At 43.8% G+C, this 71,896-nt stretch overlaps 3 protein-coding genes across 7 annotated transcripts in view; 2 read left to right on the forward strand and 1 right to left on the reverse strand.

Annotated features, from left to right (window-relative positions):
- Positions 1–243: 243 nt before the first annotated feature.
- Positions 244–25,053, forward strand: ZNF674 (zinc finger protein 674). Its single transcript, NM_001435207.1, is given in 5 exon segments — positions 244–1,901; positions 2,428–2,554; positions 2,828–2,923; positions 22,340–22,483; positions 22,648–25,053. Coding segments are annotated over 5 exon segments (1,701 nt in total). The 5' UTR covers positions 244–1,748; the 3' UTR covers positions 23,829–25,053.
- Positions 25,054–26,285: 1,232 nt separating this feature from the next.
- Positions 26,286–32,610, reverse strand: KRABD4 (KRAB domain containing 4). The gene is made up of 4 exons (XM_085008466.1): positions 32,355–32,610; positions 31,389–31,432; positions 26,867–27,029; positions 26,286–26,593 (listed from the first exon to the last, which is right to left on the reverse strand). Exons 1-4 carry the CDS (start codon positions 32,608–32,610, stop codon positions 26,286–26,288), a joined length of 771 nt encoding a protein of 256 aa, XP_084864592.1.
- A 938-nt stretch (positions 32,611–33,548) lies between these two features.
- CHST7 (carbohydrate sulfotransferase 7) overlaps positions 33,549–71,896 on the forward strand; it is a 109,792-nt gene continuing 71,444 nt past the window's right edge. For 2 of the 5 annotated variants that reach the window (XM_085007828.1, XM_003135049.5), the window contains exon 1: positions 33,549–34,226. The gene's annotated coding sequence lies outside the window, so the exon portion shown is untranslated. Of the gene's footprint in view, positions 34,418–71,896 lie in introns of all 5 variants that reach the window. The other 3 variants (XM_085007829.1, XM_085007830.1, XM_085007831.1) reach the window with 3 other exon arrangements.

Genomic DNA, 71,896 nt, shown 5'->3' on the forward strand with positions numbered 1-71,896 from the left:
TTAAGAAATGAGAACAGGATTTTCACTCTCCCCACCCCCGCCATGGCCACACTCGCGGCACGTGGGACAGGGATTGAACCCGAGCCACAGCTGTGGAGCTGTGGCACTGCCTGATCCTTGAACCCACTGCACAGGGTCGGGCCTCAAACCCATGCCTCCACAGTGCCCCGAGCCGCTGCAGTCAGGGTCGTGACCCACTGTGCCACAGCGGGAACTCCTCCATTGCATTTCCAAAGCCCATGTAGCATTTCCCATGTTATGTGTCTTAGTTTTGGGCCGAGTCCCATTTTGATAGAGGTTTAGTTGCTTCCAAATTGGTGAATAGTTAACAAACCTGTGCCCACTTATGGCTGCTTTTCGATGATAAATTTCCAGGCATAAAATTCTCGAGGGAAAGGAGGCATCAGGTTGTTAACGGCTTCTGATTAGGTGTCTCTAAATACAAGTCACACGTCTGTCCAGCAAGAGAAAATAAATTCATGTGCAAAGCTCCCAGGGGAACAGGCGGCAGCTACCGGGCAGTTTCCAGGTCCTTCTCCCCGGGGCCCGGGTGACTGCGGTTAGGCTAGGGACGTGGCCTCACAGCCGTGTGCACTGATGCCCACCCTCCTGCTTCTTCTGCCTCTGTAGATCGTCATCCTTTGCGTGGGTGGAGCGGGTTGGCCATGTCCCAGGTGAGTTCCTGATGGCCCCTCTACTTCGTTTCCAGTAAATTGGAGTCAGCAATTAGGAGATTATATTGCAAACCTGAAAAATCTGTTAGTCCCCTCGGCTCTGACTGGTCTCTATTCAGTCTATAATCTACCTCAGGTGCTCCAGTCCTTCCCCTCCCCACCGGGGAAAAAAGAAAAAGGAGCTCCCGTCCTGGCTTAGTGGTAACAAACCCAACTACTGTCCATAAGAACGCAGGTTCGATCCCTGGCTCTGCTCAGTGTGTTAAGGATCCGGCATTGCCGTGAGGTCGCAGAAGTGGCTCGGATCTGGCTGGCTGTGGCTGTGGCCGGCAGCTTCAGCTCCAATTCGACCCCTAGCCTGGGAACTTGATATGCTGCTGGTGGAGCCCTAAAAAGACCCAAAAAAAGAAAAGAAAAAGGACACCTTTCAGCTACCTCCCTTTGGGAACTTGGCTTCATCTTTTCCTCTTCTCTGTCTCAGGACGTTACCTTCCTTCTAGTTCACTTTTTTCTTTTTATCACGTAAAATAATGAAAGTGAATCCATGCTTAATGTTCTAATATGCATCTAAACATAGTCACTGAAACACCCCTATTTCCATACACTTGTCCTCAGAGATGCCTGCTGTTAACAGCTTGGCGATAACGTGGTATAGATGCATTTGAGCCAGTTTAACTGCAAGCAGATACGTATGTAACGCTGTGTGTGTTTTTGCACCAACGCCTCGTACTCCCACCCCCATCTGGCTTTTCCCACCCAGTTGTGTTGTGGATGTGATTCCTCAGAGCTGTATGGATTATTCCAGTTCCCATCTCATGATACGGCTGTATCATCACTAGGTCTCTATTCATGAACATTCGGGCTTTTTGTGTTTGCTTTTCCTTTGTAAGGGGTGTCTCCTGAACAGCTTTCTATGTACCTATAAGCTCCGTGGTACAGTAGTGTGGAGGTTTCACCTGGAAATCAGGTGCTCCAATGTTAAATCTGTCCTCCCAAATCCTTCATAATTACTGCTTTCACTAATTTTAAAAGACCAGATAATTTCTGTGATGCAATTTTCCAGGCTTTCGTGAGATGAAAAGGCACCCAATTCATTTTGTGAAGCTCCTTAGCTTTCAATTTGATAAAGATTCCACAAGAAAGGCAACTATAGATCAGCGTTGCTTAAGAATATGGATGCTGGAGTTCCCGTTGTGGCTCAGCCGGTTAAGACCTGACATAGTGTCTGTGAGTACACAGGTTCGATCCCTGGCTTCACTCAATGGGTTAAGGCTCTGGAGTTGCCGCAAGGTGCCACATAGGTCACAGATTGGACTTGAATCTGTTGTTGCTGTGGTGTAGGCCAGCAGCTGCAGCTCTGATTCGACCCCTAGCCCAAGAACTTCCATAGGCTGCACGTGCCTCCCTAAAAGGAGAAAAAGTTTTCCCTCTCGCCTTGTCCCCATGTCTCCTGCATTTTTCATCCGTTCTTCTAGAAACCATGTGTGCATATTTATCTCTCTTGAAATAAGAATCCCCCTTTCCTTCTTCACATATTACAGCACATTCTGGCCCTTTGTACCATCATTCCATTTCACTGTGTATTTGGTCAACCCCTAGTTTTCTCACATCGGAACGCTTGGCCGTTTGGGCCATGTGATGCTGCGTGGTGGAGGGCTGCCATGTGCATTGGAGGCTATTTCGCGACATCGCTGGCCTCTGCCCTCTCAATGCCAGTGCCCTTGTTGGGCTAAAGAGGAATGTGCTGTTGCAGGAAACGTCAGCCTTCAGGGACGTGTTTGTGGACTTCACCTTGGAGGAGTGGCAGCAGCTGGACGCCGCTCAGAAGACCCTCTACAGGGATGTCACGCTGGAGAACTACAGTCACCTGCTCTCCGTGGGTGAGGGACCCGCCACAGGGTGACGGGGCACAGCCCCTCGTGTCTCCCTCTCGGCTGCTCCTTGCTCAGGGCCGTGTGGGCCCCGGATGAGTCGGGCCTCAGGCTCACTGTCAACACTGCCCCCTGCTCGGGATGCTCCGCACGGAGGGCCGGCCTGCTGTGCTCAGGGCCAGCCCCCGAGGCCAGCCCACCTCCGCCCTGCAAGGATGGGTCCCCGGTGCCGGAATGCCTCAGGCGTTAGTAACGAGGTCCTGTGTCCCTTCCCCTCAACAGGATACCTCGTGGCCCAGCCAGAGGGGATCTTCAGCTTGGGACAAGCAGAGGGGGCCGGGAAGGCAGATGGAGAAGCCCCAACGCAGAGCGGACCAGGTGAGCGGGCGCCGGGCCAGTCAGGCCGGGGCAAGGGGACCTGGTGGGCCAGCCAGAGCTTGGCCTCGGGGGCGTGCCCGGGAGCTCTTCTCAGAAAGCCCAGACTTGGGGACAAGACCCGGGTCGGATGGAACGAGCCCTGTAACACCCACATGATGCCTCACCTGCCGCCCCTCTGCAGCCCCTTGTTCTTGGGGTTCAGAGGTGGTCCCTGTAGTTCTTTACATCCCATCTCTACCTTCCAGCATCTGGGCTAGGGAGACGTGCCCTGCCTTTTCTCCTTTCTCTCCTTTCTAGAAGCCGTTAGGACTTCTGCCCTGTCTTGGGCATTCATGTTTTCATCAGAAGAGATGCAGATGGAGGGCTATTTCCTCTGTATTTGGCATCCTCTGGGCCTTTGAAGTTGGAAACACGGAGTCTTTATCCTTAGGACATTATCCTATCTGGTTTATTGGAGTTGGGATGGACAAAAAAGCTTTGCTCGTGACCTTCACCTCTACCAGGCTAGGCACCCACCCCCTCCTCGTCCGCCATCACTTTGTGGCCAAACAATGTCAAGCTCACCCAGGTTTCTGTTTTCTTATTTCTCTTGGGCTCTTCCAGCTCTGATTTGATACCTCCTCTTATCAGTACCTCCCTCCCACTCACCTATTTTGTCTTTTGTATTGTCTCTGTTTATTAAAAAATAAATAGTTCCCTTTGTGGCTCAGCAGTTAATGAACCCGACTACGATCCCTGAGGTTGCGGGTTCCATCCCTGGCCTCGCTCAGTGGGTTAAGGATCCGGCATTGCCGTGAACTGTGGTGTAGGTCACAGACACGGTTTGGATCCCGCATTGCTGTGGCTGTGGCCTAGGCCGGCAGCTGTAGCTTCTATTCGACCCCTAGCCTGGGAACAACTATATGCCACGAGTGTGGCCGTTAAAAGAAAAAAAGAAAAAAATAGCATATTACTCCCAGCGTGGCATGCTTCAATGAGCAGTGTCTCAGTGCTGCTGCTTTCCTTTTCGGTTTGTTTCTGCTCTGGGCCCCTTACGGGGATCCAGAAAGTCTTCCCATGTTAGTCTTCTTCATTTTCTTCTCACTCGCAGTGGCCACTCGGTGGCCCATCCCGCAGAAGTCTGTCTAGAGCCGTGTTCCTCCTCCCTGTGGTCCAAGGACCAGCAGCCTGGCCCCGGCTCAGGGTAGAAATGCAGACCCTTGGGATCCAGCTCTGATTTACTGAATCTGAATCTGCTTTTCCACAGCGACTTGGAGATTAGTTTCATAGCAGCAGCTGTAGTCAGACGCGGACCCAGCTGATCCCGGGTGACTCCCCGGATGGCTTCCCTGGCACCTGCTCCTGCCTGGCAGATGCACCCTCTCACTCACAGCCTCCCTGTATACCTTCTGCCAGGGACGTTTTGGGCTACAGTTCCATCTCTATTGCTCAGTCAGCCCCGTATCTGCTGCCCTGTAGATTCATCAGGGTTTCTGGTCTGCTAATGCCCTGCTTTGTCCTGCTTCCAGTGTTTCCAGACATTGAGTCTCATTCTCCCCCCGCCCCCTTTTTTTTTGGCTGCACCTGCGGAATGTGGAAGTTCCCAGGCCAGGGACTGAACAAGCCCCACAGCAGTGACTGAAGCCGCTGCAGTGACAGAGCCAGGTACTTAACCCGCTGAGCCACACGGGAACTCCCTGAGTCTCATTCTTATTTCCATATAATCCTGGAAGGAGGAAGCACACACTCAAGAGGCACTTGCCACCCTTTGAGCCACATTTCCCTAATATTAAAAATTGTGTTATATTAAAAGTATGAGGTGCACATGTTTAAGGGTGCAAAGCATTACAGGGTCCAGAGTCTTCGCAGTGCATTCCCAGCCACAGCTCCAAGGGTAGACTTTCCATGGCTTCAGTTTTTAATTCCTCTGATAAGCATCTCCGTACGTCTCCATACCTTCACACCAGCATTTCTGGAGCTCTCAGTTCTCTCTCTCCCCCTCCATGAAAAATAAGGATTTCGCTCAATTACACCTTGGCCTTCTGCTCCCCAGCTCTTCAGTGATGTTTGTTAAATTCCTGTTTTTCCTGGTTTCTTTGTTGGCTGCCTTGTCACTTTCAGTAAGGTAACAAGCTTCTGTTTTTGCATTCCATTTGCTAACTTTCTTTAAACCTAGCCAAGTGCCTGTGGCTTATTTCTCTGCCTGGAACACAAACCCCTAGAGGCACGAGCCTGCATCGCAGGCTCATTCATGCAGGTGTGGGGCTTTGGCTGAGCATTGCTTGGATTATCTTGGACCCGGTGGGAGAGAGGAGGTTTGTTATTCTTCCACAACCCAGTGGTGCAGAGCTTGGCCTTTGGAGCTCACAGCCTGGATTCAGAGTCTGTCTTCTTCCCTCACAGGCTTTGCCCACGTGGCTTAGCCTCTCTGCCTGTTTGTAGGATGGGGCCAATGCAAGAACTTACAGGATTGTCAGCATTTAATGAGTCGATGAATGTAAAGCACCAAAAAGGGTGCCCAGAATAAAGGAAGTCTGCAGTATATGCTAATCACTCTCTTTATTGTTGTTATTAGCCATATGGAATTTTCTCTTTTTTTGGCTTTTTAGGGCCACACCCACGGCACATGGAGGTTCCCAGGCTAGGGGTCGAATGGGGGCTGCAGCTGCCAGCCTACACCGTAGCTCACAGCAGCGTCGCCTCTTTAACCCACCGAGCGAGGCCAGGGATCGAACCCGCATCCTCATGGATACGAGTCGGGTTCGATACTGCTGAGCCACGATGGGAACTCCCCCCATTCCTCCATTCTTCATGCTACTTTAAGGACTGTATTCTCTGGCCCCTGGATGAAATTTCTGACAGGTCTCATAAATTCTCTGGTCATTCTGAGATAATAAAAATCTCAAGTTCGCCAGTGTCACAACAGTTTAAGGATACAGCTCTGGTTGCTGTTGTGGCATGGGTTCGATCCCTAGCCCTGGAACTTCCACGTGCCACAGGCGTGGCCAAAAAAAAAAAAAAAAAAAAAAAGCCTGTCAAGATCCAAGTAGCAAGAGTAGCCTCACTGTTTTATTTATTTTTTTATTTATTTATTTTTAATTTTATTTTTTTAAATTCCTCAATGAATTTTTATTACATTTATAGTTGTACAACAATCATCACAACCCAATTATAGGATTTCCATCCCAAACTCCCAGCTTATCCCCCTACCTCCCAACCTGTCTCCTTTGGAAACCATAAGCTTTTCAAAGTCTGCGAGTCAGGATCTGTTCTGCAAAGAAGTTCATTGTGTCCTTTTTTTAGATTCCAAATGTGAGTGATAGCATTTGATGTTGGTGTCTCGCTCTCTGACTGACTTCACTTAGCATGGTCATTTCTAGGTCCATCCATGTTGCTAAAAGTGCTGGTATTTCGTTCTTTTTAATGGCTGAGTAATATTCCATTGTGTATATGTACCACATCTTCTTGATCCACGCCTCTGTCGGTGGACATTGAGGTTGTTTCCATGTCTAGGCTATTGCATATAGTGCTGCAATGAACACTGGAGTACATGCGTCTTTTTGAGTCATGGTTTTCTCTGGGTAGATGCCCAGGAGTGGGATGGCTGGATCAAATGGTAATTCTCTTTTTAGTTTTCTGAGGAATCTCCATACTCTTTTCCACAGTGGTTGCACCAGTTTACATTCCCACCAACAGTGTAATAGGGTTCCCTTTTCTCCACACCCTCTCCAGCATTTATTGTTTGTAGACACTGTTTTATTTATTATTTTAAGTTTGTTGAGCTTTTCACAGAAAGGACTTTTACCTTTGTTAATTTTCTCTGCAGTGTGTTTTCCATTTTGTCAATTTCTCCTTTTATTTACATTTCTGCTGCTTTGGGTTTACTCTGCTGTTCTTTATCGGCTTCTTTTTTCCCCAGCACTTTATTATGAAAATTTTCAGACAAAACAAGCAAAAGAATTATAGTTTGAAAAAAAAGAAATATAGTTTGAACATCCATATAGTACCACCTAGAGCCTACAGTAAATAATTTGCTTTATCACCTATCTATCTATGTACCAATTCCTCTTGTTCTTCCTGAAATCAGTCTCCCTTATGTTTTGTGTGTGATACATTGCACAGTAGGTTGTGAAAATCAGTACACTTTACACCTAAATACTTCCACAGGCATATCATTAACTAGAATTCATTGTTTGTTAGTATTTTTTCTGTCCTTAATGCTTAACAGATATTTTAATAAAAGGAAATGCATAAATATCACAATGTGATAGTGGGTTGTATGTGGTAATATTTTAACCTAACTTTCGTAAGTATTTTTCATGTATTGTCATGATAGATTCTGATATAATTGTGTTCTTTTCCTTAAAATGAGGTTTAGGAGTTCCCGTTGTGGCACACTGGAAACAAATCTGACTAGTATCCATGAGGATGTGGGTTTGATTCCTGGCCTCACTCGGTGGGTTAAGGATCCAGCATTTCCGTGAGCTGTGATGTAGGTTGTAGATGTGGCTTGGATCCCCTGTTGCTGTGGCTGTGGCGTAGGCCAGCAGCTTTGTAGTTCTGATTCAGCCCCTACCCTGGGCTTCGTATGCCATGGGTATGGCCCTAAAAAGACCAAAAAAAAGTGAGGTTTACTAAAGTAAAATTTATATACCATGAAGTTCACCTCTCTTAAGTGTACAGTCCTATATAGTGATAACATATAGTCATTTAAATACCACCACAATCAAGATATTGGACATTTTCATTCCCCTGAAACAATTAAACTTCTCCCCCACTCCCACATCTGATCTTGTTACTTCTAGTTTGTTTTTCTTTCTAGAATGTCATGTAAATGAATCTTATGGTTATGTAGCCTAAGGTATCTTGCTTCTTTCATTTCCCTTAACACTTTTTAGGTTCATCCATGTCGTGACGTGTATCAGCAGTTTGTTCCATTTTGTAGACAAAGGCTATGCCATTTGCTTATCCAGGGACCAGTGTATGCACTTCTGAATTTTTCCCAAGTTTCCATTATGAAAGAAGCTGATATGAACAGTCCCGTTCAGGTCTTTGTATGAACATATGTTTTCATATTTCTTGGGTAAACCTCTCGAGTGGGATTGCTCGGTCATGTGGTAAGTGTATGTTTAACGTCACAAGACACCACCAACTGTTTTCCAGCATAGCCGCTCCATTTGGGTCGCCCACCAGCAGCATATGTGCGTTCCAGGTGCTTGGCTACCTTGCCAGCACTTGGCATTGTTAATATTGTTAGTCTGTCTTTCTGCTAGTGGTGTAAGAGTCTCTCACTCTAGTACTAATTTGCTTTTCTCCAGTAACTAATGTTCAGCATCTTTGCCTGTGTTTATTTGCCATCTGTATATCGTAGGTGAACTGTTTCTTGTAATCTTTTGCCATTTTTGTTATTTTTAAATGGTGAGAGTTCTCTATGTATTCTGGATGCAAGCCCTCTTTCAGCTCTGTGTCTTCCAAGCGTTTACTTGTTTCCAGGCTGTGGCTGGTTTTTATTCTGACAACGTCTTTCAAAAAGAAAAGACAGTTTTAATTTTGATAAAGTCCAGTTTGTCACATTTTTCTTTTTATTTTATTTATTTATTTATTTATTTATTTTGCCACACCCATGGCATGCAGAAGTTCCTGGGCCAGGGATCGAACCCATGCCACAACAGTGACCTGAGCCACTGTAGTGACAATGCCATATCCTTAACCTGCTGAGCCACAACAGAATTCCTATAGTTTTCTTTCCTATAGTCCATGCTTTTCGTGCCCTATATAACAATACTGTAACCTAAGGTAACAACGATTTTCTCATGTTGTATTTCAGAGGATTTATAATGTTAGCTCTTATATTTAGGCCTATGACCAATAATGAGATGAACATTTTTAATGGTATGAAGTAAGGGTCATTGTTTTTCTTCTTTTGGGGGGAGGGCATTTGTATAAATAATTGTTCCAGCAGCATTTTTGAAAAGATTGTCTCTTCGTTGATTTATCTAGGCACCCTTGTCAAAAACAGTTGAACACATCTGTGTTGGTTTACCTGCCAACACCACACTGTCTTTTTTTTTTTTTTCTTTGTCTTTTTAGGGCCGCACCCACGGCATATGGAGGTTCCCAGGCTAGGGGTCGAATGAGAGCTGTAGCTGCCGGCCTACATCACAGCCACAGCAACGCAGGATCCTTAACCCACTGAGTGAGGCCAGGAATCGAACCTGCATCCTCATGGATGCTAGTCAGATTCGTTTCCACCGAGCCACAATAGGAACTCCTTTTTTTTTTTTCTCACACTGTCTTAATTACTGTAACCTGCATTAAGTGTTCACATCAAGTCCTATGACTCTTCCAACTTTGTCCTTTTCATAAGGTTTTGGCTATTCCAGATCCTTGATATTTTCATATAAATTTTAGAATTAGCTTGCCAATTTCTGCACAAAATCCCACCGGGATTTTGTTTGGGATTATACTGACTTGGTGGATCATTGAAATACTAACGCTATTGGAAGGAGTCTTCTGAGTCATATAGTGTATCTTTCAAGTTATTTAGGTCTATAAAAATTTATCTCAGTCATATTTGGTACTTTGGAAGGCATGGGGAATGCAACTGCACTTAAATATTTCATTTTAAATACATCTATTTGCTTTTGGTCAACATCTCCTGTGTTTATTTTTCTTTAATGTGGTGGTTACTCTAGGGATTAAGATACACATACTTAACCTTTCACTTCTATAGTTACATTTGAAGACTTTAAGTCATAGGTAGAAGTTTTATAGCAATGTAGTTCCCCTCCCTTCCCTCCTCCATGTTGTAGTTTTCTTCTTCTTTTTTTTTTTTTTTTTTTTTTTTTGTCTCTTCTAGGGCCGAACCCTCAGCATATGGAGATTCCCAGGCTAGGGGTCTAATCGGAGCTGCAGCTGCCAGCCTACACCACAGCCACAGCAACACGGGATCCAAGCCGCATCTGCGACCTACACCACAGCTCCCGGCAACGCCAGATCCTCAACCCACTGAGCAAGGCCAGGGATCGAACCCGCAACCTCATGATTCCTAGTCAGATTCATTAACCACTGAGCCACGACGGGAACTCCTGATGTTGTAGTTTTCAAATGTATTATATCTACACACATTTTAAACCCCTCAGATAATGTTAAAATTTTTGCTTTCAGCTGTCATACATATCTTAAAGAATTCAAAAGGGGAAAAACAGTCTATGTATTTACCCAGATATTGCACCATTTCTGTTGCTCTTTATTTAATCCTAAAATTCCGTATTTCTCTCTGATATGATTTCCTTCCACTCTGAACGGCGAACTCCCTAAAGAAAACATCTTGAATGCAGTCAGGAAAGAGGGGGAAAAAAGCACACTGCCTATGAGGAAACAATGACTGTGATGTTCTCATCAGAAATAATGGAGGCCCGAAGATAATGGAACATCTTACAAATACTGAAGGAAAAGAAACGGCAACCCAGAATTCTCAGCTGAAGCAAAAATATTCAAGAATGAAGATGAAGTTAAAAGATTCTCTAAGAGAGATGATATAGGATCTTCTTCAGGGTGAAGGGAAATCATATCAAAGAGAAATATGGGGAGTTCCCGTCGTGGCGCAGTGGTTAACGAATCCGACTAGGAACCATGAGGTTGCGGGTTCGATCCCTGGCCTTGCTCAGTGGGTTAACGATCCGGCATTGCCATGAGCTGTGGTGTAGGTTGTAGACACGGCTCGGATCCCGCGTGGCTGTGGCTCTGGCGTAGGCCGGCGGTTGCAGGTGATTCGACCCCTAGCCTGGGAACCTCCATACGCTGAGGGAGCGGCCCTAGAAAAGGCAAAAAGACAAAAAAAAAAGAGGAATATGGAATTTTAGGATTAAAAAGAGCAGCAGAATTGATAAAATATCTGGGTAAATATATAGACTATTTTCCCCCTTTTGAATTCTTTAAGATATGTATGATAGCTGAAAGCAAAAAATTTAACATTGTCCGAGGGGTTTAAAATGTATGTAGATATAATACAGTTGAAAACTATATTGAGTATTTTTGCTTCAGTTGGGAATTCTGGGTTGCCATTTCTTTTCCTTAAGTATTTGTAAGATGTTCCATTATCTTCGGGCCTCTATTATTTCTGATGAGAACATTTGAATCATTGTTTCCTCATAGGCAGTGTGCTTTTTTTCCTTTTTACTCGCTGCATTCCAGATGTTTTCTTTAGGGAATTCTCTTGGGGCACAGTGGGTTAAGAATCTGGCATTGTCACTGCAGCAGCTTGGGTCGCTGCTGGGGCACAGGTTCGATCCCTGCCCTGGGAACTTCCATATGCCATGAGCATGGCCCAAAGGAAAAGAAAAAAAAAGGTGTTTTTCTTTAACTTAGATTTCCAGATATTTGGTTGTAATATTTCTGGGTGTTTCTTTGAGCTTATATTGTTTCTGCTGTGCTAAGCTTCTTGAATCTGTAAATTAATGTCTTTTTTGGAGAAGCTTTCTGGCTATTATTTCTTCAGACCCTTTTTGCCCCCATAAAATTATGGTATTAATTTTTTTTAATGTAGAACATACAATATAATACCTGGCACAGAGGAGATGTTCAATAAATGCCTATTCCCTTCTTTCATCCCCAACCCTTTCTTAGCTAACAGCCAAAAGGTGAGGGTTGTTGTAGGAATACTAGGTAAAAATGTATATTGGTAATCCCTAAACTAAGACTAGAGACTACAGAGAACTATAACTTTCAGTTTGCCCTAGATGTGTTCTAGTCTAATTTCTCATGCTAATAAATATATCCAGATTCTTCGTTTTAACCATATGTATGTAATGTTGATATTCTTTCTTCTTTAAGCTCTTATATTGAATAGTGACCTTTTTAACATAATTTTATTCATTTATTTTTGTTGAAATATGGTTGATTTACAATGTTGTGTTAATTTCAGGTGTTCAGCACAGTGATTCAGATATATATATAGATAGATAGATAGATAGATAGGTTCTTTTTTAGATTCTTTTCTATTATAGGTTATTACAAGATATATTACAAGATAACGAGTGTTGTTCCCTGTGCTATACTGTAAGTCCTTCTTGTTTATCTGTCTTACATGCACTAGTGCGTAGCTTCAGACCCTTTTTTCTGCATGAGTCTCTTTTCTTCAGACCTTTTTTTCTGCACTAGTCTCAGAAAGACGTCATATAATTTTCTTCTAAAAACTTCAAATTTTGCTTTTTAGTTTCTTAAAATCTGCCTGGAATTTATTTTTTATTTGGTTTTTTTTTGTTGTTGTTGTTGTTGTTGTTGTTTTTTAGGGCCGCACCTGCAGCATATGGAGATTCCCAGGCTAGGGGTCTAATCGGAGCAGTTGCCACCGGCTTACACCACAGCCACAGCAACGCAGGATCCAAGCTGCGTCTGCGACCTACACCACAGCTCACGGCAAGATCCTTAACCCACTGAGCGAGGCCAGGGATCGAACCCGCAACCTCTTGGTTCCTAGTGGGATTCGTTTCCGTTGCGCCACGATGGGAACTCCTATTTGATTTTATTTTTGCTTTTTAGGGCCCCACCCTTGGCATATGGAAGTTCCCAGTCTAGGCGTTGAATCAGAGCTGCAGCTGCCAGCCTATACCACAGCCACAGCAACTCAGGATCCGAGCCACGTCTGCGATCTACACCACAGCTGACGGCAATGCTGGATCCTTAATCCACTAAGCGAGGCCAGGAATGGAACCCGCAACCTCATGGCTCTTAGTCAGATTTGTTTCTGCTGCGCCACAGTGGGAACTGTGGGATTGACATCTTTATTGAATTCTACCGTCAGTGAACTTAGTCAGCTTGTCTTTTCTGCCATTTAATAGTGTTTTAAGCTTGTCTTTAGGAAGTGCTTGCACATCTTTTGTTAAATTTATTCCTAAATACCTCTTAGCTATTATTGCAATTGGGATTGGAATCTTTTTTTCCTATTAGGTTTCCAAATTGGTTATAGTAATATATGATAATGCAGTGGTATTTACATATTCAACTTGTGTACAGAAACCTTTTTGAATTCCTTTATTAATACTAATAGTCTTGAAGAATTCCCTTGTGGCACAGTGGGTTAAGGATCCAGCTGCTGGCACCGCAGCAGCTCAAGTCACTGCTATGGTGTGAGTTTGATCCTTGGCCTTGCTCTCAGTGGGTCGCAGGTGTGGCCAAAAAAAAAAAAATCACTAAGTTTTTAGATTCTCTTGGGTCTTCTATGTGAATAGTTATCTTCATAAAAACAATTTTGTCTTTTCCTTTCCAATTGCATTTTATGTCCTTTTCTCCTCCCATTGTTAGTCAGGGCTTGTAGTACGGTGTTTAATAGTTGCACTGATAGTGAATTCCTCATTTCTTTCTGATTTTTTTTTTTTTTTGTCTTTTGTCTTTTGTTGTTGTTGTTGTTGTTGCTATTTCTTGGGCCGCTCCCACGGCATATGGAGGTTCCCAGGCTAGGGGTTGAATCGGAGCTGTAGCCACCGGCCTATGCCAGAGCCACAGCAACGCGGGATCCGAGCCGTGTCTACAACCTACACCACAGCTCACGGCAACGCCGGATCGTTAACCCACTGAGCAAGGGCAGGGATCGAACCCGCAACCTCATGGTTCCTAGTCGGATTCGTTAACCACTGCGCCACGACGGGAACTCCTTGTTTCTGATTTTAATGGAAATGATGATGAGGACAGTGATAGGCAATGTGTGAGTACTTGCTGGGTGCTACAAATGCAGTATTCTGTGTGCAGTGTACCCATTACAGAGTTTAATCCTCTGAATGGCCCTGTGAAGCAGACTGGTTGTTAACCATTTTATAGATGAGAAACTGAGGCACAGAAGAGGGAATGTAACTTCTAAAACTTTCACCACTAAGTATATTTGCTGTGGTTTTTTGAAAGATACCTTTCATCAAAAGTTCCTTTTATATCCCTAGTTTACTAGGACTTTTTTTTAAAAAATCCTGAATGTTTGTCATATTTTCTCTAATGCTTATTTTCTGTATCTGTTCTCCTTTAATCTATCAAATGTGGTGGATTATATTAATCGATTTTTTTTTGGGGGGGGCCATGTCCGTGGCATGCAAAAATTCCTAGCCCAGGGATTTTTTTTTTGTCTTTTTAGGGCTGCACCTGCAGCATATGTAGGTTCCCAGGCTAGGAGTCAAATTAGAGCTGTAGCCACTGGCCTGTACCACAGCCACAGCAATGCCAGTTCCGAGCCGTGTCTGTGACCTACACCACAGCTCATGGCAATGCCAGGTCCTTAACCCACTGAGCAAGACCAGGGATCAAACTTGTATCCTCATGGATACTACTCAGATTTGTTTCCTGAGCCGCGACAGGAACTCCTAGCCCAGGGATTGAACCTGAGCCATAGCGGTGACAATGCCAAGTCTTTAACCACTAGGCTACTATTAACAGATTTTCTGATGTTGATCTGTTCTTGCATTCCTACACTGAACTTTACTTAGTTGTAAAGCATTTTTTTTTAATTTAATTCAGGGGAGTTCCCTTTATGGCTCAGCAGTTAATGAACCCAACTAGGGTCCATGAGGATGCTGGTTTGATCCCTGGCTTCGCTCAGTGAGTTAAGGATCCGGCGTTGCTGTGAGCTGTGGTGTAGGTTGCAGATGCGACTCGGATCCCACGTTGCTGTGGCTGTGGCATAGGCTGGCAGCTGAAGCTCCAATTTGACCCCTAGCCTGGGAACCTCCATATGTGTGTGTGGCCCTAAAAAAAATAAAATAAAATTTAATTCAGTTTACTCATTTTTTTTTTTTCTTTTTTGGTTGCCCTGCAGTATATGGAGTTCCTGGGCCAGGGATCAGATCCTAGCCACAGTTCTGATGCCACAGCTGCAGCAACACCAGATCCCCAACCCACTGTGCCAGGCCAGGGATCGAACCTATGTCCCAGGGCTCCAGAGATGACCCCGACCCCATTATGCCACAGTGGGAACTCGTCATATTTAACTTAGGAGTTTTCCATTAATGTTCTGAAATGAGACAGAGCCTAGATTTTCCTTTCTTGTGCTGTCCTCTTATTCTGGTATCCATGGTTATACTAGCTGCATAAAAGAAACTGGATACTTTCCTTTTTTTTGTTTTGTTTTGTTTCTAAAGCTGTATTGACCAAAGTGTAGCTATTCCTTGAGAGTTTAATAAGCAAATTATCTACAGCAACATCTGGATAGGAGGCCCTTTTTTTAGGGCAAGACTTTTGCTTGCAGAGTGAATTTTATCATTTTTTAAAAAAAGGTTATTGATTTATTCATGTTTTCCATGTCTTCTGTCAATTCTGGTCTTTTTATAGACAATTATGTTTTATCTGAGATTTCACATTTACTGGCCCAAGGCAGTATTCTCTTTTGATTAAAGAATGTTTTATTTATTTATTTATTTATTTTGTTGTTGTTGTTGTTGTTGTTGTTGTTGTTGCTGCTATTTCTTGGGCCGCTCCCGCGGCATATGGAGGTTCCCAGGCTAGGGGTTGAATCGGAGCTGTAGCCACCGGCCTACGCCAGAGCCACAGCAACGCGGGATCCGAGCCGTGTCTGCAACCTACACCACAGCTCACGGCAACGCCGGATCGTTAACCCACTGAGCAAGGGCAGGGATCGAACCCGCAACCTCATGGTTCCTAGTCGGATTCGTTAACCACTGCGCCACGACGGGAACTCCAGAATGTTTTATTTTTATCACATTAAATCACGCCTGAGGTTTAAAGAATAAAATAAATATGGTAAAACTATAGCAAATGTCAAGGGCATGATACTTGGTTTTAGCCGAAAGTCTGAGAAGCATTCAAGGCATGACAGATAGAAAATTCAGGATAGTGATCATCTGAGAAGAAAGAGAATGAAATGGGCACATGAAGAACTTCAAAAGGAAAAAAAATATGTGTTTTTTAATAAGTGGCGAATACACAAAAATTTTTTAGTATCTCTATTCTTTATAATTTACATACAGCTTAGAAAAATTAAATTCTCTGCTGTGAAAGATAAAGATTTAGCTCACTTCATTGTTTCTGCCACTCACTCATACACATACCCCCCCACACACAAAGACTTCTTTTTTGCATATCAGTTTTTTTTTTTATTGAAGTACAGTTGATTTACAGTGTTGTATTAGTTTCTGGTGTACAACACAGTGATTTGATTTGCTATTTTTATAGATTACACTCTATTTAAAGTTATTATCATTTTTGACTATATTCCCTGTGTATATATTACATCATTGTGTCTTATTTACATCTTATTTATACCTAGTAGTTTTTAATCTCTTACTCTCCTTCTCCTATCTTGCCCCCCCTTCCCTCTCCCAATTGGTAGCCATTAAATTGTTCTCAGTATCTGTGAATCTGTTTCTGTTTTGTTATATTCATTTGTCTTATTTTTTAGATTCTACATATAAGTGGAAACATACAGGAGTTCCCTGGTGGCCTAACAGTTAAGGATTTGGCATTGTCACTGCTGTAGCTCAGGTTCAATCCCTGGCCCAGGAATTTCTGCATGCCCTGGGCATAGCCCTCCCAAAAAATGCAGTATTTGTCTTTCTCTGTCTGACTTAATTTCACTAAGCATAATATCTTCCAGGTCCCTCTGTATTCTTACGGATGGCAAATTGTCATTCTTTTTTATGGTTGAGTAATATTCCATTGCATGTATATATGTATGTGTATTTACATATTATATACACATATGTATATAGACATCTCACATCTTTGTCCATTCATCTTTTGACAGACATGTAGATTACTTCCATATCTTGGATATTGTAAATAATGCTGCTACGAGCACTGGGGTGCATATTGGGAACATTGGTGTTTTCATTTCTTCAGCATGGAATTACTGGATCATATGGTAGTTTCTACTTTCAGTTTTTTGAAGGAGCCTCCATACTGTTTTCCACAGTGGCTGCACCAATTTATATTCCTACCAACAGTGTGCAAAGATCCCCTTTTCTCCACATCCATGCCAACACTTGTTTGTATTCTTTTCGATGGTAGCCATTCTGACAGGTGTGAGGTGCTGTCTTATTGGGGTTTTGATGTGCATTCCCCCATGGTTAGTGATGTTGCGCATCTCTTCGTGTGCCTGTTGGCCATCTGTGTATCTTCTTTGGAATACAAAGACTTCTTGTTCTCCCATGTTCCCAGGGTGATTATACCATACATTTGGTTTCCATCAGTAGTATTGTTTACAGCGTAATGACTGCATAAATACTACAGATAGCTTAGCTATGTAGTGATATATGATTAATTTACATTTTCTGCGTAACTTTTAGGATTATCTTGTTTCAGTTTGCTTCTTTCTCTATGTCCTTATCACCAGCTCACCTTGAACACCCTGACCAGGGGTCTGGAGTGACTCTGAATGCTTCCAGATCTATCAAGTGTTTTATCAGTGTCATAGCCCTGAGTTTGTCGGGAGCCCTCCAACCACTCCCTTCTGGCTGGATTATCCTCATTCCTGTTTGCCCAGCCACCATCCTGACACCTCTCTTCACCATCCTGCTGGGGAGTCCTTCGACTTTCTGCATTGTTGGATTCCCCGCTGGCTCTCTGCCATGTCTTCTTCCCCATTTCACCGGAACACATTCTTCCAGTACTTTCCTAAGAAAGAACGCAGGTCCACAGGAAGTAAATTTTTTGAGATTTTTGAATATCTGAAAGCATTTGTTATATCCTCATCCTAGATGGAGATTTGAGCATAGGGTAGAGTTCTTGGATGGATATTCTTTCCCTTAGACTTTTGAAAGCATTGCCCCATTGTCTTCTGATTTTAATTTTCCTTTAGAGCACTCTGAAGCTCTTCTGATTATTGATACTTGGTATCATTTTTTTTTCTATCTGTAAACTTACAATATTTTTCCCTTTATTTCATGCTTTCTGACATTTCTCTCATGCCTTAATAGAGGGTTCATGTTCACCAATATTGCTGGGCACTTGCTAGAAGACAAATCCCTGCAGGGGTAGTTGCCCCTTTCTCACGCAAAGCCGGATGCTGCAGGGCTAGACAGCTGCAGGTAAGTGGCAAGCAAAGCTTTTAGAGAGCCCTTTGCACTTTGTCTGTGGGAGATTCCATATTGACACACTAACCCACTAAAAACAGGCACATCAGGGAATTAAATCCCTTGAGGCACGGCAGGTTAAGCATCCAGCATTGTCACTGCAGTGTCTCAAGTTGCAGGTGCAGACACACACACACACACACACACACACTCTCTAGAGGCACATCAACCTCTAATGGTCAGATGGTCAGGCATCTAGATACCCAGAAGAAAATCAAGTGTTCAGTGCCCCGGGCAAAAATCGTTTTATCAACCTAGGCAGCATTCCAAAATCTGCATTCTCAGACTTCAGCCAGAGCCAGGCTCGCCATGTTAACGTTTCTGCTGCTCTTCATTTCTTCTTGTGGATTGGAATTACCCTATACTGTCCCTTCTTTCTTGGAGCTGAGCTCCCAGTTAGGTCAAGTAGTGATGGAGGTTTGGGTGGAGCCCCCTTGGGTTGCTGTGAGGATGCCAGTTTTCACTGCTCCCGGACCACAGAGTAGGGGAACCAGGGGTTTGGGGCGGAGGTGGGGGAGGGGTGAGCAATACCAAGTGAAACACCACAGACTGGGCTGTTCTTAGGTTCACTGGTTCTTCATAAATAAATGCTTTTTATTCTGTTGTATGCCTCTGGCTAATTTCCAAGGTCCTGAGATGATAGATTTTGATAATTTTGCCAGTATTTTCATTGCCTTTATGGGGAAGAGGATTTACCCTTCTGGAAGGTCCTCTCCAGAAGCTATGGAGAGCCCTGCCTTAAGGCATTTCTTTTTAAACTGCAGAAAAGTATAGAAAATCATAGTCATTACAGATACCCTTATAATTACCCCTCAGAATTAGCAAATGCTAAGATTTTTGTCATTTGGTGGTAGGGTATTGTTTGTCCCCCCCGCCATAATTTTTTTTTTTTTTTGATCTTTTTAGGGCCACACCCGCAGCATATGGAGGTTGCCAGGCTAGGGGTCTAATTGGAGCTTTAGCCGCCAGCCTACACCAGAGCCACAGCAACGCGGGATCCGAGCCTCGTCTGCGACCTACACCACAGCTCACGGCAACCGCGGATCCCCAACCCACTGAGGAAGGCCAGGGATCAAACCCGCAACCTCATGGTTCCTAGTCGGATTCATTAACCACTGAGCCACGACGGGAACTCTGGGTGTTTTCTTTTTTTCAGTAAAAGAAGTAGAGGTTTGCAAATAAAGGTGAAGCCTCCCTCTTCCTCTCCTGAGTCCTTCATTCCTTCTCCAGAAAAACAATATTATGAATTTGGCAAGTATCCTTCTAACCCATGTTTTTGTATTTTTACTTCATAAATTTGCATCTGTAATCAATATAGCATTCTTTTTGTAAATTTACTAGATTAGTGCTTAGAACCTTAGGAGTCTTTCCATAACTTTCTGTATTCAGTGTTACTTTTTTTTTTTTTTTTTTGGAGTTCTGGGGCCAGGGATCAAACCCAAGCCATAGCAGTGACAACACCAGATCCTTAACCTGCTGAGCCACCAGGAAACTCCTTCAGTGTTTTACCCTTTGAGTTTACCTATGCTAATGTGTTAGATTTAGTTCATCCATTTTAACTCCTATATAGCATGCCAACTCTGAGGATTGCAGTCCATTATCCCATGCCTCTATTGGTGGGCCTTTGGTTGTTTTTAATATCTTGTTGCCATTCTTGTACATGTACATATTTGCAGAATTTCTCTGCTATAACTTATAAGTGGAATACATCGTAGAATATATATATATTTTTTTGGTGTATACATTTTTAACATGTCTAGATATATAACTTTTTTCTCTGATAAATAGAGTATTTGTATATTTAAGAGTTTTGCCTTGTGTATTTAAGAGTTTTGCATCTATGTAAGTGACATCGCTGTATAATCTCATGTTCTGTCATTTGCTCTTGGCATCCAGGTCATTCCGTTTTGTGTAACATAAGCATTGTTTGACCAGTTTACCTTTGGTTATTAAGTGCCACATATATCTCTGTCACGATTTTTTTTTTCAACATTTCTCTCTCATTTTGCTCCAGTTGTCTTTTGAAAACACACATAGCTGGTTTTTAAAAGTACAGTTTAATATGGTTGGGCTATAATTAGTATGGTTAATATTTATTGTGCTATTACTATATTTGAATTTCTTCTTTTATTGTATTTTCTATATATCCTGCTTTTCCTTTACCTCTTTTGCCCTGCCGTTGCTGGACGTTTTGTTTTTTTTTTTTTTAACTCTCCCACTTGCCTTTCTGCCTTTCACAGTCCTTTTCCTCCTAAATAATTCAAGTACCAAGCATTATTCTCAGAAGGCTCTGTGTGTGGCACATTCTTTCTTTTCTTGTCCAAAAAACATCTTTATTTTGTCATCTTTCATTGCAGTAATTTATCTGGGGATAGAGTTTTAAGGTGACAGCTTCTCTCATGATTATGAAAATATCCTTTAATCCTTTTTGCTGATGAAATCTAGCGTTGATCTAATTGTATCTCTTTTTTGTTGAAGTACAGTTGATTTACAGTGCTGCATTCATTTCTGCTGTACAGCAAAGTGATTCAGTTATCGTTGATTGAATTTTTCTTTATAGGTGATTTTTGAAATTTCTCCATAGTAGCTTGCAATGCATACTTTCTAACTTCAAAGTCTTACAGTTATACAGAACTGTGTCTAGGTGCAGACATGCTTTTATTTACCACACTCTGGACTCGGGACATTCAAGGGCAGCATACATGCCTTTCTCCCATGCCGGAAAACAGTGATTGTCTCTTCAAATATTACCTAAACTGGGGATTCCCCAAGACCACTGCCACATTCAGAGATTCTCAGAATGACTTCCAGGACTCGGCATATAGTTGTGTATACAGCTAAGACTTATTACAGCAATGTGGTAAGGATATATACCTAGAGCATAAGGGGAAAAGACGCTAGCAGCATCTGGAGGACTCCATGTACAGGGTTCCTTTTGCTCTTTCCCTCCCCTCTAGGGTCACTCAGGGCACACTTGTCACAGCAGTGAAAATGCAACATCACATGTGTGATGTTTATGCCTAGGGAAGCCCATTAGAGACTCAGCATCTTCATATGCATAGATTCTTCCTGGAACATACCAAAACTCCAGACCCTGAGAAGGAAAGAAAATATCCTTTCTATACATTGTTTGTACAAGCGGCCTTATCAGTTAGGGAATGGTGAGGACATTCCTGAACTCCAAATTCCCACGTGGCAGCCAAGGGCCAACCTTGCAAGCAGGCCTTTCTAAGTAGAGCAATCTCAGGATTGCTCGGTTAACCCATTTCTTGTCATGTTGCCACTCTCCCTTTTTCTCTAGTCTTCCATTTGGATTTTCTATCAAGCCTATTTTGGACATTATCATTTCTCTATTTCTCTTACCATATTTCCATTGTTAGCTCTTCATGCTACATTCTGGGCGATTTAAGATCTGTCATCTAGTCTGTTAAATCTGTCTTTATCTGTGACCTAGTTCAACTTCTATCTACTGCTCAGCCTCTTTAGAGGTTTTAAAATAATGCCCATATATAAATTTCCTGGTTCCCCCCCCCCCCCATAGTCTAGTTCTTACCCTATTTCTTTGAATAGCTGAACTATATTTGTTTTGAAATCCACATGGTTCTCCCAGCTACAGTTCTAGGAATGGAAGTATCTTTAAATGTAACTGCTGATTCTCTCCCATGATGGTTCATTTCCTTGTGAGGTTGTTTGTTTTTTACTGTGAACTCTTCATGATAATTGGCATCTCCTAGACATCCTGTGAGCCCTAAGCTATAAAAACATAAGAATATATGTATTACTGTTAGAAACCTACTAATAACAGGACCAATTTTTAGTTTAATTTCTCAGCTTGGGGGCTCTGTATTACACTTAAAATCATGTGCATTGAGTTATAGAACCAGGCATTTGACTTCTTATATATAACATCCTTCTTTCCAATTTCCTTGACTAGTGGGGAGTCTTTCCGGTTTCTACTTAACAAGAGTGGATGGATGCCCTCTTCTGGTTCTTACAAGTTACATTCCAATTTCCTAAATATTTGTATCCTCTGGTCTGGATTCCCCTGCAAATACTCAAGCTTTACTTTCTGTTCACCCCATCACTTTAAATTCCCATTTCACTTTTGACACCTAATAAATTTCTTTTCTTGGTCTTGAGCTTGTGAATGGGTATAAAATTATTTTTGGGAAACATGGGCCAGCATTTCTCTGTATTTACAGCCAGAGGAGGTAGAGGTGGTGGTGAAACCTAAGGTGGGTTCGTCCACATCAGTTCAGGTCCATTAATAGGAGCTCACAGCAGGGCATGTATGAATTAATTTTATCCCATAACAATATAATAGAAATACTTACAAATTTGATGATTCGTTGCATTTCCCCCCTAGAATTCTGGCAAGCTGATGACCAGATAGATAACTACAAAGAACGCCAAGACAAACCTCTGTGGCAGACTGCATCCAAAGGCAATGAAACACTGAAGGATGGAAATGGCCAAGAATTCAGAACGTGCAGAAAAATCACTTATCCAGGTACAGACTTTGTTTCTATAAGACAAAGACACCCTAAATATTATTCATGGGGAAAATGTTCCAAACGTAATTTAAACTTAGTCAAAATAGAAGCTATGTAAGAAGGAAAGGTGATGAATATAAGGCATATTGGCAATTATGCTTCCTTTCTTATCTTGATAAAGCTCAACCTGAAGAGAAAATCTTTGAGCCTAATCAACACGGAAAAGCCCTCTACCATAAGCAAGCCCTTAATAAAAGTCCACAAACTCAAACTGGTGAGAAACTCTATAAGTGTTCTGAATGTGGAAAAGTGTTTGTCCAGAAAGCAAACCTTGTTGTACACCAGAGAACTCACACCGGAGAGAAACCTTATGAATGCTGTGAATGCGCAAAAACCTTTAGCCAGAAATCAACCCTCATTGCACACCAGAGAACTCATACAGGGGAGAAGCCCTATGAATGTAACGAATGTGGGAAAACATTTATCCAGAAGTCAACTCTGACTAAACATCAGCGAACTCATACAGGAGAGAAACCGTTTGCATGTGGTGAATGTGCAAAAGCTTTTAAGAGTTCATATCACCTTATTAGACATGAAAAAACACACATTAGGCAAGCATTTTGTGAAGGTATCAAATGTGCTAAGTCCAGCCTTATACATCAAAGGACTCATATGGGTGAGAAACCTGAGTGCAATAAACATGGGAAAGCTTTTGATGAGACACCTACCCCCACTAAACATCAGAGAACTCATGCAAGAGAGAAACCTTATGAGTGCAATAAATGTGGAAGAGACTTCAGGAGAAAGTCACACCTTTCTGTTCACCAGAGAATTCATACAGGAGAGAAACCCTATGAATGCAGCATATGTGGAAAGACTTTCAGTGGAAAATCACGTCTCTCTGTCCACCATAGAACTCATACAGGTGAGAAACCTTATGAATGCAGATGATGTGGAAAAGCATTTGGCGAGAAGTCAACCCTTACTGTACATCAGAGAACGCATACAGGAGAAAAACCCTATAAGTGCAATGAATGTGGGAAAGCCTTCAGTGAAAAGTCACCACTGATTAAACATCAGAGAATTCATACAGGAGAGAGACCCTATGAATGCAGTGACTGTAGGAAAGCATTCAGTAGGAAGTCAACTCTCATCAAGCACCAGCGAATTCATACAGGAGAAAAACCCTACGAATGTAGTGAATGTGGGAAGGCCTTTAGTGTGAAATCAGCTCTCATTGTACATCACAGAACTCATACAGGAGAGAAACCTTATGAATGCAGAGAATGTGGCAAAGCCTTCAGTGGAAAGTCAACTCTAATTAAACATCAAAAAAGTCACCCAGGAGATAAAACCTATTAATATACTTCAGAGTGAGATAATTTACTAATTATACTTCATTATATATATTAATTCATCCTGGGTAGTAACCTTATAAATATTAAGAATGTCAAAAACTCTTCACAAACTATCTAATGTTCATTTAACTTAAACAGCCCAAAAGCATAATTCCAGAAGCATATAATAAATGCGATCAATTTTTCACCCAGAATCCGTACACACGAGTGGAGAACTGTACCTCAGAGAATTCAAAAGTGGCAAAATTATGAATATATTGATGTGGGAAAGACTTTAGAAAGAATTTAAATGTCATTGCCTGTTATTTATGCTGCGGGAACAACTTAAGAACTTAATGAGTTGAGAAAACTGTTAGAAATTATGAGAGAAATATATTCCATATTCTATACCATGCATTTTGCGGGAACAGTACAGAGGTTTCAGACAAGCACTCAGTTGTAACATTAAGCTATGTTCATTGTGGAGTACAGTATGACGTTTCTGAAAGAACAATATAAAGCATAAGATTTTTCATCCTAACGAGGGCAAAATCCCAGTTTATTTCTTAAATGGAAAAACTGTTTCCTTAGGTGGTGTGAGGGAGGCTGAATCGTCATGATCCCTGAAACAGAGGAGCTCAAACAGGAGGTCTTACAGTTATTCATCAACACCTTTAGGGCAAAAATGCAAACCCTTTACAGAAAAGGCATATGGTAGCTTTGACACACCTCACTTAGGAATGTGGCTTCCAAGTTAATCTTTAAGAATAATCATTTTCTGCCACATTTTATGAGTTAATAAGATTTTTAATTTTCAGATTATCTCCCTTCATGAAATATTATTTAAACGAAAATGAAATTGAATATCGAATAGTCAATTGAGTAAAAACTGACATATCAGTAAGGTAGAATAGTATGCACCAACTAAAAATTACCTTTTCTTATGTTTTAGGATTTGGGGAAATGTTCATGGTAATTGACTACGTGAAAAAACATTATAAAAAATGTACCACATGATTTACATTGTAAAAAAAAAAGACACCAAGGTTGGATATGCACCATTATATCAGTGATTCTGGGTGGCAGAAAGATAGCAGTTTTATGCTGAGTGAAATTATATTCACATACAAATGTATACATATATATTTATTTTCTATTTGTATCTTTTAGTTGTTTGTGTATAGGTAGATACATAGAACAAAAAGCTAGGAAGGGAATACACCAAATTATTAAACAGATCATCCAGATCATCACTCGGGTGGTAGGACTATTGATTTTTTTGTATGTAGTCTCTAGAAACTACCAATAAATTTAATTTTTTTTTTTTTTTTGGCTTTTTTAGGGCTACACCGCGAGGCATATGGAGGGTCCTAGGCTAGGGGTCAAATTGGAGCTACAGCTGCCAGCCTATGCCACAGCCACAGTAATGCTGGATCCAAGCTACATCTGTGACCTACACCACAGCTCACAGCAACGCTGGATCCTTAACCCACTGATCAGGGCCAGGGATTGAACCCGCAACCTCGTGTTTCCTAGTCAGATTCGTTTCCGCTGCGCCACGACGGGAACTCCAATTGTTTAAAGTAAATTTGTGCATATTTGATTTTGTCTTCCCATCCATTTTCCCATTTAGCTTTGTCTTTAATATATTAGACGTCGTTCTCTTAAAATGACCCCATTTTTACATATGTATACATATTGCCTATTCCTTTTCTTTTTTTTTTTTTTTTTTTTTTTGTCTTTTTGCTATTTCTTTGGGCCGCTTCCGCGGCATATGGAGATTCCCAGGCTAGGTAGGGGTCTAATCGGAGCTGTTTCTTTGGGCCGCTTCCGCGGCATATGGAGATTCCCAGGCTAGGTAGGGGTCTAATCGGAGCTGTAGCCACCGGCCTATGCCAGAGCCACAGCAACGCAGGATCCGAGCCGTGTCTGCAACCTACACCACAGCTCACGGCAAGCCCGGATTGTCAACCCACTGAGCAAGGGCAGGGACCGAACCCGCAACCTCATGGTTCCTAGTCGGATTCGTTAACCACTGCGCCACGACGGGAACTCCCGCCTATTCCTTTTCCATGTGATCGTCTGAGTATATGGTTTTGAGTATCTATTTTGCATCTTTTTTTTTTTATAAGGGCATATGGAGGTTCCCAGGCTAGGGGTCGAGTTGGAGCTGTAGTCACCAGCCTACGCCAGAGCCACAGCCACACGGGATCTGAGCCGCGTCTGTGACCTACACCACAGCTCACAGCAACGCCAGATCCTTAACCCTTAACCCACTGAGCGAGGCCAGGGATGGAACCCAAAATCTCATGGTTCCTAGTTGGATTTGTTTCTGCTGCTCCACAACAGGAACTCCCTTATATTTTGCATCTTAAGAATGGGTATCCGGTGATTTTAATATCTCTGTGTTTTATAAAAATAAATGTCTCCATAGTTCTTTACTCTGTAACCAAATCCTGTGACATAGATTATCAGCTAAGTTTTACAGGTGAGGAAAGGGGTAGAACAAGGGGCTGCAGAGGGGCGGCAGGTGAGGCATCATGTGGGTGTTACAGGGCTCGTTCCATCCGACCCGGGTCTTGTCCCCAAGTCTGGGCTTTCTGAGAAGAGCTCCCGGGCACGCCCCCGAGGCCAAGCTCTGGCTGGCCCACCAGGTCCCCTTGCCCCGGCCTGACTGGCCCGGCGCCCGCTCACCTGGTCCGCTCCGCGTTGGGGCTTCTCCATCTGCCTTCCCGGCCCCCTCTGCTTGTCCCAAGCTGAAGATCCCCTCTGGCTGGGCCACGAGGTATCCTGTTGAGGGGAAGGGACACAGGACCTCGTTACTAACGCCTGAGGCATTCCGGCACCGGGGACCCATCCTTGCAGGGCGGAGGTGGGCTGGCCTCGGGGGCTGGCCCTGAGCACAGCAGGCCGGCCCTCCGTGCGGAGCATCCCGAGCAGGGGGCAGTGTTGACAGTGAGCCTGAGGCCCGACTCATCCGGGGCCCACACGGCCCTGAGCAAGGAGCAGCCGAGAGGGAGACGCGAGGGGCTGTGCCCCGTCACCCTGTGGCGGGTCCCTCACCCACGGAGAGCAGGTGGCTGTAGTTCTCCAGCGTGACATCCCTGTAGAGGGTCTTCTGAGCGGCGTCCAGCTGCTGCCACTCCTCCAAGGTGAAGTCCACAAACATGTCCCTGAAGGCTGACGTTTCCTGCAACAGCACATTCCTCTTTAGCCCCGTTATCGGCTCGGGGATGGACAGGATGTCACATCAGGTGCCCACTCTGTGCCAAGCCCAAGTGCTGCACATGTAGAAAGATTTCGAGCCTCCCTCCCTACCACTCAGGATAACCCTGACAGATGAGGACAGGAAGGCTCACAGAGTGTCAGGTCACCTGCCCGGGGTCACCCAGGAATTGGGGGTTAAAATCCATGCAGTCTGGTTTCTGCCACACACATTTTTAGATACAGCATTGCCTTTCTCTGTGTAATTCTTAGGCTGTTCATCATCCGCAACTTGACCTGGTATAGTATGTAGGCTGCTTATGTAACTAAAAGTATTTGAAACCCTACAGACAAAAAGATCAAGTGTTAGAAATATCTTACTCTGGAAATCCATTCTTCCAGCACATTTATTGACTAGAGACCAAGCTGGGAAGTTCTGAGGATGTAAAGATTAATAAAGACAGACACCTCCTGAACTGAAGGAGCTGCAGTCTCCTAGAGGAGAAAAACAACTCTTACAAACTCAATATAGGAGGGACAGAGGGAGAGCTGACATCCAGGGGCAATGACGGGGGCAGGGCAGGGAACCCAGAAGAGGAAGACGTCGGTTCTGCTTGGGGCTGACAGAGAAGGCTTCGAAGGGGATGCGGATGTAGAACAGACACAGCTGCTCAGTCATGACCGACCCTGCTCGTTATCCAACCATGAATCAAAACACAGGACCGTAAGAGTTCCCATCGGGGCTCAGTGATAATGAACCCGACTAGGAACCAGGAGGATGCAGATTCAATCCCTGGCCTTTCTATCCTATTTTTGGTCTTTTTGTATCCTTAGTCCTCATTTTCTGTATGTAAAATCTTCTGTGTATCATATGCACTGCATGTATTTTCTCTCAGCCTCAAATGCCTTTTGACTGCACAGATTTTAATATTTTAATGCAGTCTAATCTGACAGTCATTCTTTCTGTCGTTTCTGGGTTTTGCATCTTCATTTAAAATATTTCTAGGTTCTGCAATCATGATCCAAAAGAAGACCAAAAATATGATAAATAGAAAGATAGTACAGGCAATCTATAAGGAAAAAAATGCCATAAAGGTGTTTACCCTTCCTGTATCTCAAGACTAGAGAACCGGGTTCATTTTTGTTTGCTTGTTTTTGGGGCTACGCCCACGGCATATGGAGGTTCCCAGGCTAGGGGTCGAATCGGAGCTACAGCTGCTGGCCTACACCACAGCCACAGCAACGCCGGATCCGAGCTGTGTCTGCAACCTACACCACAACTCACAGCAACGCCAGATCCTTAACCCACTGAGCGAAGCCAGGGATCAAATCTGCGTCCTCATGGATACCAGTCAGATTCGTTGCCACTGAGCCACGACAGGAACTCCAACCCTTGACCACTGGTGAAGGGAAATCAGCAGATAGATGTTAACCCTTTTGTCTACTGGAAAGCATGTTTTAAGGCTCCTCCATGACAGCTAACTCAGTAATATATCCTTGGATTGGTTTTCCCTCCTTCCCTGTTTCACCCCCTCCTGCTGATATTCCTGCCTCCTGGCCCCCATTTTTTCGAATAAACTACCTACATGCAAACATATACCCATAAATAAATATACACATATATTTCTTGCACTGAGCAAGGTAATACAAATATACTTCTAAATTTTCATCTAGTTTCTCAAATATGTCTGTAGTTCTTTAATCAATCTGGTATTTTACTTTTTAAATTTTTTTTAAATATTATTGGAGTAGAGTTGACTGGCAATGTTGTATTAGTTTCAGGTGTATAGCAAAGTGAATCAGTCATACGTATACATATATCCATTTTTTTTCCCATATAGGTTATTACAAACTACTGGATAGATTTTCCTGTGCTATACAGTAGGTTCCCGTTAATCATCTATTTTATTATTTTTTTCATTTTTTTGTCTTTTTGCCTTTTCTAGGGCCGCTCCCGTGGCATATGGAGGTTCCCAGGCTAGGGGTCGAATCAGAGCTGTAGCCACCAGCCTACACCACAGCCACAGCAACGTGGGATCCCAGCCACTTCTGCGACCTACACCACAGCTCACCGCAACGCCAGATCCTTAACCCACTGAGCAAGGCCAGGGGTTGAACCCGCAACCTCATGGTTCCTAGTCAGATTTGTTAACCACGGAGCCATGACGGGAACTCCTAATCATCCATTTTATACAGCAGTGTGTACGTGTTCTTCCCACCCTCCCAGTTCTTCCCTCTCCCCCCAGTGGTTTCTGCTATAGTAACCATAAGATTGGTTTTGAAATATGTGAGTTTCCGTTTTATGATTAAGTTCTTTTGTATCATTTTTATGACATTCCACATATAAATGATAACCATATGAGAAAGACAAATATCATTTTACTTTTATACGATGTGGAAGAGTCTAGCTCTGTTTCCAATCCATCCCGATGGAAACTCAATTGTGCCACCTTCATTTACTAACCATTCCTTTTCCACATCCCTGAAACGACATTTTTGTAATTTTGCCTCACAGAAGCCTTTCGAAGCAATGCATGAAATATAGAAGATGCTAAAGACTGTGAAATTAGACCACATTTTAAAAAATTTAAGTGTCTGCTCTCCAAGATACATAAGCCTAGTCGAATGACAAACCATGAAAAAATATTTACAGCATACATGACAGAGGTCTAATTTACTTATTAAGTTAACATAAAGAGCTAGCAATCCGCAATCAAAGGAATTCCATACCCAAGAGAAAAATGGGCAAACAACTTAGAACAAACATTGAAAAGGAAAAAAATACAACTGACATTTACAAATATGAAAAGACTTGACTCAAAAGATGCAAATTAAAATGCACCACTCTTTTCTCTCACAATGGCAAAAATCACTGTGACTGCCTGTTTATGGGAAAAGGCATCATACTGCAGCTAGGAGTGCAAATCACTACATGCTATTTGGAGGACAATTTAACAATCTTAAAATTCAAGATGCATGTAGCCACTGACCTAGAAATGTCACTTCTAGAAAGATATATGCATGCAATTGGAATGCACATGAATAATTCACTGCTATGTTGCTTATGGTAGGAAAAGACTGGAAATATCCTAAATGTACATCAGTAGGAAAAAGGGAAATAACAAATGGTATTTCCATCCAATAGAATATCATGTGGCCTTTTTTTCTTTTTTTTTTTTTTTTTTTTGCCACCCCTCAGCCTTATGGAGTTCCTGGGTTGGGGATAAGATCCAAACTGCAGCTACAACCTATGCCACAGCTGTGCAATGCCAGCTCTTTTAACCCACTGTGCCAGGCTGGGGATTGAGCCTGTGTTCTTGAGCTGCAGAGACATGACCAGTCCCCTTGCACCACATCAGGAACTCCATCATGTGTCCATTTTTGTAAATGGGGTAGATCATGGGTTTGAAACCTTGGGTAATTTTGTTCCTTTGGAGACATTTGGCAATGTCAGGAGACATTCTGGTTGTCTATACAGCACAGGGAACTATAGCCAATCTCTTGGAATAGAACCTGATGGAAGACAATATGAAAAAAAATGCATGTGTGTGTGTATGTATGACTGGATCACTATGCTGTATGGCAGAAATTGACAAAACACTGTAAATCACCTATATTTTAATTTTAAAAATTGGGGGAGGGGAGTTCCCATAGTGGCACAGTGTGGTAAGAATCCAACTGCAGTGGCTTGGGTCACTGCTGAGGTGTGGGCTCCATCCCTGGTCCAGGAACTTCCATTTGTCCAAGGTGCAAACATAAAATTTTTTTAAAAAGGAGTTCCCATTGTGGCTCAGTGGGTTAAGAACCTGACTGGTATCCATGAGGATGCAGGTTCAATCCCTGGCCTCACTCAGTGGGTTAAGGACCCAGCGTTGCCACAAGCCACAGCATAGGCCGCAGATGAGGCTCAGATCCAGTGTTGCCATGTTGTGGCTGTGGTGTAGGCTGAGAGCTGCAGCTCCAGTTCAAACTTCCATATGCAGCGGGTGCAGCCCTAAAAAGTAAAAAAAAAATAAAACTGGAGAGAGAGCTCGAATTGGAGCTGCAGTTGTTGGCCACAGCCACAGCCAGCCAGATCCGAGCCACTTCTGCGACTTCACGGCAATGCCGGATCCTTAACACACTGAGCAGAGCCAGGGATCGAACCTGCGTTCTTATGGACAGTAGTTGGGTTTGTTACCACTAAGCCAGGACGGGAGCTCCTTTTTCTTTTTTCCCCGGTGGGGAGGGGAAGGACTGGAGCACCTGAGGTAGATTATAGACTGAATAGAGACCAGTCAGAGCCGAGGGGACTAACAGATTTTTCAGGTTTGCAATATAATCTCCTAATTGCTGACTCCAATTTACTGGAAACGAAGTAGAGGGGCCATCAGGAACTCACCTGGGACATGGCCAACCCGCTCCACCCACGCAAAGGATGACGATCTACAGAGGCAGAAGAAGCAGGAGGGTGGGCATCAGTGCACACGGCTGTGAGGCCACGTCCCTAGCCTAACCGCAGTCACCCGGGCCCCGGGGAGAAGGACCTGGAAACTGCCCGGTAGCTGCCGCCTGTTCCCCTGGGAGCTTTGCACATGAATTTATTTTCTCTTGCTGGACAGACGTGTGACTTGTATTTAGAGACACCTAATCAGAAGCCGTTAACAACCTGATGCCTCCTTTCCCTCGAGAATTTTATGCCTGGAAATTTATCATCGAAAAGCAGCCATAAGTGGGCACAGGTTTGTTAACTATTCACCAATTTGGAAGCAACTAAACCTCTATCAAAATGGGACTCGGCCCAAAACTAAGACACATAACATGGGAAATGCTACATGGGCTTTGGAAATGCAATGGAGGAGTTCCCGCTGTGGCACAGTGGGTCACGACCCTGACTGCAGCGGCTCGGGGCACTGTGGAGGCATGGGTTTGAGGCCCGACCCTGTGCAGTGGGTTCAAGGATCAGGCAGTGCCGCAGCTCCACAGCTGTGGCTCGGGTTCAATCCCTGTCCCACGTGCCGCGAGTGTGGCCATGCGGGGGGGGGAGTGAAAATCCTGTTCTCATTTCTTAACCTATTTCAAAGCAGTTCACAGGAAAGCAAGGGCAGCGGGATCTCCTTTGCTAAGCAACACGCGTGTGCTGAGGAAGGACGTTTATGAAAATGCTGACACTGCTTGCCTTCGAGGGATGGCGTCACCTTTCCTCTTCTGTCTACTTGCATTTTCTCAGTTTTGGTAACATTCTCGAATAAAAGAGAGAAATTGTTCCAAATCACGTATTGTCCCACTGAGCCCTGGAGGTGACAGACCCTGAGCCAAGTCTGGAGAGCAGGGCCATCTGGCTGTGGTTTGGAGGAAGGGGACCCACCAGCGCTGAGCGCGGTGTGGACGGCAGGCAGTGGCGGAGGCGGGTGAAGAGCCCAGCACTGCTCAGTTAGTTCCACGTGGAGCTGGAAACCACTGACCTTGCCCCCTGCTCCTCTGCCCTTCGCTGGCCCACCCGCACCCTGGTCCCTCCCCAGGACTTCCGTATTTCCCAGCATGTCGGTCCATCGGATGGCCAGGCTCTTCCTCGTTTGGCACTTTTCAAACCAGAGTTTCAGCAAGGAGCTTTTGAGCACCATGGCTGCTGTAGCAATCCTGCCTTCGAATCAGGACACCAGGGCTCAGCACCATGTAGCTCAGTGAGTCATGTCCTCAGGCCCACTTACAGTAGCATCGAAATGGGGCAGCAGGGGAGTTCTCTTGTGGCACAGCGGGTTAAGGATCCACTGTCATCACTGCAGTGGCTTGGGTGGCTGCTGTGGCGGCACAGGTTCGATCCCTGTCCTGGGAACTGCCATATGCTGTGGGCATGGCCAAAATAAATAAATTCTCCAAACTAAAAAACGAAACAAAAACCGGAAACTTTTCTGCACATTAGTTACGGTGGAGGGAGACCCAACATTTCTGCTAAAGAAGGAATAACGTTGATATTATAGGATGGACCTAACTCCAGAAATAGTTCATGGCAAGCAAGAAAAGCATAACGTGTGCACACACGTGTTTCAGCAGAGGGGGAATGTTCCTTGAGATTATAACTGAGCAAGATCCTATGGGACAGATCCCCGCCATGTGCTCAGCCTGCCTCTTGTTTGTAGAAAAACTCTGGCCTCCTAGGCCTTCCCTGAGTTCCCAAGAATAAATTCAATCAGAGAGATGAGACAATGCAGAAACAAAGGAAAGCAGTCAAGCAAGACAAAATAATAATAATAGTTTAGCCATTAAACTAAAAGTCAGGGCCTTTTATTTCCTTCTCAAGTACTATATAGATAGTATCCTGAGCCATGTCCTTGGAGCTGTTTTGCGGAGACTGAAATACCCCCACCAGGTGGAAGAAGTTAACTACATGCTGCCCACAAGCAGGTAGACCCCAGACCGGCTGGAACCAGCAAATTGATGATGTTGATGGCTGATTACCTCACCACCAGCCAATCTGAAGAATGCTCACCAGCTGATCATGCATCCCACAATCCCCCTCCCTCAGCCTGTCTTTAAAAACCTTTCCCATGGGGAGGTTAGTAGGTCTTTTGAGCACTGGCTCCCTGGACTCTTTGCTCGGCGCCGCCCTGCAATAAAACGCTTCACTTTCCTTCACGACAACTCAGCATCAGCAGATTTGGCAACCAGGCACAATTTGGTTGGATAACAACAGTGGCAGTGGTCTTTCCCAGCCTGATCCTGCCCTTTCAGGTCCTTGTGCCTCTCCGAACACCGGTAACTTTCCTGTCTCCTCCAACAGGGGGTCAACTGCCCTTTGTCACCTAGTCCTTTGTGGTGGCTGGAAGTTGAGTCACCATGCCTGTCTTATTCTCTCAGGAAGAAAGGACAGAGGCCACCGCAGATGCAGCTTTTCTAGGACTTGCACTCCCGCGAGCCTCCCCTCACTGCTCTGGGGTCTGGGATCCGGGCTGAGGCTTCTCCTGCAACTCCCCTCAGAGGAGCTGGCTTAGTCCTAAGGAGGCAGGACCAAAGGATTCAGAGCCAAACACATCTCTGCTGTGACTATTATTTCAGCCTCTGACCCGGCGAACTCACCTACCTCTGAGGCCTCAGACCAGGTTTTCTGTAGACTAAGGCAGCCCATGGCAGATAAGCTGGAGTCAAGCTGGTGAGCAGTGGTCTTGTTTATGGACTCAGACCTTGGAAAGGCACTGACCACATGGGAGATGTTATTAGCCAACTCTATCATGGAGCCAAGGTGAGACAAACCCAAATCTTTTACTTGACACAAGGGGGCATGGTGCCCCATTCTGGGTTTAAGAGCTAACATTTGGTAAGAGCTCAATTATCCCCAAAGAGCTACAACTGCTTTATTTCGCTGAGAGTCCAGGCTCTGAAACCAAACTTAACTGCTGGCTCTGCAGCTTTATATTCATTTCAGTATAAAAGGTGAGTACCTACTACGAATTTGTTCTGCTGTTCTGCGTATTGGATGCACCAGTGAAAAAATAAGAATTCCCTAATCAGAGCTATGAAGGAAAGAGAGCGACAGTAACCAACCAAAGCTGATAAATAAATGTAGGGTATGTTCAAAAGACATAAGTGCTATATGCTATGAAATAAGTCATGTGGACCCTCCTAAGGCGCTAGCCTCGCCTAGGCTATTTGCCTCAGCAGGGGAGGGTGCTTTTTCCATTCGGGTTGGAGCGGCTTACGACCAAACTGAAGCTGACACCCATAGAACAAAAGCTTTATTCAGTGGCCAAAGGGTAGAGAAGCAGGAACAAAGTTCACTGCTCAACTTTTTGCCCACCTGGTGAGAGGGATTTAATTTTAAAGAGCAGAGAACAAGGGGAGGAGAAGTGAGCCTAATATTGGGGAGGCTTATGCATGAGTCTACCGGGGAAAGGTCAGTGCTTTTGGCAAGGGAGTGGGGATGCCACCTCCCTTTTTTTTTTTTTTTTTTTTTTTTTCTTTTTTTGGGGCCGCTCCTGCGGCATATGGAGGTTCCCAGGCTAGGGGTCTATTTGGAGCTGTAGCTGCTGGGCTACCCCAGAGCCACAACAACGCCAAATCTGAGCCTCATCTGTGACCTACACCACAGCTCAGGGTAATGCCAGATTCTTAAGCAACTGAGCAAGGTCAGGGATCGAAGCAGCAACCTCATGGTTCCTAGTCGAATTCGTTTCTGCTGTGCCACGACGGGAACTCCTTGTTTTTGTTTCTTTTGGTCCTTAAAGTAGTCCTAGCCACCACTGGCAGGTGTGTCATTTAATATGCTAATGTAGTAAAATCAGCATATAATGAGACTCAGGGTCTGTGGGAGGTCAGATTTGCTGCCTTTTTGGTCCCAGCTGATTCCATCTGGGTTTGTTTGTAGCTTCCTTATCTCTGGATCCTTGAAGATTTTGGTTAACTCCGGCCAAAGGTGGGGGTTGGCAGGTTTTGAGCAAAGACTTGGAGCAACTCTGACATCAAAAAGATGCCTCAGGTTTACTGTGTGACTTTGGACAGGTGTTTGAGCCTTTCTGTTCTTGCTTTCTCTTTATAAAATGAACAGAACTGTGGTACCAACTCACAGGGCAACTAATGGGACGAAGACTAACGTGTAACAAAACTGGTGCTGTAGGTGCCTGGTTATTACACACGGAGTAAATCAGTCACTGGACAGACCCCAGCAGTTCCCCCCCCCCACCCCAGGTGCACCAGCTCAGTACTCCTCGCCCCTCCAACCTCCCCAGGGAGCCCATCCCCAACTCCGCCTTCCCCTTACGCCACTACCGGGAACCCGAGGTCTCTGGGTGAAAAATGGCTAGCGTCCACTTGCGCCGCCCTCGGGGTCAGCAGAGCACTTCCGCTCTGCTGAGACCTGGGAGCCCGAGTGCTGCGCACGCGCAGGACCAGGGTGTGGGGATGTCGCTGCCAATAAGCAACGTGGCGCCTTTCTGGGACAAAGGTTCTGACGTAGCTCCCACCGAGGCTAGATGAGGCGACAAAAGTGTGCGACCATTTTCTGCGACAAGCTGGGGAAGCGCCTCCAGCAACGGGAGGCGAGTGGGCTCCGCGCGGACTGTTGTAGCGACGGGGGCTCACGCTTCCGAGGCCGAAGCCCCATCTCCCAGTTCATTCTCCTGCGCCACGGGACACATTGTCGCTTCACTCCCTGAGGGAGCCCTGCCCCTTCATCTCCGATAGCCACGTTCTCATCTTTTTCTTTAGATCTTAGAATAAGAAAACCGGCAGTGGCGTCTGCCGAGTCTACAGCGGCACATGGGTGCGGCCATCTTGAGGGCGTGGCCGGGCAGTGGGTGGGTGGGGGCTCTGCCACAGGTCAGGGGTCAGAGAGCAGGGGTCAGGCTCTATTGGGAAGAGGCTAGGAGCTGGGCAGGAGGGCCAATCTCATCATGGAAGAGGAAGAAACTTTAATGCTCGAGTCTCCTGAAGTAGATGGAGGAACTCCAGTTTCTGGGACCCTGGGGCGGGGGTGGGGGGGAGTGTCTTTGGATAATCTGGCTTTTGCCTTTTTAAAAAATATGCTTATCATCAATATATATTTATACATGTTTTTAGTTGAAGTGTAGTTGCTATAAGTATTATGTAAGTTACAGGTACATAATATAGTCATGCACAATTTTTTAAAAGTTATACTCCATTTATAGCTATTATAAAGTATTGGCTATATTCCCTATTTTGTACAATATATCCTTGAAGCTTATTTTATACATAGTTATTTGTGCGTCTTAATCCTCTATCCCTATGCTGCCCTTCCGCCATCCCCCCTCTCCCCGCTGGTAACCACCAGTTCTCTTTCACTGTGAGTCTGCTGCTTTTTTGTAATATTCACTAGTTTGTTATATTTAAAAAATTCCATGTTGTAAGTGTTATCATGCGGTATTTGTCTTTGTCTGATTTCTTTTTATTTTCTTTTTTTGGCCGCCGTGCCACATATGTAGTTCCCCGACCAGGGATCAGATCCAAGCTGCAGTTGTTACACTGCAGCTGCAGCAACACTAGAACAAGGGATCCTTTAACCCATTGTGTGGGTGGGACCAGGGATCAAACCTGTGTCCTGATGCTGCAGAGACACCATTGACCCAGTTGCACCACAGCAGGAACTCCTGTCTAATTTAATTTAACATAGCATAATATCCTCCAAGTCCATCTACGTTATTGCAAATGGAAAAATTTGTTTTTAATGGCCGAGTAGTTGTCCTGTGTGTGTGTAGTACATCTTTATGCATTCATCTGGTGATGGATACTGTGGTTGCTTTCATACCTTGGCAATTGTAAATAATGTTGCTATGAGCATAGGGGTGCATATATCTTTTCGAATTACTGCTTTTTCTTTGGGTTTTTTTTTCAAATATATATTCAGCAGTGGAATTGCTGCATAATATGGTAGTTCTATTTCTCATGTTTGGGAAAACCTCCATACTGTTTTCCGTAGTGATTGCATCAATTTACATTTCCAGCCGTGCGTGAGGGTTCCCTTTTCTCCACACCCTCACCATTATTTGTTGTCTGTATTCTTTTTTTAAATCTGTTTTCATTCATTGGTTAAATATTTTTGAATTCTTTTTTTATACTTCTTTATTTTTAAACAATTATTTCCCCAATACAATTTTTTTCTCTATTTTTATTATTTATTTTTTTCTTTCCCACTGTCCCCTAATACATTTTTTTTTGTACTGTACAGCATGGTGACCCAGTAACACATACAAGTACACATCCTATTTTGTACATTATCATGCTCCATCAAAAGTGACTAGACATAGTTTCCAGTGCTACACAGCAGGATCTCATTGCTAATCCATCCCAAAGGCAACAGTCTGCATGCATTAACCCCAAGCACCCCACTCCCTCCCCTTGGCAACCACAAATCTATTCTGCAAGTCCATGATTTTCTTTTCTGTGGAAAGGTTCATTTGTGCCTTATATTAGACTCCAGATATAAGTGATAGCATATGGTATTTGTCCTTCTCTTTCTGACTTAACCACTCAGGGTGAGTCTCTAGTTCCATCCATGTTGCTACAAATGGCATTATTTCATTCTTTTTGTTTTAATGGCTGAGCAGTAATCCATTGTGTATATATACCCCATCTTCCTAATTCAGTCATCTGTCGATGGACATTTAAGTTGTTCCCATGTCTTGGCTATTGTGAAGAGAGCTGCAGTGAACATGTGGGTGCATGTGTCTTTTTTAAGGAAAGTTTTATCCAGATATATGCCCAAGAGTAGGATTGCTGGGTCGTATGGTAGTGTTTTGTTTTTTGTTTTTTGTTGTTGTTGTCTTTTTTTTTGCTATTTCTTGGGCCTCTCCCACGGCATATGGAAGTTCCCAGGCTAGGGATTGAATCAGCTGCAGCCACCGGCCTACGCCAGAGCCATAGCAACGCTGGATCTGAGCCGCGTCTGCAACCTACACCACAGCTCACGGCAACGCCGGATCATTAACCCACTGATCAAGGCCAGGGACTGAACCCGCAACCTCATGGTTCCTAGTCGGATTGGTTAACCACTGCGCCACGATGGGAACTCCATGGTAGTTTTATGTATAGATTTCTAAAGTATCTCCATACTGTTTTCCAGAGTGGTTGTACCAGCTTACATTCCCACCAACAGTGCAGGAGGGTTCCCTTTTCTTCACACCCTATCCAACACTTGTTACCTATGGACTTATTAATGATGGCCATTCTGACTGATGTGAGGTGGTATCTCGTGGCATTTCTCTAATAATCAGGGATGTTGAGCATTTTTTATGTGCTTTTTGGCCATCTGTATATCTTCCTTGGAGAAATGTCTATTCAGGTCTTTCGCCCATTTTTCCATTGGGTTGTTGGCTTTTTTGCTGTTGAGTTGTATAAGTTGCTTGTGTATTTTAGAGATTACGCCCTTGTCTGTTGCATCATTTGAAACTATTTTCACCCATTCTGTAAGTTGTCTTTTTGTTTTCTTTTTGATTTCCTTTGCTGTGCAAAATCTTGTCAGCTTGATTAGGTCCCATTGGTTTATTCTTTTATTTCTGTGGCTTTGGGAGACTGACTTGAAAAAACATTTGTCAGGTTGATGTCATAGAATGTTTTGTCATAGAATGTTTTGCCTATGTTCTCTTCCAGGAGTTTGGTGGTGTCTTGTCTTATAGTTTAGTCTTTAAGCCATTTTGAGTTTATTTTCGTGCATGGTGTGAGGGTATGTTCTAGTTTCATCGATTTGCATGCAGCTGTCCAGGTTTCCCAGCAATGCTTGCTGAAAAGACTGTCTTTTTCCCGTTTTATGTTCTTGCCTCCTTTGTCAAAGATTAATTGACCATAGGTGTCTGGGTTTATTTCTGGGTTCTCTATTTTGTTCCATTGGTCTATAAGTCTGTTTTGGTACCAGTACCACACTGTCTTAATGGCTGTGGCTTTGTAATATTGCCTGAAGTCTGGGAGAGTTATGCCTCCTGCTTGCATTTTGTTCTTCAGAATTGCTTTGGTAATTCTAGGTCTTTTGTGGTTCCATATAAATCTTTGGATTGTTTGTTCTAGTTCTGTGAAAAGTGTCATGGGTAATAGGGATTGTATTGAATCTATAGATTGCTTTGGGTAGTATTTTTGATAGTAACTGTTCTGGCAGGTCTGAGGTCACATCTTGGTTGATTCAAATTTCCTGATCATTAGCAGTGTTGAGCATCTTTTCATGTCCCTGTTGGTCATGTGAATGTCTTCCTTGGAAAAATGTCTGTTCAGTTATGCTGCCCATTTGTTAGTTGGGTCTTTTTTAAGTTGTACGAGGTGTTTGTATATGTAGTATGTTAACCCTTTATCATTCATAACATTCTCAAGTATTTTCTCCCATTCTGTAGGTTGTCTTTTCATTGTGTTGATAGTTGACTTTCCTGTGCAAAACGTTATAAGTTTAATTGGGTTCCATTTATTTACTTTTGCTTTAGGAAGAAGATCAAAAAAAAAATACTGCTATAATTTATGTCAAAGAATGTTCTGCCTATTGTGCTCTAGGAGTTTCATGGTCTCTGGTCTTAGATTTAGGTCTTTAATCCATTTTGAATTTATTTTTGTCCAAGGTATTAATGTTCTAACTTCATTTTTTAATAGGTGGCTGTCCAGTTTTCCCAGCAGCACTGATTGAGACTGTCTTTGCTCCATTGTATAGTCTGGCCTCTTTTGTCATAGATTGACCATAAGTGCGGGGGTTTATTTCTGGGCTGTCTGTTCTGTTCAATCGCTCTGTTTGGGGGGCCAGTACTATACTGTTTCGATTACTACAGCTTTGTAGTATATAGCCTGACGTCAAGCAGTGTGGTTCTTCCAGCTCTGTTCTTAAGATTTTTTGGGGGGGTTCCTATTGTGGCTCAGTGGTAACAAACCCAACTAGTATCCACGAGGACACAGGTTTGATCCCTGGCCCCTCTCAGTGAATTAAGGATCCGGGATTGTTGTGAGCTGTGGTAGAGGGCACAGACGTGGCTTGGATCCCACATTGCTGTGGTGTTGGCCAGCAACTACAGCTCCAATTTGACCCCTAGCCTTGGAACTCCCATATGCTGTGGGTGCAGCCCTAAAAAGACTGGGGGAAAAATTTTTTTTTTTTTTTTGGCTCTTCATCTTTTGTCTTTCCATGCAAATTTTAAAGTTATTTGTTTTTGTTTTTTGAAAACAGAATAAAGCAGGGGAGAGCTCTTGCTCTGATGATGCCAGCCAGTGGCAACACAGCCTGCTAAAAAGGCCTGCAGTGCCCTTGAGGAACGTTTTCTGTCTCCTGTCAGGGTCTGGGGGAGAGAGGTCAAGTGTGTGCTCTGTGTGCGTTATACCTGCCTGGTCACCAAGCAGGTCTCCTCGGCCTGGACATGGCAGGCTCTGGGCTCCCTGCACCCAGTTCGTTCTGAGCTACAGCCAACACGTGCCAAGCGCTGTTGAGAGAGGCGGGGGATCCAGCATAGAGTTATTAATCTTCCATTGGAACATACTGCTCGCTCCCTTTCTCCCCCTCTCCCCCCATGAGTTCAGCTGATGTTCCTCAGGTTGGTTGGGTGCGTCACAGCCCAAATGGAAAACCCGGAGGTCTCCTGGGAAGCGATTCTATCCCAGGCTTGTGTGGAAGTCCCCGGAGAAGAGTCTGTTTTCTGTCAGCCACGTGAGTGGGGCCTTGTCCCTCCCCCGACTCCTGGTGACGTCTCTGTACCATTGTAAGGGATGGCCAGGTTTAGAGCCCCTCACCGATTTCTTTCCAGAGGAGAGGCCGCCTGAGAACCTTTTCTGACCCCACTGTCATGAGACAGGAGAAGGTTACTAGAGTTAGTATAGAGTTAGTGTCCCGAGGACAGGAGTCTTTCTGCCCTAGCTGCAGAAAGACTGGTCTCTGGCCCTGATCAGACTCTCCCCGTGTCCTGATTCTGCAGGAACGAGCGCTTGCCCAGAAAGAAGGCTGGCCGAGGCAGGCGGTGGTTGCTCGTGCAGCGCCCACGTTTTGTAGTGTGACTGGGGCATCCAGGAAGCACACAACCCGCAGAGGGGTTCTTCCAGCCCGTGCCCTGCCCGGGTGTTGGCACCTGCCAGCCCACAGAAGAGAAGGCTGGGCTCCACTCCTTCCTGGCTCTTTGGGCCTCAGTCCCTCTTCCAGGGTCATAACTGAGGACCACGTGCCCAGACGGCCTTGGTGTTTGCCCCAGGGAACAGTTCTAGGGCTCCAAGCCCAGGACTTGGCCCACAGCAGGCGCCTGGGAAGGGGTGGCCATTTCTGCTGTCCTCTCCCCCGTTGGGGGGAACCAGTGCTGCTCCTTCCTGCCCCTGTGGGCTTCCCCTTTGCCACCCTTGCCCAGGATCCCCACTCCTGTCCAAGTGAAAACATTTTGGAAAAGGCCATTAGGCCTCTGATTCCGGCAACAAGCTTTGGAAAGGGTAATCCCAGCAGGCCCCAGTGACTCAAGCCCTTCCTTCCTTTGCCAAGAAAAGCCTGTCTCAGAAGGACCGGTCCTGTCCAGCTCCTGGGAGACCACCGCTGAGGCCCTGGCATTTTCTGCCTGCTAGAATAATTCCGGATCCCAGGCGTCGCTGTTCGATGTGTCCAGGTAGTTCATGCTGGCAGTGTGACTTAGGGTGAGCATCTTTTTGTTGTGTCTGAGGCCCCGGGCCCCCCTGTACTAGTTTGATACTGGAGGCTGTAGACGGATTGGGTGGCTATAGTGCGTCCCATGGAAGCTGCGTGCCTGCGAGTCCAGTCCTCAGGGAACTCTCTGGACCCCCAGGCATGTAAGCTTCTCTGGCCAGCAGCACTTCGCGGGTGTTGCCCCACATCGTTTCTGGGAGACTTGGGCATCGTCTGAGTGTGCTGGGAGGGGAGAACGGGGGTCTTACGCGGATTCCCCTGCACTTCGCCCAGGTGCCTGTCCCCTCTGCTGAATCTGCTCTCACAGTTAAAAGTCACAGTCCCTGGAGTTCCCGTCATGGCGCAGTGGTTAACGAATCCGACTAGGAACCATGAGGTTGCAGGTTCGGTCCCTGCCCTTGCTCAGTGGGTTAATGATCCGGCGTTGCTGTGAACTGTGGTGTAGGTTGCAGACACGGCTTGGATCCCGCGTTGCTGTGGCTGTGGCGTAGGCCGGTGGCTACAGCTCCGATTCGACCCCTAGCCTGGGAACTTCCACATGCCAAGGGAGCGGCCCAAGAAATAGCAACAACAACAACAATAACAACAACGACAAAAGACCAAAAAAAAAAAGTCACAGTCCCGTGTAGAACAGCCCCAAGGGACTCGCAGGACTCTGAGAAGGACCAACCACGGGTTTGAGTCCTGAGTCCTTCTAGGGGATCATCAAGCCTGGGGGTGATCTTGGGGGCCCTCGAGGCACCGTGGCTACAGATTCTCAGATGGCTGCCCGGTCTAGAGTCTGTTTCAGCCGTCCCAGGGGGTGGGCCTTGAGAACCCAGGGTGACTGTCCCCAGCAGGGCACTTTGGTGGTGGTGGCAGGGAGGTCCCAGACCTGAGGAGCAGCCCTTGGGGGGCCCCCGCTGTGCTTTCCCACTCTGAGGAGCAGGGGTCCTGAGCCCTCGCTCCGGGCAGCAGCCCAGCCAGCTCGCCTTCCTGCTGTGCTGCAGGGTTCTGCGGAGGGTCCCTGCCTCTTGCTGGAAGTCTCGCCTGCAGTGACGGTGGGGACGGGTCCAACAAGCAGTGCCTGGATGACATTGTGCTCTGAAGGGCGTGAGTTCCTGTGGGAAAGGGAAGGCCAGTCGCAAGTGTTCGCCTCCTGCTCTGCTCTCTGCTGCTGCCCCTGCCGATGGATTTCCCGCAGGCAGGAGAGAGACAGCGAGTGGAGCGGGAAGAGACCATGTGGGCGTCTACGGCAGGGAACTGGTGCATGGCTCCCCAAGAGTGGCATGAAGCCAATCCCATGGCTGGCTGGTGGCCCAGAGGTTAGAGCTTCCGTCTTGGGATGGATGACACTGGCCATTAGCCGAGAAGTCTGTTCACTCTGATAAACCCCGAAGGAGGAGGACTTTCGCTGACTGAAGCTGATGCTACCTTCAAGGTCTCTTGCTATTCTCACAAGCTGCTGTAAGGAGCCAGTGTATAATAACATGTACTGTGGACTTACACGATGCCAGTTCCTTGGCTATGTTTTTTCTATGTATTTCTAATACAAAATTGTTATTAGAATCCCTCATTATTTTTATACCATACCTTGCGATAAGGAGACTGGCCCAGAGGTTAGAGCTTCCGTCTTGGGATGACACTGGCCATTAGCTGAGAAGTCTGTACACCACGATAAACTCCAAAGCAGGAAGCCTCCTGCTAACTGAAGCTGATTCTACTTTCAAGGTCTCTTTCTGATCTCAAAAGATGCTGTAATAAGCCAGCGTATAATAACAGTTGTGATGGGAATGGGGCAGGAGAGCATGCAGCGTGAGTCGAGCTGCTGTTGTCGGAAAAGAAGGCGCTCTCCCCCTCTGTCTCTTCGTCATTTTGCTCCACTCGTCACCTCCCACGTTGATGTCTCTCTCATCAGAATTGAACAGTGATTTTTGCCAGATAGCTTGCAATAGTTAACTTGTTCTGTACCACTGTTTACTATGCGATTATTTTTACACTTCTGCCTGTTTCAGTTATTTCTGTATGAACTTCCCGTTGATAATATAGGAACAATATAGTAGCAAAACAGTATTTTTTTAAAGGGCCACACCCGTGGCACATGGAGGTTCCTAGGCTAGGGGTCCAATCAGAGCTACAGCTGCCAGCCTACCCCACAGCCACATGGGATCTGAGCCGTATCTGTGACCTACACCACAGCTCACACCAATGCTCGATACCTACTGATTGAGGCCAGGGTTTGAACTCGTGTCCTCATAGATACTAGTCAGGTTCGTTTCTGCAGAGCCACAACAGGAACTCCCCAAAACAGTGTTCTTAATGTCCACTTCCCATGCGAATTTCACACACTAAGCCAGGAATAACCTATGGTTTACAATTACTTGAATTTTGAATTTTATATTGTCTCTACTACTGGTGAATAAAGTGTGAGGTTTGGTTAAAAGAAGAGAGATGAGATTCATATTATAGGAAATCTCTGATGTTGGGTAAGAGATGAACGCACCTCTCCCATCCGCAGTCACTATTTTCACACGGTTTCTCAAGCATGAATTCTCTCATGCTTGGCAACAGTGCAGCCATGTCTAAAGGCTTTCCGAAATCGAATACATTTGTAGGATTCTCTGCAGCAAGAACTGTCTCCTATTTCAGCAAGGCAGCTCATGCCTAAAGGCCTTTCCTCATTGATCTCATTTATAGAGTTTCACTTCAGTATGAATGCTGTGGGATTGAATAAAATGTGAGGATTGGCTAATTCTGCACATGGGCGGAATTCCTCTCTGATGGGAACTCTCTAATGTTGAGTAAGACGCGAGTGTTGGTTACGGTCTTTCCCTGTTGCTTCCTTTAATGTTTTTCTCCAATGTAAAACTGCTAACACTGCGTAAGTTGTGATTCAGAAATAAGTGCATTTACAAATGGATTTGAATGATCGGTTGCTCTACACCACGTGTTTGCTGATGTTGAGTAGTCTGAGCGTTAACTAAAAGCTTTTGCCATTTCTCGCTGATAACATTTTTCTCAAAATATAGTCTGGCCCTGGACCACAAGAGTAGAATTGGTTTCATGCTCATGATACAAGGATCACAGCCACAGCAAGGCCGGATCCGAAGTATCTCTGCAACCTACAGCACAGTTCACGGCATTGCCGGATCCTTAACCCACTGAGTGAGGCCAGAGATCGAACCTGCATCCTCATGGATGTTCGTCGGGTTCCTTAACTGCTGAGCCACAAAGGGAACTCTTCAAGGATTGTTCTTTAGCATAGGCAACTTTGCTTCATGGTGATTTAAGTTTATTTGGAAATTCGTATCATGTATATAATACTGAGGTTCTCTAACTCCTTTGGTAAAAATGCTCTTGTTTCACAACCACTGGCTGCAAATAGAGAGCTTTACCACAGCTGTGGGTTTGTTACATCTGCTTCCCCCCCACCCCCAAGTTTTTCTCTTTTAGCTGAGATACCTTCCTTGTTTCCCCCTACATCTCATATCAACCTTTGCACTGTCACTTTTTTTTTTTCCCCGAAACAAAAATTCTATCTTTGGAGTTGACTTCATGGCTCCATGGTTAATGAACCTAACGTAGGATCCATGAGGATGCGGGTTCAATTCCTGGCCTCGCTCAGTGGGTTAAGGATCTAGTGTTGCCGTGAGCTGTAGTGTAGGTCACAGACACAGCTCAGATCCCGTGTTGCTGTGACTGGTGTAGACCAGCAGCTGTAGCTCTGATTGGACCCCTAGCCTGGCAACTTCCATATGCTGCCAGTGTGGCCCTAGAAAAAAAAATAAGATAAAGTTGTGTCATTGTTACAGTCCACATATATTCTAGCTACAGCACCTAGGAACTTTGTAGTCAAGATTAGCCATCACGTACATGTCAACGATATCTGGAAAAACATGTATCCTAGGAAGAATGATGCACGTCATGAAAGCAAGAATTCAACTATAAATAAACTGAAGATTGCACAGCAGCTATATAAAATACAATAAACAGTATTCCTGAATGCAGACTCAATCCTGTAAAACCCGATTGCCCGTAAAACCTACTCCATGATTTTCAGGCCATTTGAATTAATATTCTAGATAAGATCAAAGGCCTTTGGCACAATTCTTCATTTTAATCGGCAGGGAAAACTATATCTGAAAACAGTCAAGGGTATGTTGAGGATAGTTGTAATAAGAGAAGATACTTATTTATTGGCTGCACCCATGGCATGTGGAAGTCCCCGGGCCAGGGATCAAATCTGAGCTACAGCTGAGACCCATGCCACAGCTGTGGCATCGCAGATCCTTTAACCCACTGCGCTGAGCTAGGGATGGACCATGCACTGCCACAGGGCCAAGGCTGGATCCTTAACCTGCTGTGCCACAGCGGGAACTCTAAAGACATACTATGTAAGGTACTACGCTGTTATAAGGTAAATAAAATGTGGCATTCAGCAGAATTAAAGAGATCACTGGAACGGAATTTAAAAATACAGAATCGGGAGTTCCATTGTGGCTCAGAGGTAATAAACCCTAATAGTCTCCATGAGGATGCGGGTTGGATCCCTGGCCTTGCTCAGTAGGTTAAGGATCCGGCGTTGCCGTGAGCTGTGGTGTAGGTTGCAGACGTGGCTCGGATCCCGCGTTGCTATGGCTCTGGTGTAGGCCAGCGGCTGCAGCTCTGATCTGACCCCTAGCCTGGGAACTTCCATATGCCGCGGGAGCGGCCCAAGAAATGGCAAAAAAATAAGTCATATTGGATTAGGGACCCACCCTGCCTTCATCTTAACTAATTCCATTTATAATGATCCTCTTTCCAAATAAGGTCACTTTCTGAAGTACTGAGGGTTAGGGATTCCACATATGAAATTTGGGGAACAGACACAATTCAACCCCTAACAAATGGGTCTAGAATTTCTTTGGGGAGGGAGGCAAATGTTCTTGGAAGTTAGAAGCAGTAGTTGTACAACAATGTGAATATACTTAAACCCACTGAATTGAACATTTTAATGGTGAATGTTGTGTTCTATGAATTAAATTTCAATTAAAAATTGCCCCCAGGAGTTCCTGTCGTGGTGCAGTGGTTAACGAATCCGACTAGGAACCATGAGGTTGCGGGTTCGGTCCCTGGCCTTGCTCAGTGGGTTAAGGATCTGGCGTTGCCATGAGCTGTGGTGTAGGTCGCAGACGCGGCTCAGATCCTGCGATGCTGTGGCTCTGGCGTAGGCAGGTGGCTACAGCTCTGATTCGACCCCTAGCCTGGGAATCTCCATATGCTGTGGGAGTGGTCCTAGAAAAGGCAAAAAAAAAAAAAAAAAAAGCCCCCGAACACTTTAAACTCTTCGGCAAGGTTGTCCCCTTCAAGCCTGAGTAGAATGTTATTCTCCTCCATCTATATAGAATATAAGCTCCTATGAGGATAGGGATATTTGGATATTCTGTACCTTAGTGCCTAGAATATTGCTGGAAACATAACAGATGCTTGATAAATATTTGCTGAGTTAACAAATAAATGAGAGTTTATACCTTAAATTTGTGCATCTGAGAGGTAAATTATCTTAAATATGTAACCTTTAACATTAATCTGGTTTTGGGGTTTTGTTTTGTGTTTGTGCCATGGCTGCAGCATATGGAGGTTCCCGGGCTAGGGGTTGAATTCAAGCTGCAGCTGTCACCTATGCTACAGCTGTGGCAATGCCAGATCCTTAACCCACTGTGCCACAGGGGGAACTCCAATATTGATCTGGTTTTAAATACTACAGTCTGGAGTTCCCTCTGTTGGCACAGTAGTTAAGAATCCAACTGCAGTGGCTCAGGTCACTGCAGAGGTGCAGGTTCAATCCCTGGCCGGATGCAGTGGGTTAAAGGATCCAGTGTTGCCGCAGGTGTGGCTTGCATTCAGTCCCTGGCCCAGGAGCTTCTATATGCCATGAGCACAGCCATTAAAAAAAAAAAAAACAAAAAACTTACAAACAGTACCTTAATTGTCTCCTCATTGCACACATCTTCTGATTGCAGCCTTAGTAGAGAAGGATGACAGGATCTAATTCAGGGTCATAACTGCTCAGAGATAACAGAAAATAAGAGAAAAATGGCAAAATTTATCATCCCTAAAAAAAAATTTCTCTGATTGACTCCTTGACTATATCTCCCATGTCCCTACTCTGTTAATACTTGCTTTGAAGATGAAGAATCTTTTTTTTGTCTTTTTAGGGCCACACCCACTGCATATGGAGGGTCCCAGGCTAGGAATTGAACCTTCATCTTCATGGAAACTAACTGGGTTCGTTAACCATTGAGCCACAACAGGAACTCCAATACTTGCTTGGAGATTCCCATGTTCTCAGCTGCATTCCTGCCTTTCACGTAACCTCTCCGGTGGTTCCCTCATTGGCTGAATCCGGGAGCCCGGTGGATACACAGGCCAGCCTCCTAAGACACACAGAGCAGAGAAAGGTTCGGCGAGTGGATCTGTAGAAGGAAAGGGGACCATCCAGCACAGACACGAGAGGGTAAAATTTGCTGATTGACATGGGCTTCCACATTTTAACTCTACTAATTGGTGAATTGCACTTAGTCTTCATGGAGGTGGAGAAGCCCTTCAGTGCATTTGCTCATTGATGCAAAAGTACCAGGCCTAGAAGCAACATCTACCAGTTGTGGGATGGGGGCTGCCCCTGGAGATGGGGGCATGACTTTCCATCTTAACCCACTGAGCAAGACTTGGGATCGAACCTGCATCCTCATGGATGCTAGTCGGGTTTGTTAACCGCTGTGCCACAAAGGGAACTCCCAGTATAGTTTATTATGTTACTTATCAAGGCTGTGTGATGCTTCTGAGATGGAGGGAGCTGATGATGATGATTGGAAGCAATGAAACTGGAGCCTGGGTCAGGGCCAAAGAATGATGGAAAAGGAAGGCAAGGAGAATTGAAGACTAAAGAACGATTGGTTCTTTAGATTTTCAGTGATTGAGGAGATCTTTCCCTTACAGTAAACTTTGAGTGAAAATGGGGTGACTTCATATCCTCCACTGTAGTACAGGGGCTCTGTTGTGAACCCATATAGACAAGAAGAAAAACCTGTCAAGAATCTGGAGGCAGGCATTCTCGTTGTGGCACAGTGGAAACGAATCCAGCTAGTAACCATGAGGTTGCGGGTTCAATCCCTGGCTTCGCTCAAGGGGTAAGGATCCGGTGTTACCATGAACTGTGGTTTAGGTCGCAGATGCGGCTTGATCCTAACTTGCTGTGGTTGTGGCATAGGCGCTGTAGCTTTGAATCGACCCCTAGCCTGGGAACCTCCATATGCCAAAGGTGTGGCCCTAAAAAGCCAAAAAAAAAAAAAAAAAATCAAATCTGGAGGAGGCAGATTTTGTTTCATTTTGTTTTCCTCAGTCCATATCATATCATGGTCAAATGCCTACATCATCTAACATAAGTTAAGCCCGGGTCAAAAGGATTAATTCTTAGTTTGCTAAAGATTTTATCATGAATGGGTGTCAAATATTTTTCAGTTTTTTTGTACCAATTGATCTTAGTTTTGTTTTTTTTTTTAAGTTGTTAAATGTACTACATTGATTTTTCAAAAATCAAAACTTCCTTGCCTTCCTGGAATAAACCCCCACAGTGATGATGAATTAATCACTTTTTTACATATTTCTTCATTCAATCTGTTAATATCATGTTGGGGATATTTGCATCCCTTGCTTATGAGAGATATTGGGCTGTACATTTTTTGGTCTTTTCTAGGGCTGCACCCTTGCCACATGGAGGTTCCTAGGCTAGGGGTTGAATCAGAGCTGTAGCTGCTGGCCTGCACCACAGCCACAGCAACATGGGATCCAAGCCACATCTGCGACCTACACCACCGCTCACGGCAACGCTGGATTCTTAACCCACCGAGCGAGGCCAGAGATCGAACCTGCATCCTCATGGATGCTAGTCAGGTTCATTTCCGTTGAGCCACAATGGGAACTCCTGCACTTTTCTTTATTTACAAGTAACCCTGATTAGAGCACTCAAGCCTTACATTTCCTTTCTAGGAGTTCTCAACATCCTTGTGGTCTAATCTTAAAGTGATTGCGTGTCTCTTGCCCAATTTCAAAGCTCTTACATCAACACAATGTACCTCTCACTAGATTGACATAACAACTAGACTCTTAAAAATGGAAGAGTAGGCAGTGGTTAACGAATCTGACTAGGAACCGTGAAGTTGCAGGTTCGATCCCTGGCCTTGCTCAGTGGGTTAAGGATCTGGCGTTGCCATGAGCTGTGGAGTAGGTCGCAGATGCGGCTCGGATCCCACGTGGCTGTGGCTGTGGTGTAGGCTGGCGGCTACAGCTCCGATTGGACCCCTAGCCTGGGAACCTCCATATGCCGCGGGAGCAGCCCTAGAAAAGGCAAAAAGACAAGAAAAAAAAAAAAATGCAAGAGTAATCAAATGCTTCACTCAAAATGAATTTTTTCAAAACCAATACATAAAAAGTAAAAAATGATTTCAACTGAGTTTTAAAAGAGACCTATCTGGAGTTGCCATTGTGGCTCAGCGGTAATGAACCTGACCAGTATCCGTGAGGACATGGATTTGATCCCTGGCCTTGCTCCGTGGGTTGAGGATCCGGCATTGCCATGAGCTGTGGTGTAGGTCACCGATGTGGCACAGATCCAGCATTGCTGTGGCTGTGGTGTAGACTGGCAGCTGCAGCTCCGATTTGATCCCTGGGCTGGGAACTTCCATAGGCTGCAGGTGCAGCCCTAAAAAGACAAAATAAAAAAATACTTATCTGATCTACACTGTTTTCTCCCTATCACATTTATATAATCAGTTAATAAAGCATTTGTAGGGAAATGTGAACATATTAAGAATGCTTATTCGTGACCATCACAATGCCTAGTCCAACCGCCAGCCTCACTGGTATATGGTTGTGTGCGTCTTCGCCTTGGCATCACAATCTCTGTACTTCTCAGACCTGGGAGCATTCTTCCATCTCGGTGACCTGGTCCTGTCTTGGTCAGACTGCAGCATGTTGCTCGTCTTCCCAAGAGTCACCGTGGCACAGTGATTAAAAACATATTCTCTGGAGGCACATTGCCAGTTTGAAGCCTGGCTCTGCCCCTTCACTAGCTGCATCGTCTTAGGCAGGTTCCTTTGTGTGCCTCAGTTTTCTCATCTACATTATTATGGGAATAAGTGTATCTACTTCTTGGAGTTATTGCAGGAACTATACGGAGTTAATATCCATAAAATATTTAGAACAGTACCTGATACAGAGTAAGTAACATTGGAAGTTTTAGCCTCTTACTCTCATTATTTCAGTGTAACTGAAATCCTCTAGAATTCAGTGTTTTTTCCATTTGTTAAATTTTATCTGGGCATAGTTGATTTATGGTGTTGTATGAGCTTCAGGTTTACAGGCAGGTGGATCAGTTATTACATATATGCCGAGACCAGCTCAGCAGGATGGGGCTGAAGAACGGGTGCTGTGGAACTTAAGGAAAAAAGGTAACATAAAACAAGACACAGAGACATTTATCTTAAGTAAAGGTGGGAACCGGGGGACTCAAGGTCTCAGGGACCAAGAGCGCTGCCTCAAGAAACCACACTGCTTTTATTGTGTTTTTTAGAATGGCCTCAAGTGAGAAGGGGGTTGTAGGTGCAGGATATAGGTTTTTTTAAGTTATTTTAAAAGTCACAGAGCCGATTGCTGATTAAGCTTTTACTCTGATCTTTAGGCATTTAACCATCATTAGCATTTGAGGAAGGTTGGCGTCTGCTATCTATGCATAGCATCTAGAGAATCACCATTGTGCTTCTGCAGGCAGCGTGCCTATCTGCAGCAACCTGGTGTGCCTAGGTTTGCACCTTGGTTCTTCTTTGCTAATGGGTATCCTGCTAACGATCCCTCATAAACCCCTTGGGGCTATGGGGCTCCTCTTTTATTCTGAAGAGGACGTATCATGCTGTGCAAACGGCGTGCCAATCTGCACAGGTCCGACGTGCCTAGACCAATGCATTATGTCCTCATTCAGCTGACCACATGGATAATTTATGCCTTTAGGTCTTTGTTTTTAAGTCATTCACTGTCACTGCAACTGTTTTTCAAGCAGGAAGATGGGGTAAAGTAAAGCAGGACAAGATGGAGTTTTCGGCAGAGAGGCTAAGAAAATACTGTAGAAGCATGTCTCGTGACACATACACATATATCCATTCTTTTCTCCCATATAGGTTCCTATTCTTTTTTCCCGATGTTATTACAGAACATTAAGTCGACCTCCCTGTGCTACACAGGAGGCCCTTGTTAGTTAGGTATTTTCTATATAGTGGTGTCTATGGGTTAATCCCATCCTCCCAGTGTAACCCACCCCCTTGAATTCAGTGTTGATGGCCTTTGCCACCCTCTTCCTGTGCCTGTGATGTGTGCTGACATTTTCTTTTTCTTTTTTTTTTCTTTTAAACCTTTATAGGGCTGCACCCACCCAGCATATGGAAGTTCCCAGGCTAGGGGTTGAATTGGAGCTACAGCTGCCACCCTACACCACAGCCATGGCCACGCCAGATCCAAGCCATGTCTGCGACCTACATCACAGCTCAGGGCAACGCCAGATCCTTAACCCACTGAGCAAGGCCAGGGATCGAACCCGCATCCTCACAGACACTTTGTTAGGTTCTTAACCTGCTGAGCCCCAATGGGAACTCCTTGCTGATATTTTCTAGTCTTGGTTTCTCTTCGTAGTAAACTTTTCTTCTGCCTTCCCAGTCTTCTGTCAAAAGCAAAGAGTTGGGGGACAGGCATCATCATGCAGTCTTTTGACCCCCACTTGGCCAGGTAAGAATGGGCATTGGGCTTGGAACACTTCCTTACCAGGAGAGAGAGCCCACACAGACGGTGCCTGTGTGAATGGCATTCCCTGTTGCCAGCTCACTGTATGCTCCTTTGCACCACTTAAGCCAGCATGTCATATGGCACCTGGCCAACCACACTGCTGTATCTGTCCAATGAGGGGAAGGGATAAGGTCTTTTACTGTGGCATAAGATGGGTGTGCATGGGCAAAAATCACCCTGAGTCAGCTGCAGAGAGATCCAATGGCCATGAGGGACCAACAACCACTATGTATATATATATATTTTTTTTTGGGGGGGGGTGCAGCACCTGTGGAAGATGGAAGTTCCCAGGTCTAGGGGTTGAATCAGCACTGCAACCACCTACACCACAGCCACAGCACTCAGGATCCGAGCCGTGTCTGCAACCTACACTGCAGCTCACAGCAACGGCCGGATCCTTAACCCACTGAGCGAGGCCAGGGATTGAACCTGCATCCTCGTGGATACTAGTTGGATTTGTTAATGCTGAGCCATGACAGGAACTCCCCAACACCCACAATTGCAGCTGATCTTGCTCTGTCTCTTCTCTATATAATGAAGCAGTATAGTTTCACTATTTGCTATAGTAATTTGTAAAGCACTGTTGCATCCAGTGTTTGACTCCGTTGTATTTTCCTTGGTGATTCTGATACCAAGACGCAGTGGACAGAAGTGTTTGGAATCCTTGCCTGGGATTGGTAACCAGTATATGGTGTCCCGCCCAACAAAAACAAAACCAAACAAGTCCCTTTGCAAGAATGACAGGTATGTCTGGGAGGCTCTAGTTTCATCAACTCCTGGCTTCAGTTCCAGCTCAAGCCAAAAGGAATTAAGTCACCCCGACTCGGTCACTGACTTTCCTCCGGGTTTCCCCCCAGCAGGAGAAAACCAAATGAACATGGGTAAGAATGACTTTTTTAAGGTCTAAACAAATATTAACTCCAAAAAAAAACAAGCAGAGATCCTCCCACCCGTGTCCTTTCCGGGAATGTTCCTTTGGTAATGATTTCTGCAGAGTTGTTGAGAGCCCCCTGTCTGATGTCTTGAATCCAGCCAGAGTACGATCCATATTCACGACTGCAGTAGGAGGAGGGGAATTTTGCTGTATTTTCTTGGTGAGTAGCTCAGGGTAATGAATGAATATTTATTGAGTGAGCATCCAGCTCTACGACGCTACTGTGTAAAGTACTATGACAAGCATAAAACAGATGATGAGCTATTGAACATAAGACAGTTGATGAGAGAGGTTTCCAGTAGGGCTGGAACCTGACAATGCTACAAATGCAGGAGAATAATAAATGCACTAAGGGGACTTTGGCAGAGCAAGAGAGAGCTTCCAACAGAAAATTGGGGAAGGCTCCCTAGAAGAAGTGGCACGTGAGCAAGGCTTTGACGAATGGCCAGGCTTTAGCATGCAGAGATGGGAACCGGAGGCGAGAGAAAGGAAGGCTATGGCAGGCAAAGGAAATGGCTTGAATAAAGTACAGAAGTGGAAAATGAGAGAAGGGCCCTGGTCTAGGAAATCCTGAATTGGTAAGAAAGGAATGGGAAGAGCTAGGGTGAAAAGATGGCTTTGACCAGACTTGATAGTATTTAAATGCCAGACTAAGGTGGATTGCGGGTTTTGAGACATTGGATACAGGAGTTTGCATTGTGGCACAGTGGAAACGAATCTGACTAGGAACCATGAGGTTATGGGTTTGGTCCCTGCCTCGATCAGTGGATTAAGGGTTAAGGATCCAGTGTTGCCATGAGCTGTGGTGTAGGTCGCAGACCCGGCTCGGATCTGGTGTGGCTGTGGCTGTGGTATAGGCCGGCAGCTGTAGCTCTAATTTGACCCCTAGCCTGGGAACTTCCATATGCTGCGGGTGTGGCCCTGAAAAGACAAAAAAATACAAAAAAAATTTTTAAAAAAGACGTTGGATATAATGGAAAGATTGAGAGGGCAGGCCTGGGTGAGTGTTGTACTTCAAATGGTGTTGAAAAAACTGGATGTCCACCTGCAAAAGAATGATGTTGGGTGCATATCTTACTTTTCTATTTTTGGCTGCCCAGCGGCATGTGGAGTTCCCTGGCCAGGGATCAGATCTGAGCCGTAGTTGCTACCTAAGCCACAGCTGCGGCAACACTGGATCCTTAACCCAGGCTGGGGATCGAAGCTGTATCCCAATGCTCCCAAAACACCACCAATACTGTTGCACCACCATGGGAACTTCTCATATCTTATACTGTAAACAAAAGTTAATTCAAGATGGATCAAAGTCCTGTACATAGTGCTAAAACTATAAAATTCTTAGGAGAAAACATAGCGGAAAGCTTCATGACTTGGGATTTGGCAATGATTTTTTGATATGACGTCAGAAGCACAAGCAACAAAAGAAAAAATAGATTAATTGGACCATATCCAAAAATTTTCTAAAAAACTTGTGCATCAGGAGTTCCCATTGTGGCACAGTGGAAACGAATCTGACTAGTATCCATGAGGATACGGATTCGATCCCTTGCCTTGCCCAGTGGGTCAAGGATCCCCTGTTACTGTGAGTCAAGAGCTGTGGTGTAGGTCACAGACGTGGCTCAGATCCCACATTGCCATGGCTGTGGTGTAGGCTGGAAGCTGTAGCTCCGATTCAACCCCTAACCTGGGAATTTCCATATGCCGTGGGTGAGGCCCTAAAAAAAAAAAAACCAACCTACAGAATGGGAGATTTTTGCCAATCATATATCTGATAAGGGAATAATATTCAGAATACACATATATTTCAAATATTAAATATTTAATATATATTTTTATATATTTCAAATATTTATTTAATATATATTTTTAAATATTTCAAATATTTTATATATATAAAACTCCTACAGCTCAACTACAAAAAACCAAAGAGCCCAATTTAAAAATGGGCAAGGCTGGGGGTTCCCATTGACACTCAGTGGGATAAGAACCCGTCTAGTACCCATGAGGATGCAGGTTCGATCCCTGGCTTTACCCAGTGTGTTAAGGATCCAGCATTGCCACAAGCTGCGGCAGTTTGCAGACACGGCTCGGATCTGGCGTGGCTGTGGCTGTGGTGTAGGCCAGCAGCTGCAGCTCTGACTTGACCCCTAGCCTGGGAATTTCCATAGGCCATGGGTGCAGCACTAAAATTTAAAAAAAAAATGATAAACATATTCAAATTCCTTGCTCATTTTTATTTTTTATCTAAAGATGGTAAACAGATTGTTAATAAGCACATGAACAGGTGCTCAGTATCACTAATCATCACGTTAATACAAATCCAAACCATGAGATATTACTTCATACCCATTAGGATGGCTATTATTTAAAAAACAAACATAACAAGTTTTGGAGTTCCCGTCGTGGCTCAGACACAAATCTGACTAGCATCCATGAGGATGTGGCTTCGGTCCCTGGCCTTGCTCAGTGGAGTTAAGGATCTGGCGTTGCCATGGACTATGGTGAAGTTCACAGATGCAGTTTGGATCCTGGTTCCTGTGGCTGTGTCATAGACTAGATTCTACAGCTCCGGTTGGACCCCTAGCCTGGGAATCTCCATATGCCGTGGGTTCTGCCCTAAAAAGACCAAAAAAATAAAAATAACAAGTGTTAGCCAAGGATGCAGAGAAAACAGAACCCTTGTGCATTGCTAGCAGGAATGTAAAGCGAAGCAGCTACTATGGAAAGTGTTATGGTGATTTCTCCAAAAAAAAAAAAAAAAAAAAGCATAAGATTACCACATGATGTAGCAGTCCCCTGTCTTAGAAGCTACACAAAAGAATTAATAGCAGGGGCTCAAACAGATATTTGTACATTGTTGTTCATAAAAGCATTATTCACAATAACCAGAGGCAGAAACAAGCCAAATGTCCATCAGTGGATGAAGAGATGAAACAAAACATGGCATATATGCCGAATGGAATATTATTCAGCATTAAAAAGTAGGGAAACTTTGGTGTTCCCATGGTGGAACTCAGCGAGTTAAGAACCTGACATGATGCCCACGAGGACATGGGTTCAATCCCTGGCCCCGTTTAGTGGGTTAAGGATCCGGTGTTGCTGCAAAGTGCCGCATAGGTGGCAGATATGGCTCAGATCCGGTGTTCCTGTGGCTGTGGCGTAGGCTGGCAGCTGCAGCTCCAATTCAACCCCTAGGCTAAGAACTTCCATATGCCGCAAGTGTGGCCCTAAAAAGAAAAAAAAAAAGTGAAATTTGAATATATGCTACAAAATGGATGAGCCTTGAGAACATCATGGTAAGTGGAGGAAGCCAGACAAAAAAAGGATAAATACTGTAGAATTCCACATCTCTAAGGTGCATAGAAGAGTCCAATAGAGACAGGAAGTTGACAGGTGGCTCCAGGGGCTGGGTAGGGAGGTGTAAATGGGAAGTTATTTTCTACGGGTTACATTGTTACAGATGGAGATGAAAAAGCTCTGGAGGTGGATGGTGGTGATGGTTGTGTAATAATGTGAATGCATTTAATGCCGCTGAACTGCACCCTTAAAGATGGTTAAAATGGCAACTTTTTATGTAATGTATATTTTACCATAGCAAGAAAAAAAGCTGGCAACAGCATGGCTGTGGAGAGAAAACTGAGACAAATGGCCATGCTCCAGATTGGACACGATGAAATCTGGACCATAACCAGCCAGATGCAGAGAGGCGCTCTATGGGCCTGATGAATCAGGCTCAGAGGGTCTCTGTTGGCCGATTTTACTCCCTTTCTTAATTTGGAAACGTTTGGAGGTTGGCATTTAGACCTGCAATCTTTGTTCACTAATGTCTAGTGCAGACGTAGCCTAACGTCAACTCACATTCCTTGTGCTTTGTGGACTGTATCTATTTTTCATTGAAACAACTGACACAGAATTCTAAGTGTTATCACTGCAGTAGCAAAAATTTTGTAATCAGCTTTCTTGAGGTATAATTTACATACCATGAGATTCCCCTCTTCTTTCTTTCCAATCCATACACCATTTATTTTTCTTATCTAATTGCCCTGGCTAAAACATCCGATACACGTTTCTGCACCACCCAGACAGGGGTCCATATGGCATCCCAGCCATGTCTGTGACCCACCCCACAGCTCACAGCAACACCAGATCCTTAACCCACTGAGCGAGGCGAGGGGATGGAACCTGAATCCTCAATGGATACTAGTCGGGTTCATTACTGCTGAGCCACAATGGGAACTCCCCATAAATTCTTAAAATGGAACTAGGTTGATGGAAAATAAACAGTTTCTAGAACTGAAATAAAATACATGGAACACCCAGTACAATGTAGAACGGAAGTGGCAAAAGCAAACATCCTTGTCTTGCTCGGGCCGAAGGAGAAAACTTTCAGTCTTTCAGCATGAATACGTTAACTATGGGTCTTTCATAGATAACTTTTACCAGTTTGAGGAAGATCCCATCTAGTCTTAGCATGTTGAGTGGTTTTATCATGAAAGGCTGTTGTCAATTTTTAATCCACATCTTTGGAGATAATCATGCAGGATGGGGACCTTTATTCTGTTAATAGGTTGTATTACACCGATTGATTTTTGCTCGTGAAATCACAACCTTGCATTTCTGGGATAAATGCCACTTGGTGATGACATGTGATCCTTCTTACATGTGGCTCGATTTGGTTTGTTAGTATTTTGCTTTGGAGTTTTTTGTGTGTCTGTATTTATAAATGATAGTTTGTCTCTAGTTTTTCTGTAATGGAAGTTTGTGAGGTGTTAATTCTGTGTTTGGTAAAAATTCACCAGAAAAGCCATCGGGTCCTGGGCTTTTCTTTGTGAGAAGCTTTTTTAAAAAATTGCTAGTTCAATATCCTTTTTATAGTTTCATTCGCATGTTCTATTTCTTCTTTTTGAGAAAGTTTCAAGTATTCTTTTTTCTTTTTTTTTTTTTTTTGGCCACACCCATGGCATGTGGAAGCTCCCAGGCCAGGGATTGAACCTGTCTCAGTAGTGTCCTAAACTGCCACAGTGAGAACACTAGATCCTTAACCCACTGTGCCACAAGGGAAACTCCTGTTTAAGTATTTATTACCTTTTGTAGTTCTCCAAGGTCAGTAGTAAAGTCTCCTCTTTTATTCTTGATTCACTAATTTGAGTTTGCTCTCCTTTTTCCTACCTAAAGTTTTGTCACTTTTGTTGATCATTTCAACAAACTAACTTTCAATTTTGTTGATTTTTCTGTGGTGTTTTTCTGGTCTTTATTTCATTTCCTCATTAACATTTATTATTGGAGTTCCTGTCGTGGCTCAGTGGAAATGAACCTGACTAGTATCCATGAGATGCAGGTTCGATCCCTGGCCTTGCTCAGTGGGTTAAGGATCCGGCGTTGCCGTGAGCTGTGGTGTAGGTTGCAGACTGGCTCGGATCCCGAGTTGCTGTGGCTGTGGTGTAGGCTGGCAGCTACAGCTCTGATTCAACCCCTAGCCTGGGAACCTCCATATGCTGTGGGTGTGGCTCTAAAAAGACAAAAACAAAACAAAACCAAAACTATTATATCCTTTCTCCTGCTTGCTTTGGGTTTTTTTGTGGCTCTTCATTTTTTCTAGTTTCTTAAAGTGGAGGTTTAGGTTGTTGATTTGACATTTCTCTAGAGACTTCTCTAATGCATATGTTATTTAGTAGTGTTTAAGATTTTCCAGCTACCTCTGTAACATTCCCAGTTTAAATCCGTTGTAGTCAGAAAGCATACTCTGTATGATTTCTATCCTTAAATTAGGTTAAAATGCGTCTATGCCCAGTGTGTAATCTATCTTGGTGAATGTTCCATGTGAGCTTGAGAAAAATGTGTATCCTGCTGTTACCGGATGAAGTGTTTTATAAACGTCAATTAGATTCAGTCGATTGATGGTGCCTTTCATTTCAACTGTATCCTTACTGATTTTCTGCTGGCTGGGTCTGTCAATGATTAATACAGGAGTGTTGCAGTCAATGACATATATAAGATCATTTAAAATCAAAATGGATTAACGATTGTTCAGCCATCCCAAGTGGAGCCAGGTGGCCATCCTGCACCACTGAGAACTTGACTTTTCTGAACTGTATCAAATTCAAAACCACCACGGGCCATTTTCAAAACCAGTATCTGCTAGCAGCGGCTAGCTTTAATCCAAAGGCTTCGAAGTCCCCCACATCTTTGTAACTATGTAATCATTTCAAATCTCAACCAATCCTCATTTAACAAGCACCCTTACTTCTTGCCAGCTCCAATCCTAATTCTCGAGGAAGAATTTATGTAACCTTGCAGATTTTTGCCTTTATGAGCTCCCCCCATTTTACAATTGTGTGGAACACAATTCAAGTGCTTCTTGGATCTGTGTCTCCCAGGCTACAATCCTAACAAACCCCAAATAAAAGCTTTTTTTTTTTTCTTCCACTTTTGGCCTCAACCAGGTCACTGTTCTCAGAATTCTTGGTTAACACATTCTTCAACTCTAACAGTATATTTGTCTATGTCTCCTAATTCTATCGCTTTTTGCCTCAGATATTTTTAGGTGCATACGCATTAAGGATTTTTATATCTTCTTCTAAAGTCCACTTTGTATAAAATTAGTATAGCTACTTTAGCTTTCTTTTTCTGGTTTCTTTCTCTTGTTTCTTTTCTTTTCCTTTCTTTTCTTTGTCTTTTTTAGGGCTCTACTTTTGCAGCATGTGGAAGTTCCCAGGCTAGGGGTCCAATCAGAGCTGCAGCTGCCAGCCTATGCCACAGCAAAGCCAGATCCAAGCCACACCTGCAACTTGCACTGCAGCTCACAGCCACTCTGTATCCTTAACCCACTTAGGTCAGGGATCAAAGCCATGTCCTCATGGATACTTGTTAGGTTCATTACCACTGAACCACAACAGGAACTCCTCAGCTTTAATTACTGTTAGCATGGTATATATTTCTCCATCCTTTTATTTTTTGGAAATATTTTTATCACAGTAAAATACATATAACATGTAACATCTTAACCATTTAAGAATGCACAACTAGGGAGTTCCCTGTTGTGGCTCCGTGGGATAAGAACCCGACTATTAACCATGAGGACATGGGTTTGATCCTTGGCCTCGCTCAGTGGGTTAAGGATCCAGCATTGCTACAAGCTGTGGTGTAGCTGAAGATGCGGCTTGGATCTGCTGTGGCATAGGCCGGCGGCTACAGCTCTGATTGGACCCCTAGCCTGGGAACTTCCATATGCGGCGGGAGCCGCCCTAAAAAGAAAAAAAAGAAGCACAGCTAAGTAACCTTTAGCTCATTTACATCGTTTTACAAACATCACCACTGTTTACTTCCAGAACATTTTCATCATCCCCAAAAGAAACCCTTTGCACATGAATCGGTCATGCCTCATCCCGTACTTCCCTCAGCCCCCAGCAACCACTAGTCTGCTTTCTGTCACTAGGGGTTTGCTTTTTCTGAATATTTCATATACATGGAATCCTATGATAGATGGCATTTTCCGTCTGGCTCCTTTCACCTAGCATAATGTTTTCAAGGTTCATCTACGTTGTGCAATTTAGCAGGACGCCCTTCCTTTTTATGGCTGAATAGCATTCCATTATTTGAATATACCACCTTTCGTTTATCCACGTATCAGATGATGGACATTTGTGTTGTTTCTTCCTTTTGACTCTTGTGAATAGTGCTGCCATGACTGTTTGTATAAAGTTTTTATTTGACCACCTACTTTCTGTTCTTTGGGCTACAGACCAGTCTCAGTCTGCTCACGTGGCCATAACAAGATACCACAGTCAAGGTCGCTTAAACCACAGAAATGTATTTTCTCACGGTTCTGGAGGCTGAACGTCTGAGATCAAGGTGCCAGCCTTGTTGGCTTCTGGTGAAAGGTCTCTTCCCGTCTCGTAGATGGCTGATTTCCTGTTACCTCCTCACACGCCTTTCCTTGGTGCATGAAAGTGGAGAGAGAGTGAGCGAGCTCTGTGGTATCTCTTCTTATACTCTCAGACCAGAGACTCACCCTGATGCCCTCATTTAAGCTTAATTACTTCCTCAGAGCCGCATCTCCAACTACAGATGCACTGGGGGTTAGAACGTCAACATATGAATTGGGGAGAGACACACACATTCAGTCCATAATGATACTCAAGAGTAGAATTTCTGGGTCATACGGTAATTCTCTGTTGAACTGACCGAGGAACCATCAAATTGTGCTCCACAGCAGGTGCACCCTTTTACAAGCCCAGCGATGTATGAGGGTTCCAGGTCCTTCACATCCTCAGCACCACTTGCTGTTTTATGCTGTTGTTATTGCTTTATAATTTGCCATCTTAGTAGGTGCTAAGGGGTATTGCATTTTAGCATTTATTGACGCTTTCCTAATGACGAGTGGCGTTGCCTCTTGGCAATCTTTGTACTTTCTTTGGAGAAATGTCTATTTTAGTCCTTTGCCCATTTTTAATTGGGTTGTTTTATAAAGTTGTAAGAGCTTTTTAAAAATATAGGTGGGAGACCGTTATCAGATAGGATTTGAAAATATATTCGCCCATTCTGTGGGTCGTCTTTCCACTTCCTTGACTGTGTCCCTTGACAAGCAGTTTTAAATTTTGATGAAATCCAATTTATCTATTTTTTCTTTTGTTGCTGTGCTTTGGTGTCATATCTAAGAAACCATTGCCAAACCCAAGGTCATGAGGATCTGCCCTTATGTTTTCTTCTAAATGTTTATGGTTTTAGGTCTGCTATTTAAGGTTTTTATCCATTTTGAGTTAATTGTTGTATATGGGAGAGGTAAGGGCACAACTCTTACCTTTTTGCATGTGGGTATCCAGTTATCTTGGCACCACTTGTTGAAAAGCCTATTCGTTCCCACATTGAATGGTCTTGGAACATTTGTCAAAAATCAGTTGTCCATAGATGTATGAATCCATCTTGAACTCTCAGTTCAATTCCATTGATCTGGATGTTTATCCTCATGCCAGTACCACACTGTTCTTATTACTGTGGCTTTGTAGTAAGTTTAAATCAGGAAGTGTTAGTCCTCCTGCTTTCTCTTTTTCATGACCATTTTGGAAATTCCATAAGAATTTTAGAATCAGCTTTCTCATTTCTTCTTCTTCTTCTTCTTCAAAAAAAAAAACCATTGGGATTTCAGTAAGGATTGTATTGAATCTGTAAATTGCTTTGGTTGACTACTGCCATATTAACAATATTGAGTTTTTCAGTCCATGGACATGAGACACTTTTCGTTTTATTTAGGTCTTTTTTAACTTTTTTCGATTAAGTTTTGTAGTTTTCAGTGTGTAAGTCTTTTACCTTCTTCATTACATTTACTTCTAAGTATCTTATACCTTTTGATGTTACTGTAAATGGAATTTTTTTACTTGGATATTTTTATTTATTTAATTTTATTTTGTCTTTCGTCTTTTTAGGGCCACACCTGCGGCATATGGAGGTTCCCAGGCTAGGGGTCTAATCGGAGCTACAGCTGCCGGCCTACACCACAGTCACAGCAATGCCAGATCTTTAACCCACTGAGGGAGGCCAGGGATTGAACCCACAACCTCATGGTTCCTAGTGGGATTCGTTTCTGCTGTGCCACAATGGGAACTCCTAAATGGAATTAAAAGTTTTTTTTTTTCAGATTTTTATTGACAGTAAATAGAAATATAACTGACCTTTCATGTTGATAATGTACCCTACAACTTGACTGAGATTGTTTATTAGCTCTAATAGTTTGTGTGTGTGTAGATTATTTAGGATTGTCTATATGTAGGATGATGTCATCTGTGATTAGAGATAGTTATACTTTTTCCTTTCTAATTTGGATTCCTTGTATTTCTTTTTCTTCCGTAATTGCTCTGGCTAGAATTTTCAGAACAATGTTGAAGAGCAGTGGAAAAAGCAGACATCCTCTTCCTGTTCCTGATCAGGGGTTAAAAGGTTTTAGTGGGGGAGGGAGCGGGATGGACAGAGTTTGGGGTTTGGGGATGCAAACTGTTACATTTGGAATGGATGGACAATGGGGCCCTACTGCACAGCACAGGGAATTTGGTGCGATTGGGTCACTTTGTTGTACAACAGAAATTGAAGAAACATTGTAATCAACTATACTTTTTAAAAGTTTTAGTATTTCACTTTGGAGTATGATGTTAACTGTGGGTTTTCACAAATATCCTTTATTACGTGTTAAGGAAAGTTCCTTCTATTCCTAGTTTACTGATGATTTTTTTTTTAATCATAAAAGGGTGTGGGTTATGTCAAATGCTTTTCCTATACCTGTTGAGATTATCATGTATTTTTTTCCCCTTTATTCTGTTAATATGGCATATTACCTTGCTTGATCTTCATATGTTGAACCACTCTTACGTCTCTGGGATAAATTCTGCTTTGTCATGTTGTATAAGCCTTTTGCTACGATGCTGGATTTGGTTTGATAGTAATTTGTTGAGGATTTTTCATCTATATTCATGAAGTATAATAATGTGTAATTTTTGTTTCTTGGACTTGCTTTGTCCGGGATTGGTATCAGAATGAATTAGGAAGTGTTACCTCTTCTATTTTTTAAAGAGTTGGAGAAGGATTGGTGTTAATTCTTTTAATGTTTCTTTTTCTTCTTTTTTTTAGGGCCACTTCTGCAGCATATGGAGATTCCCAGGCTAGCAGTCTAATCAGAGCTACAGCTGCCAGCCACAGCCACACCAGATCTGAGCTGCGTCTGCAACCTACACCACAGCTCATGGCAATGCCAGATCTTAACCCACTGAGCAAGGCCAGGGATTGAACCTGCAACCTCATGGTTCCTAGTTGGATTCGTTTCTGCTGCACCACAATGGGAACTCCTAATTCTTTAGATGTTTGGTAGAATTCACCAATGAAGCCATCTGATCTTGGACTGTTCTTTTTTGTATTGTTTTGTTTTGTTTTTCTTCTTTTTATTTTTATTTATTTAATTAATTACTTTATATTTTTTTCTTTTTAGGGCCTCACCCATGGCATATGGAAGTTCCCAGGCTAGGGGTCGAATCGGAGGCTGCAGCTGTCAGCCTTCACCACAGCCACAACAATGCCAGATCTGAGCTGCATCCTACACCCACAGCTCACGGCTCATGCCTACACCCACAGCTCACGGCAACGCTGGATCCTTAACCCACTGAGCAAGGCCAGGGATCAAACCCACATCCTCAATGGATATTAATCAGGTTTGCTACCACTGAGCCACAACGGGAACTCCATTTTTCTTCTTTTTGAAGTATTCTTTTATAATTTTTTTTTTTTTTTTTTTTTTTTGGTTTTTGTTTTTTCACAAGCTCTTGTGTCGGGAGCTAACTTTCAAGAGATAAGAGTAAGGGAGCCGCTCTGCTACGTCTAAAACCCTGACCAGAAGCAGATCATCTATCAGTGGCTTAGCACCAGGTTCCCCATGATGGTGCGATTGCCTGATGGGTAAGGGGGCATCTGCCTTTCTGGCTGCAGTCCATTTCCCAGGACAAAGGGTTCTCCACATTGGACCCTGCACTGGACATGCAGCAGGCCATGCAGGGGATGTCAGAGGACTGGCTATCTGAGGCTCTGGAATTCTTTGATGGAAGCTTTGATTACTGATTCGATCATTTTCTGGTTACATTTATAGATTTTTTAAATTTCTTCTTGGAACTATTTTGTTAATTTGTGTGTCTCCTGAAATTTGTCCATTTCATCTAGGTTATCTAATTTTTGGTTTTGTTTGTTTGTTTTGTCTTTTGCTTTTTAGGGCCGCACCCACGGCATATGGAGGTTCCCAGGCTAGGGGTCTAATCGGAGCTGTAGCCACTGGCCTACACCACAGCCACAGCAACGCAGGATCTGAGCCGCATCTGCCTACACCACAGCTCATGGCAAAGCCAGATCGTTAACCCACTGAGCAAGGCCAGGGATCAAACCTGCATCCTAATGGATGCTAGTCAGATTCAATAACCCCTGAGCCACGACAGGAACTCCGGTTATCTATTTTTTGGTGTGCAGTTGTTCATAGTATACTTTTTTTTTTTTTTGTCTTTTTGCCTTTTCTAGGGCCACACCCACGGCACATGGAGGTTCCCAGGCTAGGGGTCCAATCGGAGCTGTAGCCACTGGCCTATGCCAGAGCCACAGCAACGCGGGATCCGAGCCGCATCTGCGACCTACACCACAGCTCACGGCAGCGCCAGATCCTTAACCCACTGAGCAAGGGCAGGGATCAAACCCGCAACCTCATGGTTCCTGGTCGGATTCGTTAACCACTGCGCCACGATGGGAACTCCTCATAGTATACTTTTATAATCTGATTTCTATAAGGTCAGTAATGATTTCCTCGTTTGGATTTCTGATTTTAGTTATTTTCATCTACTTTTTTCTTTAAAAAAATTTTTATTGTAGTTGATTTACAATGTTGTGTCAATTTCTTCTGTACAGCAAAGTACCCGGTCATACATATATATACTTTCATTTTTTCATATTCAATTATGTTCTACCACAAGCTGAATATAGTTCCCTGTGCTCTACAGCAGGACCTCATTGCTTATCCATTCTAAAAGTAATACTTTGCAACTACTAACCACCAAACTCTCAGTCCATCCCACTCCCTTCCCCTCTCCCTTGGCAACCACAAGTCTGATCTCCATGTCTGTGAGTCTGTTCTGTAGATAGGTTCATCTGTGCCATATTTTAGGTTCCATAAATAAGTGATATCATATGGTATTTGTCTTTCTCTTTCTGACTTACTTCACTTAGTATGAAAATCTCTAGTTCCATCCATGGTGCTGCAAATAGCATTATTCTTTTTTCACGGCTAAGTAGTATTCCACGGTATATCTGTATCACATCTTTACCCATTCATCTGTCAATAGACATTTAGGTTGTTTCCATGTCTTGGCTATTGTGAATAGTGCTGCTATGAACATAGGGGTGCATGTATCTTTTTCAATGAAAGTTTTGTCTGGATATATGCCCGGGAGTGGAATTGCTGGATCATATGCTAGTTCTATATTTAGTTTTATGAGGAACCTCCATACTGTTTTCATAGTGGTTGTACCAGTTTACATTCCCATCAGCAGTGTAAGAGGGTTGCCTTTTCTCCACACCCTCTCTAGCATTTGTTATTTGTAGACTTAATAATAACCATTCTGATAGTGTGAGGTGGTACCTCATGGTGGTTTTGATTTGCATTTCTCTAATTAGTAATGTTGAGCATTTTTTCATGTGCCTGTTTGCCATCTGTATGTCTTCTTTGGAGAAATGTCTATTTAGGTTTTCTGCCCATTTTTCATTTGGGATGTTCGTTTTCTGTTGAGTTGTATGAGTTTTTTGTATATTTTGGAGATTAAGCCCTTATCAGTTGCATCATTTGCAACTATTTTCTCCCATTCTGTAGGTTGTCTTTTTTTCTCCCCTTTGCTATGCAAAAGCTTTTAAGTTTGATTAGGTCCCATTGGTTTATTTTTCTTTTTATTTCTGTTGCTCTGGGAGACTGACCTAAGAAAACATTTGTATGGGTTATGTCAGAGAAAATTTTGCCTGTCTTCTCTTGTAGGAGTTTGATGGTGTCTTGTTTTATGTTTAAGTCTTTAAGCCATTTCGTGTTTATTTTATTGCTTGGCGTGAGGGTGTGTTCTAGTTTCATTGATTTACATGCAGTGGTCCAGTTTTGACAGCACCACCTGCTGAAGAGACCGTCTTTTCTTCATTTCATATTCTTGCCTCCTTTGTCTAAGATTGACAATAGGTGTCTGGGTTTATTTCTGGGTTCTCTGTTCGATTCCATTGGTCTGTACATCTGTTTTTGTACCAGTACCACACTGTCCTGATTACTGTGGCTTTATAATATTTCCTGAAGTCTGGGAGAGTTATGCCTCCTGCTTCTTTTTTTTCCCCTCAGGATTGCTTTGGCAATTCTGGGTCTTTTATGGTTCCATATAAATTTTTGGATTGTTCTAGTTCTTTGAAAAATGTCATGGGTAATTTGACAGGGATTGCATTAAATATGTAGATTGCTTTGGGTAGTATGGCCATTTTAATATTAATTCTTCCAATCCAGGAGCATGGAATAGCTTTTCTTTGAATCCTCTTTAATTTCCTTGATTAATGTTTTATAGTTCTCAGTGTAAAGTCACTTCCTTAGGTTTATTCCTAGGTATTTAATTTTGGGGGGGTGCTATTTTAAAGGTTATTTTAAAAATTATATTCCTTTCTAATATTTCATTGTAAGTATGCAGAAATGTAACCGATTTCTGAATGTCGTATCCTGCTACTTTGCTGAATTCGTTGATCAGTTCAAGTTGTTATTGTTTGACTTCCTTAGAGTTTTCTGTATATAACATCATATCTGCATATAGTGACAGTTTTACCTCTTGTCTTTCAGTTTGGGTACCTTTTATTTCTTTTGTTTGTCTGGTTGCCGTGGTTAGGGCTTCCAATAACTATGCTGAATAAAAGTGGTGAGAGTGGGCCTCCTTGTCTTGTTCCACATTTTAGCAGGAAAGCTTTCAACTTTTCACCATTGAGCATTATACTGGCTGTAGGTTTTTCATAAATGGCTTTTATTATGATTTGTTCCCTCTATACCCATTTTGGGAAGAGTCTTTAGCATGAATGGACGTTGGAGTTTGTCAAATGCTTTTTCTGCATCTATTGAGATGATCATGTGGGTTTTGACTTTTGTGAATGTGCTGTATGACATTGATTGATGTGGGTATGTTGAACCATTCTCGTGAACTTGAGATGAATCCCACTTGGTTGTGGTGTTTGATCTTTTTTTTTATGTTATTGGATTTGGTTGGCTCAATTGTTTCTTTTTTCTTTTTTTACTTTTTAGCACCGCACCTGCAGCATATGGAGGTTCCCAGGCTAGGGGTCCAATCGGAGCTGTAGCCGCTGGCCTATGCCACAGCCATAGCAACACAGGATCTGAACTGTGTCTGTGACCTACACCACAGCTCACAGCAACGCTGGTTCCTTAATCCACTGAACAAGGCCAGGGATCGAATCCACAACCTCGTAGTTAGTAGTCGGATCTGTTTCTGCGGCACCACAATGGGAACTCTCAAAAAAGTTTTGAGAATTTTTGTGTCTATATTCATCAAAGACATTGGCCTGTGATTTTTCTTTTTTGGTAGTATCTTTGTCTGGTTTTGGTAATAGGGTGATGATGGCTTCATAGAATGTCTTTGGGAGTGTTCCTTCTTCAATCTTTTGGAAAAGTTTAAGAAGGATAGATAATGTTTTTCTTTGTTATGTTTGGTAGAATTCACCTGCGAAGCCATTTGGTCCTGGACTTTTGTTTGCAGGGAGTGTATTTATTACATATTCAATTTCATTTCTAGTGATTCTATTCAAATGATCTATTTCTTCTTGATTCAGTTTTGGCAGGCTATGTGTCTCTAGAAAGTCGCCCATTTCTTCTAGGTTGTCAAATATGTTGGCATATAATTATTCATAGCATTCTCTCATGTTTTTTTGTAGTTCTGAATTATCTGTTGAGATTTCTCCTTTTTCATTTCTTATTTTGTTTATTTGGGCTCTTTCTTCTTTGTGAGTCTGGCCAGAGGTTTGTCAATTTTGTTTACCCTTTTGAAGAACCAGCTCTTGGTTTTATTGATTTTTTTCTATTGTTTTTTTAAATCTCTATTTTATTGATTTCCTCTGATTTTTATGATTTCCTTCCTTCTGCTGACTTTAGATTCTGTTCTTTTTTTCATTCTTTCAGGTGGTAGGTTAAGTTGTTGATTTGATGTTTTTCTTACTGTGTTTTTTTGTTTTGTTTTTTGCTTTTTAAGGCCCCACCCTTGGCATATGGAAGTTCCCAGGCTAGGGGTCGAATCAGAGGTACAGCTGCCAGCCTACACCACAGCCACAGCAACACAGGATATGAGCCACGTCTGTGAATTATACCACAGCTCACAGCAACACTGGATCCCTGACCCACTGAGTGAGGCCAGGTATCAAACACGCATCCTCATGGATCCTAGTTGGGTTTGTTAACCACTGGGCCACAAAGGGAACTCCAAGATTTTTGTTGTTTTTGGAGAAAGGCCTGTGTCGCTATGAAATTCCCTCTAAGAACTGCCTTTGGAGCATCCCATAGATTTTGAATGGTTGTGTTTTCAGTTCATTTGTCTCAAAGTATTTTTAAATACCCCCCCCCACCCCGGGAGTTCCCGTCGTGGCACAGTGGTTAACGAATCTGACTAGGAACCATGAGGTTGCGGGTTCCATCCCTGGCCTTGCTCAGTGGGTTAAGGATCCGGCGTTGCCGTGAGCTGTGGTGTAGGTTGCAGATGTGGCTCAGATCCCGCATTGCTGTGGCTCTGGTGTAGGCTGGCAGCTACAGCTCTGATTCGACCCCTAGCCTGGGAACCTCCATATGCCGTGGGAGCAGCCCAAGAAATGGCAAAAAGGCAAAAAAAAAAAAACCAAAATCCCCTGCCCCCCCCCCTTATTTTTTCTCTTTTTGCCTTTTCTAGGGCTGTACCCATGGCATATGGAGGTTCCCAGGCTAGAGGTCAAATTGGAGCTGTGGCCATTGGCCTACGCCAGAGCCACAGCAATTCGGGATCCAAGCTGCATCTGAGACCTACACCACACCTCACAGCAACACCGGATCCTTAACCCACTGAGTAAGGCCAGAGATCAAACCCACAACCTCACCATTCCTAGTCGGATTCGTTAACCACTGAGCCATGACAGGAACTCCTAAATTTCCCTTTTGACTTCCTTTTTGACCCATTGGTTTTTTGTAGCATGTTGTTTAGTCTCCATGTACTCAGTTTTTTCTCATTTTTTCCCTTGTGGTTGATTTCGAGTTTCATGCTATTGTTGATTTCGAGTTTCATGCTGTTGTGGTCAGAGAAGATGCTTGAAATAATTTCTGTACTCTTAAATTTGTTGAGGTTAGTTCTGTGCCCCAGTATGTGGTAAGTCCTAGAGACTGTTCCATATGCACTTGAGAAGAATATATATTCCAGGTTTTTTGGATGTAATGTCCTGAAAATATCAATTAAGTGTAACTGTTCTATTGTGTCATTTTAGGATCTCTGTAGCTTTATTGATTTTCTGTCTAGAAGATCTGCCCATTGATGTGAGAGGTGTATTAAAATTTCCTATTAGGAGTTCCCGTCGTGGCGCAGTGGTTAACGAATCCGACTAGGAACCATGAGGTTGTGGGTTCGACCCCTGCCCTTGCTCAATGGGTCAAGGTTCCAGCGTTGCCGTGAGCTGTGGTGTAGGTCACAGACGTGGCTCGGATCCTGCATTGCTGTAGCTCTGGCGTAGGCTGGTGGCCACAGCTCCGATTCGACCCCTAGCCCAGGAACCTACATATGCCGCAGGAGCGGCCCAAGAAATGGCAAAAAGACAAAAAATAAAAAATAATTCCTATTATTATGTACTCCCATCAAGTTCTCCTTTTGTCTGTTAGTATTTGTTGTATGTATTTGGGTGGTCCTGTATTAGGGGCCTATATGTTAACAAGTATAATATCCTCTTTTTGAATCGATCCTTTTACCATTAAATAGTGTCCTTCTTTATCTTTCCCTATGGCTTTCATTTTAAAGTCTATTTTGTCTGATATGAATATTACAACTCCTGCTTTCCTGTCATTCCCATTCTCATGAAATATCTTTTTCCATCCCCTCGCTTTCAATTTATAGGTGTCCTTTGTAGGCAGCATATTGTAGGCACTTGTTTGTTTTTTATCCAGTCTGCCACTCTGTGTCTTTTGAGTGAAGCATTCAGTCCATTGATAATTAAGATAATAATAATAATTACTATTATTTTTGTCTCTTTAGGGCCACACCCACGACATATGGAGGTTTCCAGGCTAGGAGTCTAATCAGAGCTGTAGCCACTGGCCTACACCAGAGCCACAGCAACGCAGGATCTGAGCCGCGTCTGCGACCTACACCACAGCTCACGGCAACGCCAGATCCTTACCCCATTGAGTGAGGCCAGGGATCGAAACTGCAACCTCATGGTTCCTAGTCGGATTCGTTTCCACTACACCACAATGGGAACTCTGATGAAATAGGACACAAGC

Source organism: Sus scrofa, chromosome X (genome assembly GCF_054392235.1).
Source record: "Sus scrofa isolate SSC_HxYL_T2T_F1_AM1 chromosome X, Sscrofa_HxYL_maternal_Yorkshire_Landrace_v2.0, whole genome shotgun sequence".
NCBI lineage: Eukaryota > Metazoa > Chordata > Mammalia > Artiodactyla > Suidae > Sus > Sus scrofa.

Bases quoted from the DNA above. Each gene is read 5' to 3' on its own strand.
- KRABD4 (XM_085008466.1), bottom strand. From the start codon at position 32,610: ATGGTGCTCAAAAGCTCCTTGCTGAAACTCTGGTTTGAAAAGTGCCAA. The intron at 31,433-32,354 runs GTGGGTCCCCTT...CTGCCTCTGTAG, and splicing joins CCACACCGCGCTCAGCGCTG to ATCGTCATCCTTTGCGTGGG. The intron at 27,030-31,388 runs GTGAGTTCCTGA...TCCATCCCCGAG, and splicing joins GCGGGTTGGCCATGTCCCAG to CCGATAACGGGGCTAAAGAG.